The 69,792-nt window shown below is 55.6% G+C and overlaps 3 protein-coding genes and 1 long non-coding RNA gene across 4 annotated transcripts; 1 reads left to right on the top strand and 3 right to left on the bottom strand.

Moving 5' to 3' along the window:
* Positions 1-32,120: 32,120 nt before the first annotated feature.
* Positions 32,121-36,549, bottom strand: LOC123940909. The gene is made up of 3 exons (XR_006818113.1): positions 35,873-36,549; positions 33,935-34,248; positions 32,121-33,620 (listed from the first exon to the last, which is right to left on the bottom strand). It is a non-coding gene; the product is annotated as an uncharacterized LOC123940909 (long non-coding RNA).
* A 16,419-nt stretch (positions 36,550-52,968) lies between these two features.
* On the bottom strand, positions 52,969-53,259 carry LOC123939593 (keratin-associated protein 12-1-like). Its single transcript, XM_046001293.1, has one exon. It carries the CDS (start codon positions 53,257-53,259, stop codon positions 52,969-52,971), a length of 291 nt encoding a protein of 96 aa, XP_045857249.1.
* Positions 53,260-55,676: 2,417 nt separating this feature from the next.
* On the top strand, positions 55,677-56,177 carry LOC123940878 (keratin-associated protein 12-1-like). Its single transcript, XM_046003822.1, has 2 exons — positions 55,677-55,776; positions 55,984-56,177. Exons 1-2 carry the CDS (start codon positions 55,677-55,679, stop codon positions 56,175-56,177), a joined length of 294 nt encoding a protein of 97 aa, XP_045859778.1.
* Positions 56,178-59,815: 3,638 nt separating this feature from the next.
* LOC123940817 (keratin-associated protein 10-7-like) lies at positions 59,816-60,841 on the bottom strand. The gene has a single exon (XM_046003717.1). It carries the CDS (start codon positions 60,839-60,841, stop codon positions 59,816-59,818), a length of 1,026 nt encoding a protein of 341 aa, XP_045859673.1.
* Between the last annotated feature and the right edge of the window lie 8,951 nt (positions 60,842-69,792).

Here is a 69,792-nt window from a genome sequence, read left to right as displayed (position 1 = left end):
GAAATGTAGCTGATTTCTGTGCATCGATTTTATATCCTGCCCCTTTGCTGAATTCCTGTATGAGTTTTAGCAATTTTTAGCTGGAGTCTTTTGGGTTCTCTACATAGAGTATCATGTCATCTGCGAAGAATGAGAGTTTGGCTTCTTTGCTGACTTGGATGCCTTTTCTCTCTTTTCTGATTGCTGAGGCTAGGACGTCTAGCACTGTATTGAACAACGGTGGTAACATGTTCTTGACCTGAGGGGGGAAAGCTCTCAGTTTTTCCCCATTGAGAAAGACCTCGAATACTCAGAGGACTGTGGAAAAAGAAAACCAAAACTGGTAATATCACAGTTCTGGGCTTCAAGCTCTATTACAAAGCTGTCATCATCAAGACAGTATGGTACGGGCACAAAAACAAACACATAGATCAGTGGAACAGAATAGAGAGTCCAGAAATGGACCCACAACTCTATGGTCAACTAATCTTCAACTAAGCAGAAATGAATGTCCAATGGAAAAAAGACAGTCTCTTCAACAAATGGCGTTGGGAAAATTGGACAGCCACATGCAGAAGAATGAAACCGGACCATTTCCTTTACCACACACGAAAATAGACTCAAAATGGATGAAAGACCTCAATGTGAAACAGGAATCTATCAAAATCCTAGAGGAGAACATAGGCAGTGACCTCTGTGACCTTGGCCGCAGCAAATTCTTGCTAGACATGTCTCCAAAGACAAGGGAAACAAAAGCAAAAATGAACTATTGGGACTTCATCAAGATATAAAGCTTCTGCACAGCAAAGGAAACAGTTGACAAAATCAAAAAACAACTGACAGAATGGGAGAATATCTTGCAAATATCTTATCAGAGAAAGTATCCAAACTCAACACCCAAAGAACAAACAATCCAATCAAGAAATGGGCAAAAGATATGAACAGACATTTCTCCAAAGAAGACATCCAGATGGCCAACAGACACATGAAAAAGTGCTCCACATCACTCAGCATCAGGGAAATACAAATCAAAACCACAGTGAGATACCACCTCACACCAGTCAGAATGGCTAAAATTAACAAGTCAGGAAATGACAGATGCTGGCAAGGATGCGGAACAAGGGGAACCCTCCTACACTATTGGTGGGAATGCAAGCTGGTGCAACCACGCTGGAAAACAACATGGAGGTTCCTCAGAAAGTTGAAAATGGAGCTACCCTATGACCCAGCAATCGCACTACTGGGTATTTACCCTAAAGATACAAACGTAGTGATCCGAAGGGGCACGTGCACCCAAATGTTTATAGCAGAAATGTCTACAATAGTCACACTGTGGAAAGAGCCCAGATGTCCGTTGACAGACGAATGGATAAAGAAGATGTGGTATAGGGGTGCCTGGGCGGCTCAGTGGGTTAAAGCCTCTGCCTTTGGCTCAGGTCATGATCCCAGGGTCCTGGGATCGAGCCCCACATCGGGCTCTCTGCTCAGCAGGGAGCCTGCTTCCCCCTTTCTCTCTCTGCCTGCCTCTCTGCCTACTTGTGATCTCTGTCTGTCAAATAAATAAATAAAATCTTTAAAAAAAGAAAAGAAGATGTGGTGTGTATATATACACACACACACACACACACACACACACACACACACACACAATGGAATACTACTCAGCCATCAAAAATGAAATCTTGCCAATTGCAATGATGTGGCTGGAACTAGAGGGTATTATGCTAAGCAAAATAAGTCAGTCAGAGAAAGGCAATTATATGATTTCACTCATATGTGGAATTAAGGAAACAAAGCAGAGGTGCATAGGGGAAGGGAGGAAAAAATAAAACAAGTTGAAATCAGAGAGGGAGACAAACCATGAGAGACTTTTAACTCTAAGAAACAAACTGAGGGTCACTTGGGGGATGGGGTAATGGGGTGATGGGCATTAAGGAGGGCATGTGATGTGATGAGCACTGGCTGTTACCTGAGACTGATGAGTCACTGAACTATACCTCTGAAGCTAATATATACTCTCTGTTAATTAATTGAATTTAAATTAAAAAACAACAAAAAAAATTTAGCTTTTAAAAACTACAAATAAGTGTTTATAGAAAATTTGGGTCATGCTGAATATAAAGCTTTTTTCACAGACCATGAAAATCTTCCTATATTAAATATTCTTCTGCACCATTTTTTAAACCAACAAGAATTTAAATAAAAATTTGAAAGGAAAAAATAAATAAATATTCATTTTTGATGACCACAAACTATTCTATTGTATGAATTTATCGTAACTGATTTAATCTGTATCCAATCATGGGTGGTTTTCAATTCTTTATAATTTTTTTTATTGCAAATGCTTTGATTTTAATAATTCCTGAATGAGTTTGTTTAACTTGGAACTTCTGCAAAATAAAGGAATTTTAGGAAAAAAGGTAATATTTTGGCAGAACTCGACTGGAATTCCATGGTCACGGGGAGTCCCACGTAGGAGGATTTCAGGGACCCACCGTACGTTGAGTCATTTCACCTTCAGTTTTTACCCACTGACCTTGTTGGCGACATGACTTCAGCGTTGCTAATGTTCACCGGCCACAGCTGTAAGAACGTGCGGCTTGTAGGGGAGACCGCTCAGATACACACACACACCACGGCCTGCCACTGACCTCCATGGCCAGACCTCAGTCGCCGGGAGGGAGCTGGGGACCACAGCGTCTTTGCTTGGCACAGCTGTACGCTCAGATGAGGAAGAGAAGGGACGAGGTGTTCAGCACTGGCTCAGGGGAGGTGCGGGCTCCATCCAGACAGAAGTGGGTCTCCGTGCCCCAGGCGCTGGGGGCCATGGAATGACTCAGCGGGGCTGCCTGTGAATCCTGAAAATTAGATGTGGAGCCCAAGTTGAAAGTCTGCAGTTAATGATCAACTTGGTCCTCTTAGAGAAGAACCTCAGTCTCCCAGGAAGGCAGCATTTTTTATTTTTATTTAAGAGCTTTTTTAATAGTAAGAAGGCTTAGAATTAAGTACGGAACTAATGGAGTGAATCAGCATTTTAGTACTGGGGGATTAAGTTCACAACAAACATCTGGGCAGGCTTGGTATTTAAAGTGTTCAGAATGCTAAGAGCAACTGGCCCGTTACAGTGACGGTCAGATCGGCCTCGTGAGTTGGGCTTAAATTGTGTCATTAAGTAATTGGTTTTAGATGTGTAATTTCGTTGGAAAAGCAGAAGAGCATGTTGCTAAACCTGTACACGATATCAGGAAATTCACTCAATATTCACCCCGTCCAAACTCTGTTGGTTAGATGTAGTGACCTCGGCACCAGGAAGCTTTATCTTCTTGGAACAATTAGAAGTAAAGTGCGAAAAATAATACGTTCACGATGTAGCTTGAAATGTTCAAGGGACTCGGACTTCCGATGTCTGTAAATATGACTGATACTTTGAGGAATTTTCGTAGTTCAAATGGGGTTGCTCTGATATTGGTCAGATGAAGTCCCCGGAAGTGATCTTAAAATTTCCTGAGTTCACAGTAAAATGATTGGATCTGTAGATCGAACTTCAAAACCTCAGGAAAACCGGAGGTTAAAATGTGAAACAATACATTTGATATTAATCTAAGACTTAAAAAACCACCCATGGTCTTTGTTGCCACAAAGGCACGTCTCAAGAACATCCCACGCCTCACTGATGGTTTTCCTCTGCCCCGCGGCCTTCAGACCTCGCTCCCAGGATGCGTCCTCCAAGGGTGCGTCCTGCTCGTGCCCGTCCCACTGCCTCTCCACGGGGTCACCGCGCATCGGAGGGAATTCCGTGGGCCTCGGGTGGTTCCCTGCAGTTTCGGGTGGAAAATATTGCTAAAGGTTGGTTGCCTTCAGGACCGTTCTGTGAGATAACAGATGTTTTCTCCAAATCCACCTGGTTCCGATGCCTCATCCCACCTGGAATTCTGGCCGCCGGGAGGAGGGTTAGTAGCTCTGCGCTCTGCACCTGGGCGGAAAGTCCTTTCTAGGGTTAAAGCTGATGCACACTAAAACTCAGGAAAGTTTGCCACGAAGTGACTCGCTTGGGTGTTTTTTACCGAGCTATTTCTTGCTGCGTTCGAGTGAGTGTTCGAACTTGGGGTCTTTATTTGCATTGGAAGACAAGGCGGCAGTGAACACGAGTTCGATGAACCAACAGGCGTGCTGCCTGGCTCGCTGCGTGTGAATGATGGAGACTCCCAGGGAGGCAAGAAACGGGAACGCTGGTTCCCGCGGATTCTATCTGAACATCAGGACAAGGGGAGCATCTGTTCACCTGGGTTTCCGGTAAGACTCAGACGTTCTCCGTACCCTGCAGCTGAGCTGTGAGAAACCCCTGGAGCCCTTGCCCTTGGCCGTCTCCTTGGGCTCTCCCCACCACCAAGCCGGGAGGGGATGGCTTCTCTCCTGCACGTCCATTACCCCTGCTGAGAAGACAGAGCCGGTGTGAGTCTGTCTGGCTCCGTTACCCTGAATGATAGCTCCCATCCCAGGGAGGGGATCCCCTGGAGAAGCTCCCTCCCCGACCATGAGCTTGACCTTGCCCCGGGGGCTGCAAAGACCGAGCTCCAGTGAGTTGTGGGGCCCTGCGAAGCCCTGGGACCTGCCACGTGAGGTGGTTCTTGAGTTGCTCCTTGTAAGTGATGAATTTTGTGGGAGGGGAAGCAGATAAGAACTGCATCTTCGGGCGGGTGTTTGAGCGCCTCTCCGTGCCCAGGCACTTCTTTGCCAGAATCATTCCTTTTGGGTTAACCATTGCTTTCCCCTTGTGGGCCTATCCTGGGAGGGATGAGGTCATCGGAAGCTGCTTACTAGACCCAGGACCTGGGGGCCTCGGTGTCAGACACCTGAGTCTGTGTCTTGTCCTCTGTGGCCGTGTGACCTCAGCAAGGCTCAGCTTATCCAGCCTGGATTTCTCTTCTGGAACCAGCCACGGTAACAGCCAGCATACCATGTCTCGCTCACACCGCACCTCCACATGGGGGGGCCCTTGCCAGCTCTACCTGCAAGCCAGATGGGAGCCCGGTCTCGCGCCATCCTTGCCACCATCTGACCCTGGTCCCCTCCGCCAACCTCTGGCAGACACGCACTGTAATCGCCCCCTGCCCGCCATGCCACGTGCCCTCCCCTTTGTAGAAATGAATCCGCTTCTCCATTCTCTGCCTGCTCGGAGCTCCCCAGTGGCCTCTACCTTCACACAAAGCCATCGCCAACCCCCTTTCCAGGACTTACGCAACCACAGACCCATTGTTCTCACCCGGGGGTGGCAGCGAGCACCCGAGTCTGGGGGAGAGCCCGCACGCACCCTTCCTGAGACCGGCTCCCAGGGATTCCGGCTCGGTCAGTCTGGGTTGGGCCGAAGTCCCCATGGTCCTCGCTCCGAGATGCGTTCCTGCGCGGTCTTCCTTTCCATGTGCTACCCACCGCCCCCCCGCTGCCCTGGGACCCACAAATCCCAGTGTTCTGCCACTTGCACGGACCCCTCCTCTTGAATCTGGCTGGCTCCAGGATGCCCGTCAATCTACAGATGGTGCCCAAAGTGGCATTTGCTGGCCGAACGAAGCCTTACGAAGACCGAGCAGCCTGTGAGTGCCCTGGGCCACCACATAGGAACGTCAGCTGCCCTACCTGTCAGTTCCGCGGCACAAACTCCCAGACAGGCCACAGGAGGGAGAGAGGCCCCGGGACCGCCTGCACAGAGAAGCCTGGCCTCCCGGCTGGCCCAGCGCAGCCACACCAGGGACCTAGCCCTGGCACACCGCCGAGGAGCTCAGACCGGACTGCAGACTCCTGAGAAGACAGGAAGGCTTTGCTGCATTGTATCCCTCTGCAGCCTCTCTGCCCGGCCACCTCTGCCCTCCAGCAACACGGCCTTTTCACTGTTTCTCTGTCACCGTCCGTGTGCTCCTGCCCCTGGGCCTTGGCACTGGCTGGTCTCCAGCCTGAATTTGCCCTCCCCCACCAGCCACTGGGGGTCCTCCCTCACCTTTTCAGGTGTCTGCTTAAATCTCACCCAAACATCCAATTTAAACAGTGTGACCCTCCCCAACAGTTCCTCTCCCTCTCCAGCTTCCTCTTTGTCAAAGGACTTCCTCCATCTGCTTCACTGAGTCATTACAGATTCACTGCTGGTCTGAGTGTCGGTCTCCCCCGTGAGAAGGTGAGTTCTGGGAAGGGCCGGCTTTCTCGGGGCTCTGCCGGCACGCAGCAGGAACAGTTTGGGGGCGAAAGGAAGGCAGGAAGGAAGGAAGGCTGACCTACAGGTGGTTCTACGAAGCACCTGGCAGGTTGCCCGTCATAGCCCTGTAATTAGAAGTCCTGGTTCCACAGATGCCCTCGTCTAACGAGCAAGGCAGGCCGCAGGGCAGCGGAGATCCAGGGCGGCCGACGAAGGGCAGGGAAGGGCCAGAGGAGGGGAGAGAGCATTGAAGGTGGGCTGAGCTCACCTCAATTTTACATGGGCCTGGCCAGGCCCCAGACCCTGGGCCTCGTCCTGAGTGATGGAAGAGGCCGCCTCCCCATCCTTTGCAAACTCACGGCTTCTCTATCACACTGGCTTGTGGACCGGGGTTCAGGATTGACAGCAAGAAGAGGAAAGCCCCCACCCAGCAGGATCAAGGGCCCCCTCCCAGCCCCCAGATCTCTGCCGTGCCGATGAGGCTCGGCCCTGACACGTTCAAGGGGGCTGGGACTTCCCAGGAGAGCACCAAGCACACACTCGACTCTTGGAGCTGCAGTTCTCAAACTTTGTGCCCAAGGAACCCCTGAGATTTTGTTCACACACAGATGCCTGGGCTCTCCCCAATTCTCATTCCAAAGGTCTGGGCCCAGGTGTGTGTGTACCCTAAACAAGCTCCCGGGGGATTCGGAAGCTGGCGTTCCCTGGACCACCCTCTGAGCTCAGCTAGTCCTTTGGAACCCACAGCAGCAGGAGGCAAGGAGCCAGCAGGCCCTCCAGTTCCTCTGCTTGTCCTCTACGGGTCCGACCTCTCTTTATGAAGCTGACCTAGCTTTGTGTTCTTCCTTCAGGGCCCACGCACGGCTGTCTGCGCCATGGTCTCCCCAGCGGAGACTTGCCAAATATCAGAGGGGTGCAGAGAGGGGCCTTGGGGTCATCTCCTTGTCCCCCAACACCCTCAGCAGAGGAGCTCCTGCAGAGGAGCAAATGGAGTGTGGGTCAAAATGATGGAAATGGAGAAAGTCCTCTTGGAGATGGGGAGGGCAGGACAGGAAGCTCGCCATGAGAAGCCAGAGAACTGTTGCATGTGTGTTTTACTGGGTGAGTCCTGTGTTCTGCCTCTTGGCTGGGAACTGGAGGGAGGTCTGCGTTTGTCTGAGTGACCCCAGGACTTAACATGGGCGTTGAAAAGTCAGCACTGGATGGGGTCTTGGAGGGATAGATGGATAGATGAGTGAATGGATGGCTGGGCGGGTGGGAGGCTGGATGCTGGCTGGCTGGATGGTTGCGTGGATGGGTGGATGGATGGATGGATGGTTGGATGTGCAGACGGATGGATGGATGGATGGATGTGTGGATGGATGGATGGATGGATGGATGGATGGATGGATGGATAGATGGATGGATGAATGGATGAATGTGTGGATGGATGGATGGATGGATGGATGGATGGATGATGGATGGATGGTTGGATGTGCAGATGGATGTATGTATGTATGGATGGATGGATGTGTGGATGGATGGATGGACGGATGCGTGGATGGATGGATGGATGGATGTATGTGTGGATGGATGGATGGATGGATGGATGGATGGATGGATGGATGTGTGGATGGATGGATGGATGGATGGATGGATGGATGGATGGATGTGTGGATGGATGGATGGATGGACAGATGTGTAGATGGATGGGTGGGTGGGTGGGTGGGTGGATGGATGGATGGATGGATGGTTGCGTGGATGGGTGGATGGATGGATGGATGGTTGGATGTGCAGACAGATGGATGGATGGTTAGATGTGCAGACGGATGGATGGATGGATGTGTGGATGGATGGATGGATGGATGGATGGATGGATGGATGTGTGGATGGATAGATGGATGGATGGATGTGTGGATGGATAGATGGATAGTTGGATGTGCAGATGGATGGATGGATGGATGGATGGATGGATGGATGGATGGACAGATGTGTGGATGGATGGATGGATGGGTGGGTGGGTGGGTGGGTGGATGGATGGATGGATGGATGGTTGGACGTGCAGATGGATGGATGGATGGATGGATGGATGGATGGACAGATGTGTGGATGGATGGATGGGTGGGTGGGTGGGTGGGTGGATGGATGGATGGATGGATGGTTGGACGTGCAGACAGATGGATGGATGTCTGGATGGATGAATGGATGGATGCATGGATGGATGGGTGGGTGGATGGATGGATGGATGGGTGGATGGATGGATGGTTGGATGGATGTGTGGATGGATGGATGGATGGATGGATGGATGGATGGATGGATAGATGGATGGATGGATGTGTGGATAGATGGATGGATGGTTGGATGTGCAGATGGATGGATGGATGGATGGATGGATGGATGGATGGATGGATAGATGGATGGATGGATGTGTGGATAGATGGATGGATGGTTGGATGTGCAGATGGATGGATGGATGGATGGATGGATGGATGGATGGATAGATGGATGGATGGATGTGTGGATAGATGGATGGGTGGGTGGATGGATAGTTGGATTTGCAGATGGATGGATGGATGGATGGACAGATGTGTGGATGGATGGATGGATGGATGGATGGATGGATGGATGGACAGATGTGTGGATGGATGGATGGATAGGTGGGTGGGTGGGTGGATGGATGGATGGATGGTTGGACGTGCAGACAGATGGATGGATGTCTGGATGGATGAATGGATGGATGCGTGGATGGATGGGTGGGTGAATGGATGGATGGATGGGTGGATGGATGGATGGTTGGATGTGCAGAAGGACAGGTGGATGGATGGATGGATGGATGGATGGATGGATGAATGGCTTTGCAGATGGATGGATGAATGGATAGATGTGTGGATGGATGGACAGAGGTGGGATGGATGGATGGATGAGTGAATAGATGGATGGATGGGTGGACGGATAGATGAACAACATTTATTTCTCTGGCTTGAGGTTTGGATTCAATACTCCCCACAGACTTTGCCAGTTCTGCTTGTCTGGTTTCCATCACTTTAGAGGCAAAACACTCATCATGGAGACTGCTAAGCCAGGAAAGAAAGTGTGAGCGTAAGTTGCAGGCGAGACAAGAAAGAGAAAGAGATTGGGCGGGGGCAGAAGGGGGAGCAGTAGCCAGGTGGAGAGAGTGGAGAGATTGGGGCAGAGAAACTAGGTGAAGTAAACTGAGTCTGGCGGCTTTGAAGGTTTACTCAACTGCAGGCCCAATTACTTCTAATAACAACTTGCGGCTCCTTGGCGCCTTTCTCCTGGGAGCTCAAAGACTTTTAGGGCTCAGTGAAGCTGCTCACAGGCCACGGAGGGCGATGCTATTATTATCTTCATTGCTGCTGCAGAGGCAGGATGGTGAGACCCAGAGAAGGGGAGCGGGGAGTGGGGGGGACAAGGTCACAGGCAGCCCTGGAGGGTCAGAGCACAGGCACACAGGGGACACGCCCTCCGTTGCATCTGCCTGCCTGGCGAGGTGTGAGTGTGCTCTTCCTTGTCCCTGCGCTCAGAGAGGGCCCCCCGCCCCCCCGGCCTTCATAAGAAGTAGTACGTCACCAACTGTCACAGCACGTCGGGAGGTCCCAGAGGTCACCAGCCTCGCTTCTAGGTGAGGGTGCCCTGACTCGTGGGGAGCGGGGACCTCGCCTAAGTCCCTCCGGGTGTCCAGGCTGTATGGGGGGGAGTGAAGCCAGGATCTGGAGGCCAAGCTTTATCCTGGGGCAGAAGGAAAACCACATCGGGCCACGCAGTGTCCAGAAGAACCGTGGGGTTGGGGGCCTCCTCCTCTCTCTGCACTGCTCCCTACCTGGGGTGTCCTCTTCTGGTCACTTCCACAGCCCTCACTGCCCCCAGGGCTCAATCCAGCCCCTGTTCTCACCAGGCAGGGCTCAGGGGTCTGCAGGGCACAGGCAGGCGGGCTGCATTCCTCAGGCTTGAGTCACTGCGGTAAATTGTCAAAGCAGCCCCCTCCCTCAAAAAAACAATCCCTAGCACCGCAGCCAAGAATGTACCTAAAAGGGTGCGATTTCTTGGCTGCCTCCCTCCAGAAGTACCCTTTGTACCTTTATTGAAATGAGAAAAATGCCGAGCATTCTGGAGCTGCTGTGGCCTCGGGGGAAGTCCTGTGCAGACTGGCAGGGGCGAGGCAGCTAATCACTATGGCCCGGGGCTGCAAGTCCTCCTCCCGAAGGTTCCCAGGCTTTGGAGGAGGGAGGGGGCCTCCCGGCTCTGAACAAGCTTCGGAGAAGCAGGACTCAGAGCCCGGGAATGAAGGTGGAGGAGGGCAAAGCCCCAGCTGTGCCCTCTGACGACGGGTGACACCTGTCCCACATACTCGCTCTGCTTTCTTAGTACCCAAGGCCCCATGGCAGTAGGTAGGACTCTGTTCTGGAAACCTTTGTAACTTCAAGGGCAAGCACAGCTCCTGGCACGTTGGCAGGCGCTGGAGACTTCGGGGACATGGATGGATGATGGATGGGTAATGCATGGGAGGATGGACAGATGGATGATGGACGAATGATGGGTAATGGGGGATGGATGATGAATGGGTAGTGGATGGATGGATGATGGTGGATGGATAGATGGATGGATGGGTGGAAAAATGAGCAGGATTCTGGGATATAAGGACTAGATTTGGGGTCCTGCCCAAGTCCGCATGGTAGCAGGCTGTTCAACAGCGTGCTTCAAAGGACCAAGCTTAAATGTGTGGAGCGTAGGGAGGAGCCAAGCAGTCCTACACAAGCAGTCCACCCAGGACTCTTGGGCCAACGCTGTACCTTTGGGAGTCATAGGGTGTGGACAGACAGGCGCAGAGCTGGGAGAGGAATGACCAAGGGAGAAAGGGGAAGCTCTGCTTCACCCTTCCCCCCAAAATCAGGCTAACGGGCCCCAGCCAGGTTTATGGTTCTTGGGAGAGTCTAACCTGGGGGCCCGGCTCTGCCCTTTTGATGGGGTTCCAGATGGCCCCATTACACCTGTCCTTGCACTGGCAGCTTTCTTCTGGCTGAATCACAGCGCAGGGCTGCGACTGCATTTCCGTCTTACAAAGGACATAAAACCGGAGCTTTGAGAACATGCCTGTCAAGCTGGGGCCTGACTTTACAAGCTCTCAGAGCTGGGGAGAGGGGCCATAAATGCATTTCGCTGCTGGAGGGAGCCCCCTTGCTAGCTCTTGGCTCTCTGCGGGTGCCCGGGGAGCAGAAGGCCGAGAGGTGAAAGCAGAGCACGGTGACTACTGCCCCTCTGGGCCAGGATCCCCGGCCAGGTGACATCCCGCGATAGACCGTGACAGGGTGCTGCTCCTTCTTTCCTGTTGAGACTCTGATACCCACTCCTTCCCACCATCTCCTTTCCTGTCACCTGGCCTAAACGCATCTTTTCGTAGGCAGAGAGGCTTTAGTTGGAATCGAATGAGCTTGAGCCCCAGGGCTGCCATCTGCATAGACCCTGGGAGTGCCCAGGGCATCGGGAGCCATAGATTGTTGTAGGCAGGGAGGGAAGATCAGGGTGCATTCCTGAGAGGCCACTTTAGACAATGGACTTGAACAGTGGAAACTGGAAAACTGAATACAGATGAACCCGTCAGGAGACCCATCCCAAAATATCCATCAGCCCTAACTGACCAATGGGCTACTTACAACCAGGCACAGTTACCAGAAAGGGGAAAGTTCCCTGTGTTCCCAGACCTCCTCACCTTCCCCCTTTAAACACAGCCCCCGCCTGCTGCCTAATGGCAGACACCTCTCTGCTGTCCTGCCCCCTGGCCCCTTACAGTATCCTCTCTCCTTTATTCCCCCTTAGGTGAAACCTTTCACTGGCTCCCCCCAGATCATTGCCCCCCCATTTGGGGGCTCCCATCCGACCGAGGGAGACCCCGTGCATTCTAGGTAGGCACTTCTTGAGTTGCCTAAAGAGATTACAGAGGGAAGGCATCCCCGCGTCCATCACCACAGTGACTTCCTGTGATTTGTTTGCCTTCTAAATAGGAATTCACATTTGCTCCTAATTCTGATTTAGTAATTCTTCAGGCTTTTCCTTAAGGAGCGCCCCCAATCTGTATCAACTTCAGTCCTATAAAACTCAGAGGGGGGTCAGGGTGGCCCTGAGTCCGATGCCCGGCGTGCCTATGGGGAGAGGGAAACGTGGGTGCAGACCCACGGGGAGAAGGCCACGTGACGGCAGAGGCGGGGGTTGGGTGACACAGCACAAGCCAGAGAGCGCCGGGGACGGCCAGCACATACCAGAAGCTGGGAGAGGCCTGGGGCGCGCCGGCCCTGAGAGCCACCAGGAGCAAGGGACTCCGCAGACACCTGGATTTCAGACTTCTGGCCTCCAGAACTGAGAAAGCACACATTTCTGCTCCTTTAAGTCAACGACTGAGAGCGAAGCTAGCCACTGGGGTGGGTCATGTTGACCCTCAGACCGCGGGGGGCAAACGGCAACCCGCCTGATTCCCGCTCAGGACCGCACAGCCATTGCAATAGCTAGCAGGGGACGGCCGGCTCTCGGCTCGCGTCCACACGGCCTCCAGCCCTCCGTGCTTTGGCTCTGCCGGGAGCCGCACCGGTGGGAGAAGTTTGTTTTCCTCTTTTTAATCAGAGCAAGCCTGGCTTGCTCACCCTTTCTCAGATGGTCGGCGAAGGGAGCAGACACGTTGCCTCATGACGTTCTCCGGAGGCCTGTGCACAGCTGTATGACTCACTGGAGGGCTTTTAAAGATGAACTGGCTGGTGAGCCGGCTTCTCAGGAAGATTAGCCCTAAGTCATGGCTGTGCTTGTCGAGCTCCGCCGCTGCAGAACTGACTCATGGGGGCTGGGACGCAGGGAGACAGCCTGACACAGCTCGGAGGGCCGCCCACTGGTCCGCTGTCCTCCCTCCCATGGGTGGGGGGCAGTTCTCCACCTGGTCATTTATTTCCGTGGTTGTCTAAGGTGTAGACTGTGTAAACAGCGACGTTCTCTCCGCAGGGACCCATCAGTGTATGTCCCTGTCTCCCTGTCTCTATGTCTGCACACATACACGTGCGCACACACACACATACACGCACGCACACACACACACATAATACATGGGCATACGATACATTGCATGTACTATAGACATAGTATAATGAGCGGGAATAACCCAGTGCCTTTCAGATTTTTAAAGCCGGAGAAACTTCTTTATCGTGAAACAGGACATACATAGAAGAATGCGCAAAAACGCACAAAAAAGCAGGGCTCCGGGAAAGATCACAAAGTAGAGAGAAGAAAATGTGACCCTCCCACAGAGGCTCGTGCAGGAATCCATCCACAGAGCCTTCGGAGAGAAACACCTGCTATTTAGGGAGCTGTGCTTAGGTGGTAATTATGGCCAGGAAGTTGTCTCCACCGAAGATGGGTGGTAGAAAGGAGGAAAGGGTCGGGCAGTGGTGGGATGCTTGGGATGGGGGAAGGGCCTAAGCAGCCAGACTTTGCCAACTCTGAGATTTTCCCGTGCCCACACCCAGCCATCTGTCCATGGTGTTATATGTAGCAATACTATGTCCCTTTACCTGGCTGTATAGTATTCCACTGCGTGGATGTACCACAGTGTATCTGTTCTATCTATCTGGGTGACTGGAGATTTTGCACTGTTACAAATAGACGGCTGTGAACATTCTAGCCTTCCGTTCTATCCTCGTCTCACTGGGCACTGCATGAAGGCCAATGCATTTCTCCTTTTTCCCTTTCTTCTTTCCTCTCCAACACCCCCCCCCCCACTTTCTCTCTCTCTCCTGCTTTCTCTCTTTCTTTTCCCCTCCCCCCAGTCCAGGAGCCCAGGCTGGCTACCAGGACGAGGACCTGTCTGCTCTGGATGAGGCCCTCTGCCACGGCTGTGTTTGACCTTGTGAATGCCCTTGATGTTGCCCCTGCTCACTGTCTCCTCTTCACCCTAGGGAGCACACACTTCATACCCAACTTCTAGCCCCAGCTATGGATTGCTTACCCCCTCCCCTAAGAAGGCATGTGCTTGATGAAATTTGTAGGGAGCAGCCTATGATCGGAGGGTCCTTAAAGGGCTGAGTCTTTGCTTGGGCAGGTCCTTATCTGGGTGGACCAACCCCTCACTCTTCACCCGTGAGTCCTCTCTCTTGTGCTTCCAGCGCCCTGAGAGTTGTGTCTTGACTCTTGGTCTCCGCTCCGTGTGCGGAAGAATGGCATGTCAATGTCTCCAGCTTTCTGGAGGGTGTTTTGTTCTATTTCTCTCGAAAGTGAATATACTCCGTGGCTGGACAGTCACAGTCCTGGAAACTCTTCTACTAACATGCCTCAAGTTAAATGGGCGAGAATATTCCCCCCAGAGCTGATCAGAAGCTCACGGCACTGGACATCGTCCGAACATCCACGGGCAAGAGAGCAATGGCGCGTACACCCAGTAGAACATCCAACAGCCATGCACATCGGGGAAGATGCCCACGGGCAAGAGAGCAATGGCGCGTACACCCAGTAGAACATCCAACAGCCATGCACATCGGGGAAGATGCCCACGGGCAAGAGAGCAATGACGCGTACACCCAGTAGAACATCCAACAGCCATGCACATCGGGGAAGGTGCCCACGGGCAAGAGAGCAATGGCGCGTACACCCAGTAGAACATCCAACAGCCATGCACATCGGGGAAGATGCCCCAGGAATACAGTTAAGTGGAAAAGCAAGTTTTAAGGCAGTGTGTCTGGGACAGCACTGTGTAGGGAAAACCCCAGGCCCGAACATGTGCGAGTGCTGTGCACACGGGGAGGACCCAGGTGGCAGGTCAGCTGTGTTCACGTTGCCCTGGGGAAGCAGGATGGCGGTGGGGGGACCTCTCATATGGCCCACAGTGTTCCAACTTGGTGTGAAGCCTGCGATTACTTTTGTAATTAGGAAAAATAATACCATTTTGAAAAGATTTTATTTATTTATTTGACAGAGAGAGCAAAAGCAGGGGAGCAGCAGGTAGAGGGAGAAGCAGGCTCCCCGTTGAGAAGGGAGCCCGACGTGGGGCTCAATCCCAGGACCCCTGGATCATGACCTGAGCTGAAGGCAGATGCCTAACCGACTGAGCCACCCCAGGCACCCAGTAATACATTTTTTAAATGAACAAATAAGACACGTTGTCAAAACTCAGAGAAGGTACAACACCAAGAATGAACCCTCTCTGAAGACCGGCTGGTCTCCATCATGGCCACGTAGATTTGCTATTCCAAATCCAAAGCAGCCCTGGGCAGTACGTGCGTGAATGAGCAGGTGTGTTCCGATAAAACTTTGTTTATAAAGGCAGGCAGTGGGGCCAGATGGAGGAGAATGTTGAGAAGGGAGCCCCGGATGAGCCAACAAGCCAGAGAATAGTGTGATTCTTTTCTTGCCTTTGCGCGTGTCTTGTACCAACATGGACATGGATTCTAAAGACTGATTTATTGTAAGCTCAATGGTACGCGGTCGGACCCCCAAGAGCGGAGGTCACTGACAGCTGGAGACATGGGGAGAGCAGGACCTGACCTTGAAGCTGGAAGAGCTTCTCCATCAACGGCTGGCCCTTCCTCCTCGGGCACAACACCCTGGCCTGGGCCTTCTCCTTCTGCACGTGTAGCCTCGGGCTCCTGGGTCCCCACACATCCCCAGCTCGGTGCCTGCCTTCTTTCTCTGAGGAACCTGCAGATGTGGTTGTGAAGGTCAGCTAGAACAGCCGTGGCTCTCCTTTCACAAGACAGATGAACAAGAGAAATTACACGAGATGCTTTTGGGGAAAAGGGAGGTTGTGTGGGGGCAGGAAGGAGGATGGTGCATGTTCTAGCCCTGAGCTGAAGCTCTGCACCAGAGCACGGCTGGGACTCAACAGACCTGGCCTCGAAGAAATCGAGTAACTTCTCTGAAGACACGACAGCTTCAAAACTGCTGAAAGCTGGAACTGACGGACACAGCCCGTGCACCTGGCCCCTACGTGTCCCAACTTTGAGCCCCAAGCCCTGCGAGATTGTGTCTGCCATCGCATTGCATAGGTCTCGGGCAGGCATATTTGCAGTTTTGTCAGACACAGGCCAAGTAACGTTGGTCAATGTTTCTAGGTAATATTCTGGGACGGGGGTTTTGGCAGAGCTCCCGGGGGCCATGAGCAAAATCTACCTGTCTCTGTCTCCTTCCTCTTCCTGTCCTGGTGGCTCTGCCCAAGTCCACATGCGTGTTACACCAGCTGTGACTTACGATGTACATGTGCATGTCACCACCCCACGGGCGGACCTGACTCAGCCTCCACACCCGCTGGGCTGCGAGAAAGACCAGAGGGGTTTTCCCCAGCCCTGACTCAGACCCGACATGCAGGGAAGGGCCGCTCAGAAGGGAGCCCATGGTGGAAGGCTCATTGTCACCTGTGTCAGCCCAGCGCACGAGTGCCATCTCCTGCATGGCTACTTTCTGAGAGCACTGAACCCGGGGAGTCAATGCCACTCCAGGTAGGCAGAGTGGACGGCAGCCCCCGGTGTGGAGCATATCACTCCACATGGTGATCGGATGGTGATGACGGTGGTGATGGTGTTGATGATGATGATGGCGGTCATGATGGTGGTGGTGATGATGGTGGTGATGATTGTGTTGATGGTGATGATGGTGATGATGATGATGGTCATGGTGATGGTGGTGGTGGTGATGGCGGTGATGATGATGATGACGGTCATGATGGTGGTGTTGGTGATGATGATGATGGTGATGACATTCATGGTGGTGATGATGATGATGATGATGACGGTCATGATGGTGGTGGTGGTGATGATTGTGGTGATGATGGTGGTGGTGATGGTGATGGTGGTGATGATGATGATGATGGTGATGATGATGATGACGGTCATGATGTTGGTGGTGGTGGTGATGGTGATGATGATGATGGTGATGATGACGGTCATGATGGTGGTGATGGTGATGGTGATGGTGATGGTGGTGATGATTGTGTTGATGGTGTAGATGGTGATGATGGTGATGATGATGATGATGATGGTCGTGGTGATGGTGGTGATGATGGTGATGATGACGGTGATGGTGCTGGTGGTGAAGGTGATGGTGGTGATGCTGATGGTGATGATGTTTTGATGATGATGATGACGGTCATGATGGTGGTGATGGTGATGGTGATGACGGTCATGATGGTGGTGGTGTTGATGATGGTGATGATGATGATGATGATGATGGTGGTGGTGGTGATGGTGATGATGGTGATATATAATGGCCCACAGTCCTCCTGGTCCTGGGCTAAATGGAAGGGTCTAGGCCACAGTGGTAGTCTTTGCTACCATATGGGGAAAATCAGTTGGCACAGAAGTCCAGCCAATAACGTTCAGGAGAAATTCCTCCCTCTGAATGTCCTCGTGTACTCGTGAAAACAGCTTCAGCCCCAGAGCCTTCAAGGTGGTGTGTCTGGGCTCTGGATTTCTAAGAGTGTCTCTGGGTATAGCCGCTCGGGGGAAAGAGTCAATTGGGGAGAGACAGGATGGGGTTGTACACATGGATTGATCACCAGAGGAGACCTGGGTCCAATCCCACCACCACTGGTCATTGGTTTTTATGACCCAGGGACAAGGACAGCCACCTTCCCTGTGTTGTAAGGCTCCCAGGTACCCAGGGGGAACACCCCTAAGTGAAAGACCATTTTCAGAGTCTGATTTGGGCAATAATTTAAAAATCCTTTTCATAATCTCATGGTGAATTTTTTAAAGAGATTTTATTCATTTATTTGACAGAGAGAGAGAGAAAAAGATCACAAGTAGGCAGACAGAGAGAGGGGGAAGCAGGCTCCCTGCTGAGCAGAGAGCCCGATATGGGGCTCGATCCCAGGATTCTGAGACCACGATCTGAGCTGAAGGCAGAGGCTTAACCCACTGAGCCACCCAGGCGCCCCTCATCATGGTGAATTTCCTAAAGGAATTTGGAAGCAGGGCTACAGGACAGCGATGAGGGGAGCAAGTCACTTTGCTCCTTGCATCCTGAAATTTCCCTCAGGTTAAATTTTTTTATTGGCTTTGGTAAACACACACGTGGATATGTGAGGAAACAGACCACCGGTCTCGAGCTGCTTCCCCGCCACCCCATCTCCTCAGGTGGGCCCTACAGACATCACAGCCCTAAAAGGAAGTAGAAAGGCCCCAAGATACTGGCAGAGTGAGCCGCCAGTAGCCTCAGGGCCCTGGACGCTGGTGGTCGAGGAAGTTCAGAGATTTGCCAGAGCGCCCAACTCAGAAACAACAGCACTGGGTGCGAATGCCCAGCGCAGGCTCTTTCCAACGTGTCACTTGCACTAATGTTTGCAGAAGCTCGTGTCAGGGTCAGATTCAACCCTCTACCCTTCCCCATGGTTTCCCCCGGAGAAGGACAGAGAAGGTGGAGCCTTCCCGCTGGCAGGAGGGGTGTCATCTCCAGCAGGAAGGCAGAGGGGCAGGTCTCCTTGCTCCGATGTCCCTCTGCCCACCCTGTTCTGGAACATGTGCTGTGGGTTGGGGTCACCAGCAAAGGCAGGTGCGAGCTATCTTAGGGCTGACACAGCTGGCATATTTCCTAGGACTCCCCTCCAGAGCAAAGCTCCTGGAGCACTGCCCACACCCCTGGTTGGCCTTGTGTTAGGGAGCACAGGGGAGCCAGCCGGATAGGCTGGAGAGAGATGTTCTTCTGACTTGGAAACTACCATGCTTACAGCACCCTCCTCCCAGGTTCCAAGAGGAGCACTGAACTTGGGCATCGCAGGTGTCCTGGAGACGCTAGCCCCTCAAAGGCGTGTGTGCACACCACCCTTGTCCTCTGTGCAAGCAGTGAAGACTCAGACAGGTGGAACAGCAGGCTGAGGACTCGGGTCACCTGGTGGGGCAGGTGGGGTAGACCCCAGGACCTTCACTGATGTCTAGACGGGGAGAGAGTTGAGGCTCGATGATCATGGCGGCGTCCACAGGGGAATTGGTGGGTGTGCTCCCTGGTCAGGAATGGCCTCCATTCATTCGTGTGTTGGCTCACGCATTCATTCAATTGTTCACACATTCATTTTTCCCTCTGCCTGGAGTAGTCTCCTCCTGGACAGCCACATTCTCCCTCCCACACATTTTGGGCTTCTGCTCAGAGGCTCTCCCTAAAAGATGCCTTCGCCGTGGCCGTCCTGAATTGGCCCCTGCCTGCCCCTGGCCTGTGACCCCAAACCACAGTTAACATCCCACGAGGGGGAGGGCAGATGGCCAGAGAGAAAGGAGACCCGCTTCTCTGTTGGCTGGCCGTGGGGGTCCACGCCTCTCCGTCCCTCTCTCTGGTGGGAAGGCGGGCGACGCTGGCTCCGGAACGGTTCACCCTGTGTCACTGGCAAACCCAACCTCACTCTTCAGCCCTGGGGCCGGCAGCTTTCCACCCCAGCTCTCTGGGCTCCCTGTGCCCCTCATTGTCTGTGCTTAGTGTCCATGTGTCCGGGAGAGTGGGGGCGGTGCCTGTGTCACTGGCCCCGGGAATGATGCCTGGCACCCCGTGTGCCCTATTAAAAAAATTAAAAAATGATTGCGCTTCCTCACCACATGAAGTAGGAAGATCTGGAACATTTTTCTGCGAGTGTGCACAAATTAACCTCATTCTTGGGGGAGTTGTGTCCCAGTCCATTGTGTAGATGTGCCATAATTTATGCAATTAAACCTTTGCTGATAAAAATGTGGCTGTTTTCGGGTTCGGCTCTTATCCGTGTGTCGCAATCAACCCCGGGCACGCGCGCTTCCGCGTCCTTGGGTTGGTGACAGATGCGCTTCAGGAGCTGGTCAGTGCGCATGAAAGGCTTCCGTCTTGCTAGACTTGGCCCAGTGGCTCTTCTGAAGGCTGCACGGGCTTACGCTCCCTCCAGGGGTGCTCGAGAGTGTGACCGTGCTCACACACGCACCGGGAACGCTTCCGAATCTTCAGTTGCGAGGCTCCCAGCTCGCTGTCTTCGAAAGAGTTTGATCTCGTGGTGCCGTCTGAATGGGGCGCGTCCTGGTGCTTCCAGCTCTTGGGCGCCCCTGCACGCGCGTGTGTATGTGCATGTGTGCGTGTGTGTGGTGTGTGCACACGTGCTTGTATGTTTGTGTGTTGTGGTGCACGCACACCGGATTATCTCAATGACCACTAGATTCTCTGCCACCATGACCTTGTTACCTGCTTACGTCGGTTTCAGAATCACAATCGTATTGGCATCTGCTCCCAATGCACAGAGGAAGGCTTTCTAGCTTACCGAGCAGCGTAATCCCAAGTCACCAGGATGCGGACCCACAGAGGGAGGCCCCCCGCCCACAGCCTGCCCCACACTGTCACCTCGAGGATGGTCCTCCCCCTGGGGGTGGGCTGATCAGGGGGTTCTCTCTTTGCAGAAACCCTAGCCCTTTACTAGCAAGGAGGATAGTACAAAAAAACAAACGAAAACCACAGTGTAGACTTTCTCATTACAAGTTAATTTTTATTATATTTTGGGGTAAGCTCTTATGTGTTTAGGATCATCAAAGTAGTAGATTGGGGATTAGACTGAGTTCTTTGTTTAGGAAGAGATGTAATTGTTTGACCAAACAAAGCTCCAAAGAGGGATGGGGAGACCAGGGGCTCACAAGAGCCAGCTAGGGGGTCGTGGGCTCCTGGAATTATCCTGCCTGACCACAGAACAACTCGAAAGGGAAACTGAGGCAGGAACCCAGAACACACTGTCGGGGTGGGAAGATGCTGTCAGAGGTCAGCAGGGGTCATTCGAGCTCCCAGAGCTGACCTGTGAGCTCAGCACCTTGGTCTGCAGGAGTCACAGCAGACGGTTCCTGAAGGCTGGGAGGCGGCGTCACATCGGGCAGTCATTGGTCACGCGGCCCTGGCTGGACACGTGGGTTGTTTCCACTCCTCATGACCTTGAATAACATATGAGCTCTTAGAATTCTCCAGGCCCAGAAAGTTCTCTCTGCTCTTTGGGGAGCAGAACTTTGGGCTCCTAATTTAATGCTCATCCTAGCTCTGAGACAGATTCAAGTCCGTTGAGGGAATCTTTCGGTCTTTCCCACGGGCAAGGTGCCCACCTCACGGGAGAGGGGCCTGCTTGTGCGTGAGGCCGGCGCTGACTCTTCTCCGTTGGGTCTGAAGGCGCATGCAGGCTTCTCATCTGTTAACCCGAGCCTTTGCTTTTCTCCTCAATGAGCAACACAAAATACACAATTGGCATTCTGAGCTAGATTGTTTTAAAAGATTTTATTTATTTATTTGACAGAGAGAACACAGGCAGAAGAGCAGAAGGCAGAGGGAGAAGCAGGGGGAGCCCGATGTGGGACTGGATCGCAGGACCTCAGGAGCATGACCTGAGGACAAGGCAGACGCTTCACAGACTGAGCCACCAGGGCGCCCCACGTATGTATCTCTTGATCCGATCATCTGACTTCTGGAACCTACCCTCCAGCCCTCCTTGCGTGTGCACAAAGGGGTAGATTGTATGTACCAGATCCATCCTTCCAGTATTTTAAATAATGACCAAAAGTTGAAAATAAACCCACATATGCATTAGAACAGAAAAGCGAGTACGTACATTCACAGAATTTCCCTACAATGGAAGACCCCTTATCTGTAAAAAAGAAAAAGGCAGCTCTCTGGGTACGATAGGCAGAATAATGGTCTCCTCAAAATGTTCACGCACTGATCCCTGGGCGGTGGGATGGCATCCCTTCGCACAGCAGGGGGACTGTGCACGTGTGATTAGATCAGGGACCTAGAGAAGAGATTATCCCGGCTGACCCTGCTGGACCCAGCATCATCGCAAGGATCCTCGCCTGATGCCTGAGGCAGAGGGAGGGGAGAGGGGCCCAGAAGCAGGTCTGAATAAAGCGGCTCCCGCAGTGAGGATGCTGTATGCTGGGAATGACAAGGAAATGCATTCTTCCATGGGGCTTCCAGAAGGAACCGGCCCTACGGATGTACTGATTGGAGCCCAGTGAGACCCACGATGGACTTCCCGCCTCCAGAGCTGCAAGGTGGTAAGTTTGTATCATTTTCAGTCTCTAAGTGATATTTGGTTACAGAGGCCGGAGCAAACAAATACAGGAAAGAATGAAACATTGTTATTTTTTAGGATTATTTATTTAGTTATTTGAGAGAGAGAGAGCCCAGGGGGAGAGGGAGAAGCAGGCTCCCCCCTGAGAAGAGATTCCCGATACTGGACTTGATCCCAGAACCCTGAGATCATGACCCGAGCCATAGGCAGACGCTCAACCGACTGAGCCACCCAGGTGTCCCAAAACATTGTTCATTTTAAAAAGAAATGAAAGAAAGAAAAGAAGGCAGAGCAGGTGAAGGGGAGAGAGAAACGGGGCAGGGGGACGGGGAAGGAAGGGAGGGAGAGAGGACAGGGAGAGATACAGCAGGTGCAGAGCTGGGGGAGAGAGAATCAGGTCGCTGGGCAGCATCCAGACCCCGGGATCATTCGCTGAGCGCCCGGGCTGACCGGGGACGGTAACTTAACCTCCCTGTTGCCTGGGCTTCTGGGTTCTTCATCTGTAAAACGGGGTCAATAATTTATTTACCACCCAATGCTGTCACGGAGGCTGAATTAGTGATACATGAAAGTAGGTCGAGCCAGGCCTGGGGAACGAGAGTTTGCTGTGAATGCTGGCTTGCCAACGCACAACGGCTGGCTGGCTCCCCCGCGAAGAGACAGGGCAAGTAGGATGCTTTTCATTTGCTTCTATTTCCCTAAAGAAACTCTTAAAGGGTACGCTTGAAAAAGTAATGGGTTGTGTGGGGGGGGGCGGAGGGCCGAAGGAGCAGGGAGGAAGGGATTTTTCCTGCCTATAAAGTAGCCTGGGATGTACGCTTAGGCGTGTTATACTACGAGTGTGAATTCGAATCTGTTCAAGCCACGCGAGTGTGTTACCTTTGCAAACACACACACACACACAGACGCATGAGTATCTTTAAGGCCTTCTAGAACTTCTCTGCGGGAGGGAGCCAGCCCTCCAGGGGCAGGCACAGGCATTCGGGGGTGAAGAGGACCCCTCCTGACGCTGGCCTGGCCGCACAGTACTGGGAAGTGTGGGCCTAAGGCAGCCTTCTCTGCAGACACGAGCTCACCGCAGTCACTCCCCCGAGCTGTTTCTGCTCTACCTTTATAGCTTAAAGGGAATTGTCCTGATTTATACGCTGTGGTTCAAATTCTTTTAGGGCAGATGACTGATAGTCTATTTTATTTTATTCTATTTTTTTATTTTTTAAGATTTTATTTATTTATTTGATAGAGAGAGAGAGCACAATCACGGAGAGCAGCAGAGGGAGAAGCAGGCTCCCCGCTGAGCAGGGAGTCCGATGGGGGCCTCGATCCCAGGACCCTGAGATCATAACCTGAGCCGGAGGCAAAGGCCTAATGACTGAGCCACCCAGGCGCCCTGACAGAGACTCTATTATAAATAAATAAATGTGCAAATACTAACAACTTTTATTTCTTGAGCTCCAGTCATAGCCAGATGGTGTGAGATGTCTTACATTCACACTCTGTAATCAACCTGACAACCCTAACCTTGCTATTCATATGCCCATTTGGCAGACAGGGAAACTGAGGCCCAGCCGGGCTGAGTCACAGCCCTGAGTGGCAGAGCTGGTGGGCAGAGACCTGGGCTTCGCAGCGAGGTCTGCCTGACTCCAAAGCTCACCCCCGTCCTCCTGCAGCTCGGGGGCCTGGCTGGAGACGGGTAGTTGCCCTCAAACACCAGACCCCCGCCCACAGCCCAAGCCCCGCCCTGCCCCTCCTCCCTCCACCCTGCCCGAGACAAGGGGACTGTGCATCACGCCCTCCTTTCTCACCGACCCCCAGAAGGCAGGTCCGGAGGATTGTGAATGTCGGTCCACAAGCACGTGTGCTATTATTTCCTGGTCTTGTGCTAAGCTTCGCAAGGAGGATGTGCCTGCGCACACGGTCCCGTGGGGACTGGGAGAAGCCGGACCCTTCCCCGTCGGGGTCTCTCTTGCCCTCTGCCAAGACGGCGTCTCCTTTCCCTGCATGGCTCCTTCTCCTGTGCGGGGCCTCGACTCACACGGGCGTGTCCCCCCCTCCCACCGAGGGGAGGGTCATGCTTCCGGCTGCTCGTCCTTCCAGGCTGCCGCCGCTCCTGGCGCTGTCACTCATGCGTTGTCTCTCTTGCTGGACGGTGCGTTCCGGAGGCGGTGACCCATCCAGCCCTGAGCAGGCCACCTGGTCGGCGACACGGACGCCAGACCCCACATTCACACGGCGTGTCGGAACTCAGCCCGGTGTCTCCCGCGACTTCATTTCCAGTCCATCAGGCTGTCCCGGGATCATCTGACCGCGGAGGCCGGGTGGCTCTTCACCGTCCTTCACACACCTGCTGATGACGTCTGTTTCCATGGGACCCCGTCTTCTTGGGATTTCTCTTATCACATGGCTTTTCCCCTTATGTTACCACTCATGAGACGGAGCTGAAAATTACAAGATTTTGTTTTAGTCTTATTTATGTATTTGAGAGAGAGAGGGAGTGAGCGAGAGAGATCACGAGCAGGGGGGAAGGGTAGAGGGAGAAGCAGGCTCCCCCCTGAGCAGGGAGCCTGATGCGGGGCTCGATCCCACCACCCTGGGATCATGACCTGAGTGGAAGGCAAACGCTTAACCAAATTACAAAATTTCAAGCAAAATAATAAACTTTTTTTAAACTTATTTATCTTTGTCAAAGTAATTTAAATAAATAAAAAATCTATTTCTTTAAATAGTTTTGCTACAGACCACACGATTCCTCTTATTTCCTTATCTGAGGATCTTATATATGATATAAGTAATCATAATAATATTATATTAATAAAAATATAAATTTACCATCAGCAGCAAGGACACACAGGAGTAGCCAAGGTACGATGTCCGGCGGGAAACGCTAAGCCCTCTGCTGGGTGCGCACGGCACGTTTGGCCCTTCATCTTCCCACAGGCACATCTTCAAATTCATAGGCTTTCTAACAATATTACTTCTGTTTTCTGGTGTAGCGCTCTTCAGACTCGCAATACTGATTTTGGAGCGTTTTCCAGAACACCCAGGGGTGGTTCTTTCAAGGCGTGTTTAAGAGAACGTATAACGCAAAGTTCTGTTCTAATCGTATTTTGGACATGATACACCTCCTTTTCTCAATTTTGAATTCTTTGGATTTAGAAGAAGATATCTTGTACATCTCAAGTACTCTCTTTGTTTCACGTACGGGCCCATGCTATTTAAATAGAAGCCAGGACCAGAGTTGACATTCCCCATACCTGGGAGGGATGACTTTTTTTGATGCCCGTTGGCGGACCCCAGTCATAGACAATCAAATGCTCACTTCTCTCCACATCGTATGTTATCGGGGAAAAGCAAACTGAAACGACAATCCACAGGCCACTGCACCCGCACCAGCCTAGCCCAAATCCAGAACACAGACAGCAACACACGCTGGCAGGGACACAGGGCGACCGGCTAATGGGAAAGCAAAATGGCGTGGCCACCTTGGAAGACAGTTTGGTGGCTTCTTGCAAAATGAAACCTTCTCTGATCCAGGCTTCATGTTCTTCGGCATTTACCCAAAGGAGTGAGAACCTACGTCCGGATGTTTATAGTGTGTTTACGCGTAACTGCCGAGCCTTGCAAGCCACGAGCTGCCCTCCTGGTGGGTGAGTGGGTCCATCAACTGGTCCGTCGGCCAGTGGGGGAGTATCCGGTGCTGAACGATCTGAGCTGTCACTCTGTGAGAAGACAAGGAGGGAGCCTAGTGCTTCTCACCAAGCGCGGAAAGCCAGTCTGAAACGGCTGCCCGCGGTAGGACCGCACCTGCACGACACCATGGGAAAGGCAAAACCACGGTCATGGTCCGAAGATCAGGGGTGGAGGGTGGGGAAGAGAAACGAGCAGAGCACAGAGGATCCTTTGGGCAGTGAAAACCCTCCCTACGATGCTCTAAGGGCGGATACGGGTCCCCCTGTGCTTGTACAAACCCACAGAACATACGGCACCAAGAGGAACTGCGTGCAAACTACGGAGTCTGGGTGAGTAGGCCGGGCGTCACTATGGTGCTGTGCTTGGAGAGAAACGCGCCGTGCGGTGGGCCATGTCAGCAACAGGGAGTCTGTGCAAACGTGGACGACTCCTCCGCCTGCTTTCAACTTTATAATAACCCTAAAACTGATGCAAAACTTTAAATCTGAAGTTTAAAAGAAATTGCATTCCCTGGGGCGCTGTGAGTCTCTGTCTAGTCTACCGACTGCAGAGGCTGGGAAAGTCTCGCCTCTGAGCCTCTGTTTCTCACGTGCCTCCTGGGTGAAGCTTGGAGCATTCAGCCAACCAGAGCACAATGCACGCGCTGGGGTCAGGGGTGAGACTCGGTGCAGTGGGTGGATGGGGACTGAAGGGGCTGATTTACAACCGGTGACAGAGAGCCAGGAGCGTGCATTCTGTGACCTCGTGGGGACGCACGGGCCCTCCAGGAGCATCCAGGTCGGAAGCGGGGACATGGTTTGCACCTGACTGTCTGGAGCCTCCCCCCAGTGAGACTGGCATTTCGTCCTGGAGCCTCTGGCTGTCCTCTGGGTCCCTGCACCCAGCGCTGCAGGGGAGGGCGTGAGCTGGGACGCCCGGGCTTGTTCCCAGGCCCGAGCTGCCGTGAGCTTCCCACACGGCGCTCCAGGACCGAGATCAAAGCCCGGGCCAGGCCCTTCGGCTAGAGTTGCTGGAGGCGGGCACACATTCCTGTGTGTCTTGGCAGCGAGGCTCTCTGGCAGAGGGCAGGAAAGGAATCTGGGAGGCTCTGCCTTTGTTTCGAGGACAACGCATCCTGAACCCAGACACACAGATGCCCTCCTAGAGGCTGGGCCTGGCGTGGCCGGATGGCCCGGGTGCTGGGGCCGTGGGCCACACTGGGGTCCAGGAGGGCTGTCAGGCCACGGGCCACACCCTGCCATCAGTTCTGCCTGTGGCTCGCCGTCCTTCCCACCTGTGCCCGCGTGCAGGGCCCCATAACTCAGCCGGACCCTCTGTTCCCAAATGCATGACCCCTAGACAACTCGGCCTGACACCCTCGGTTTGCTCACATCCCGCCAAGTTCAGCAAGGACGGGAAGCTCGGACTCCCACAGCAGGATTCAGGGCATTTTAGCAGGAATGAGATTTGCTTAAAGTTAAAACAAAACAAAACAAAACCAAAAAGACTTTTTCTTTGTTGCAGTGCTCAACGCAAGGGCAGGGGGCTTTTGCTTTGCCTTCCCCAATACCCAGGAATACAGAGCTGATGTTTGCAAAGGGACAGACTTTCTGCTGTCTCCCCACCCCCCTTTCCTGGGCACGGGGGCTTCTTGGTGTCTTGTCCCCGGTGTTTCTGGTGTTTCTGGGTCTGTGCTCGCCCAGGAGACTGGGAGAGAGCATGGCGAATGCCCGTGGAGCCTGCCGTCAAGGCAAGGGCTAGAGCTCCCTCATCTGGGAGCCGCTGCTCTGAACGCAGGTGTCTGTCCTGCTCGGGCTCAGCCCGGGTCCAGCAAACAGCAATGGCAGACAGCTGGGGTGCAGAGAACGGACGGGTCTGCGCACAAGGCGTGTGAGGAGGAGCCCCAGAAACGGGGCCGTGTCCGGATGCTTGTGAAGCACTGGGGTGGGGGTTGGGTGGCCCCTCTGGCCCGGGGACCACCACGCTGCCGAGACCCTCTTGCTCAGGATCCGACTGTGCTTCCGTCGGCCGGCAGCTTTGGGCAAGAGCGTGCCCTCTCTGCCTACCCAGTCTCTGCGCTGCTCAGTGATGCAAGCGTTTTACTGCGTTCCCCTTCTCATAAAAATTAGAGGCAATTGAACAATCAAGTGATGTAAAACGCAGTGCGAGAAACCACAGTGTCCTCCAGACGCAGCCCACGTAGGTGAGAGTGGAAGGGGTGTGGCGGGAGGAAGCGGCTCCCGCCCCCTCGAGAGGAGGACCCCCGAGCCCAGGAGACCCATGGCGTGGGGAGGAAGAATGGAAGAAGGGGCTCAGGGTGGGACGGATGTCCCCACCCTAAAGGTGGGGAGGGTTTTTACCATTTTTTAACCTCTCTGGACCTGGGGTCCGACGTTTGGACCTCCACGCCCGGGGAGTCCTTCCTCTCGGGGGTGGGAGCTGTCCCGGTTCCGACCAGCTGCTCATGATCCCCGCGGGGAAATGCCAGGCGAGGAGGGCATCTTCCGGAGCCGGCATCTGCAACACTGACTTGAGAAACTGAAGGAACACTAACAAGTGTCGGTGAAAGGAAGCGGACGAACCCCAGGGAAGTTTCTGGAACGTCCTGGCAGGGGCACAGGAGCCGTCATGGGTCTTGGCTTCCTTGATGTGGGATGACCCTTAGATCCTAGTTCTTGAGAAGACGCACACGCAATATTTATTGATATCTAATGCATCATTTATCGCACGTGCCTTAATTCTTCTGAATTTGTGACCCTGGCTGGTGGTTTCTCGCGGGTCCTGGTTTACCTCACCTTTTTTCCTTTTTTTTTAAAAAAGATTTTGTTTATTTATTTGACAGAGAGAGACACAGTGAGAGAGGGAACACAAGAGGGGGAGTGGGAGAGGGAGAAGCAGGCTCCCCGCCAAGCAGGGAGCCCGACGTGGGGCTCAATCCCAGGACGCCGGGATCACGACCTGAGCCAAAGGCAGACGCCCAACGACTGAGCCACCCAGGCGCCCTTATGTCACCTAGCACTGCGCTGACGCCGCCGGTGTCTCTCCGTGACCATTTCTCAACGCCTTCCTATTACTTGACTGTGGCTCTGTTCATTTTGAAACATTTTTAGAAGATTAATTTACATCATCTCAAGTCCCTGAGGTCCACGCAGTCCATCATGGTGGCCTCCAAGAACAGCAGAAGCCAAGCCCCAAGGACAGCCTGACCTTTCCTAGCGAGGGCTCATGACCACAGGTCTGGGGACCCTGCCAGCTGTCCTCCCGCCGGGAGCGCTCGGCTGGGGAGAAGGCGCGGGCCACCCTGCCCCCTGCTGGCCAGAGCTCGCCAAGTCCCTCCACTCTGCCCCGTGACTGCTCAGCCTCGTAATAGCTGCAGGAAATGTCCGTTAGAGCGCGCACGGTGCTGCGCAATCACACACCCCCGGGCCTCGGGGAAGCTACTGAGCTTGCATAAACTGCAAAGAAAACCTGTTCTGGTAAAAAAGCTGCCAGGGCCCCTGCCTTCTATTGGTGGCCATTGACACAGCAGCTCCCTGGTGCTCGCATCGTGCTGGACCACGTGGGGTCCTGGAAAGCCCGAGCCCAGCCCTTGTCCTCCAGGACTCACAGATGACTCCTGGCCTCCATGCACCAGGCACGGACACAGACCTTTTCTACCAGAGGCTGGAGGCCATGAGCCCAACACGCCTTGTTTCCCCCATGGGGTTCCCTCGGACTGTGTGGACTCTTACTGCCATAAAGCAGAGTGCGTGGAAACCGGGAAAGCATGGGCGTTGTGTTCCTTGGCAAGGGGCAAAGGCTTCTCACCCGCCCCATGGTCCATCACAACCGAAGGTGCTTTGATGAACGGCCCCTCCTCATGTGGCCCCGATCTCGACCCCGCACCCGAAGTGTGAACACCAGGAAGGCTCTGGGAGCTTCCGTGACGAGTCTCGGGCCCAGCAAGCTGACATTTTGGCTCCAAGGAAGCCGGGGAGGCAGCGGGCGGCCAAGGTGAGGCCTCCCTTCCCACCTCGGTCAAGCACGTCAGGAAACTCTGTCTGGTGGAAATAAAATGCCGGCCACGAACGGGGGCCACGGATGCCATGTGAGGCTTACCCATGGCCACGTTTTTGAAAGTTAAACGACAGAGGTCGAATTTATTCTGATAGTATCATTTAATTCCATATATCCAAAATACGATCATTTCAATATGTAACGATAAAAATCCATTATTAATGACACATGTTACATTCTCTGCTTTGCACCGTCTTGGAAGGCCAGTGGGCACTTCGCGACGCAGCGTGTCCTCCGAGTAGCCTCTCGCCAGCCCTTGGTCCGTGCACGCAGCTCTCCCCTCCCGGCCAGGAGCCCAGCCACACAGCGGGGAGAGCCAAGGGTGGGGACACAGAGTTCTAGACCAAAAACAGCCGCAGACCCCCGCGGCACACGCCCCACGCAAAATAAACTCTACGCCATTGCGTCCCATTCAACTTTGTGCTGGGAAAGAGAAGTGTGACTTTGCTTTGTCGGAGAGCATAAGCTGGATCTGCCAGAAATTCCGACGTCCCCTTCCCTGCCCAGGAAGACAGGGTCGCAGGGGGCAGACGGGCCTTGAGACCCAGGGGCTGGCGCCAACCACGGGACGTCATACCCGCCCACTAGCCTGAACGTCTAGAAGCTGAGCACCGCAGACGAGCCCGGGACGGCCCGCGTGCCTCTGTGGCTCCTGGTCTTCGACATGTCAGTGAGTGCTGATGAAAGAGAAGATCCTCCAGACAGAAACTCGACCCGTTAAAAACTTCTGGCTTCAGTTTTTCTGTTTGCTCTGAGGCATCTCAGAGCCGGTGGCGTGCTCCTGTGAATGTCCCTACAACAGGGGGCTGTGGACTGTTACAAGGTGGGCCCCGGCTTTGCTGGGCCTGACACATTGTCTCTGGAGCCTGACTTCCCGTCTTAAGGGGTGCTGGGGGCCACGGAACGTGCATGAGGGACACTCAACGGGATGTCCTTCAGACAGCTGCCCGGGTGAAGGACGAGCACAGGGCTTTCTGTTGGGGGCTGGTTTAGATTTGGGGTCAAAGAGAACGCCCGGACGTACCAGGTGCCTATGATGCCGTAACAAAGGACCTTAAAATGCTGGAAACAGCAGAAATGCATTCTCACCCCTCTGGAGGCCGGAATTCTGAAATGAGGATGTGGGCAGGGCTAGTTCCTTCTGGAGGCCCTGGGGATAGGGGAGAATCTGCTCCATACCCCTCTACGGGCTCTGGTATTGCGGGCAACCCTTGGAGCACACTGAGACCCTGCCCCTGCTTCCATGTGTCCCCTCCACCCCTGCCGTGACTGTGTGTCTCCAGTCTCTCCTCTCTCTTGTAAGGACATTTGGGATTCCTTGGACTATGCGTGCACCCCTGCCCCTCTCCAGCCCTCCAGCCTCCCCCCTTGCCTTCCCATGGCCGTCTCTCTGTGACCTCCTCCCTGGGGTTAGGCCCCACCAGATAACCCAGGACAAGCTCATCTCCCCGTCGCAGGCAGGCTGCACCCAGAGCTCTTTCCTTCTACTGACGTCACCAACTTGTGCAGAACGGTGGAGACAAGCGTCGACAGAGCAGGAGGTGCAGGGCCCGGTGTGAAGGGAAAGGGCTAACTTGCCTTTATTAGCATTTCCCCTTGTATGTGGCCACTGGCAGAGGCTGCAATCTACCACGACTGAGTGGGTGAAGTATTCACTTGGCCTGGCTTGGATATGAGATTCCTTGGCTCTCACTGCTGGGGGGTCTGGGAATGGGATGGTTTGACCCATGTGCTCAACAGCATCACTGAGAAGTTGTTGATATACTCTCTGCTGTGCCCAGAGGGGCTTCCCTCATGGTACAAAAAGGCTGCCATAGCTCCAAGTATCACATCTTCATGCTGTACCATCCAGGAGAAAAGAAGGGAGGCTTAGGGAATGGCTCTCAAAGAGCAAAGAGCCTTTTGTTCCCTCAGGCCTCTGAGAGGACACATGTCCTCTGTGTCTTCATAGCAGTAAGCAGGCTGCAGGCTCATTTCTGAAGCATCTCTCTGGTCATGGGAATTCTGTATACTGACAACCTTAGGCCAAGGTCACCGACTAAACCCTGGGCTCTCAGACTCATCTAGCTGGGTTCAGGCATTCAAGGCCATCATCCTTAAGCCCGTACCATTACATGACACGGGGGAGTTCAGGATTCTGGAAGTAGGTCTCTGCCGAAACCCTGTCTGGTGGTTACATCAGACCTGATTTTGTTTCTAGAAATGACCCTAAGGAAATACCTGGAAATAGAGAAAACGATTTATGCACCAGCAATGTTCATTTTGGATTACTTTTATCTTGCAAACAGAAACCATCTAAGTAAAATCGGTCAGCTCTTTGACGGATGATCACAGAACCATTTCAAGGAGCATTTGATTACACGGGAAAACAGTGATTATGGTTTAGGAAAAGTGTACGGTGTAAACTAGGGTTGGTGCCCACACCTGGGGGCAAAAAAAAAAAGGGGGGGGGGAGGGCCTGTACTAAGAAGTGGGCCATCTCTGAGCGGTAGGCTTATTTTCTTCCTTTTGGTTTTTATACTTTCCATAGTTTTTCAAGAGACGTGTAATTTGTGCATGTGTGTAAGTATAGTAGGGCCCTGGGTGGCTGTGACCAACTCTCGCTGGCTGGAGAACTCACACAACAGAAATGTCTCATCTCGAAGTCTGGAGGCCCGGAGTCCAAGGCTGAGGTGTGGGCTGGGCTGGGTCCCCCTGTGGCCATCACAGACACTCTGCTCTGTCCCCTTCTCCAGCTTCTGGGGGTTTGCTAGCATCTTTGGGGTTCCCTGGCTTGTCGACGTGTCCCTTGCCCTCTGAATCACACAGTCTGGTCCCGCGTGCATGTCTCTATGTCCAAATGTCCCCTTTTATAAGGACACGGTCACATTGGATTTCGGGCCACTCCATTCCAGAATGACCTCATCCTAATTAAGTCCAGTCCACCTGTGATGACTGTCTTTCCCAATAAGGCCACACTCCGAGGTCCTGGGGGTTAGGACTTGAACACAGGAATGTTAAGGGGACATAATTGAGTCTGTTACTATCTGCGTTTATATGTTTACACAGACACACATTTCTTAAAAAGACAATAATGCAATAGAAAAAAGCCCCTTTTCTTAGCCTGTATTCCCGAAGCGTGAGCGCTGGCTGGTGGGCTTGCGGAAGGTGTCGAGCCGAGAGCAGGGGGCAGTGAGGAGGGTCGGGGTTTGGGGTTCGGGGCTGGAAGAGAGAAGCTGGCAGCTCCCTGAGGTCCTGGGAACACGGGCAGCATTTAGCTGTAGCGTCTTGAGGCAGGCAGAGCTTGGACCCCAGCCCCCACGCCTCCCCACCTTGCCCTTCTGACTCCGTGTCTGGGGGCGGCCCACTTTCCTCCGTCCTCTGTTTCGGAACCTGAAGACAGCCGTTTAGTGATGGTCTCTGAATTTGCCATCATTAACTAATGCTCAGCAGCCCGGGCACAAGAGAAGACCCTGCCTTGGGACGATGGCAGTGGAAATAGGACATGGACATGGAGGAGAATTAGCCCCTGGCCCGTTGCTACGTCCTCTGTCTGCTCGCCTGTGTTCCCCCGCAGAACGAGCTCCGTGCCGAGCAGGGGCTCTTGTGTGGAACCGAAGTCCCTGCACGCCAGGAGGCCGGTGTGGACAGCAGGGACCCAGGGTCACGAGCAGTGACGAGCCCGGCCATGTCGTAAACACAAGCATGAGGGCTCCTTCTGAACACGGGGGCTTCCCAGAGGGCTTCCTAGAGGAGGCAACAGAAAAATGGGGGTTTCCAGGCCTGGGGAGCAGGCTAAAGAGAGTGGGCGGGCACGGGCTGGCAAGAGGGCGTCACTCTGGCTGGGCAGGCGGCATCCCCTGGGAGCGGAGCGGGAGGCAGGGCGGAGGGAGGCCCGAGCTGCATTGGCTCATAGGCTGGTCAGGTCTGTACTGGGGAGGCCATGGGCAGGGCTGGGTAGCAGCGTGGGGTCAGAGGGGGAGGGCCTGGCTTGGTCAGGAGGGGCTATGGGAACAAGGGGCAGCCCCAGAGCCTCCGGGAGAAGCCCCTTCCCTTCTGACCTTGGAGATGGCCCGGGACAGAGGAGAACAGAGCTGGGCAGGGCGCAGGCAGGAGAAGGCAGCCTGAGCAGACTCCTGGATACGTGCTGGAAATCTCCGGCAGACGAGGGGAGCAGGTGCAGGTTCTGGGCCAGGAGAGAGTCCCCCCAGGGTGGAGCCGCGATACCGGACTTAGGGAGACCTTGGCCGGGGCTGATGGGAGGGGTGGGGAGGGCCCACAACTCTCTTCCTGGCCTCTGCTTCCAGTCCCAGCCCCTCTGCTTGGACGTTGTCTCCTGGGTGGTCTCCTGGGCCTACGGGTAGGGCAGGGCGGCCTGCCAGGCCGACCAGGTAATTAGGATTTGGCTTCCCTTCCTCCCCCTGCACCCACGGGCCATTCCCCAGGGGCCCCAGGCCCCGCTACGCTGCGTGGTTTTCCCTTCGCTATCCCACTGTCGTTCTGAGGGGGAACATCACCACCACGGGGGAGCTCCAGCCGGGTCCCTGGGTCCCCGAAATGTAACATGGTGGGGGAGGGGGAAGCACCCAGACAGCCTGGTGGGGGTGGGGCCAGACTGGACATCAGTCCCGGGACATACTGGGCGGCTGGAGCAGCGGGAAGTTACTTTCCCAGGCCAGAGGCCGGAAGTCAGAGAGGGGGATGCTGTTCTCTCCGAGGGCCCTAAGGCAGAACGTCCTGGCCTCTGTCCTAGCTGCTGGGGTGGCTGGTGACCCCTGCTGGCCTTGGTTCTCAGATGCAGCCCGAGCCCCTGCCTGCCTCCTGCTGTGTCTCTTCGTCTGTGTCTCTTTTCTTCCAGGGCACCCTTCGTTGCATTCGGGGTCTAGCCTTGTCCAGACTGGCCGCGTCGTATCTTGAGCCAGAGCCCGCTGTGGGACGCAGGGATCCCACCATCACGGGCGAGAAGCCCACATGTTGCAAGGCCTCCCACTTGGCCCCTCGGCCCTTGGGGCGCTTTCTGCCCAAACAAGAAAGGTTCCCCAGGGAACAACGGAGCGGTGAGAACCCAGTCAGCAGCCCCAGGGAACAGCTGAGAAACCTCAAGAATGCAGAGCCCCGGACTTCCTTAACCTGAGACAGTGAGAGTCGGGGATCAAAGCATCCTGGGAACAATGCCCCGAGCCAGCGGTGTCTCCCCTGTGTCTCCTGTCAGGCTCCAACACGCTTAGGACCTCAGCACGGCTTTTAACCCCTGCCAGCACGGCGTGGACCCGGCCCCCAGCTCCTGCGGCTCCCCGGGTTCCCCCCGCCCCCAAGTCACCGTGCAGGGGCTCCGGGTGTGTGTACAGCGGCCTGCCTGATGCCCAATGTTCCCCGGCCCACAGCTGCTCTTGCCCACGGGGCAGCGGCTTTGACAAAGTTCCTTCTCCAGCACTCGGCACCTGCTTCTCGACACGGAGGGCAGGCTGGCCTGACCAGCCTGGGGAGCGGCTCCGAGCCTGGCAGGGGGCTGAGCTGGGCAGCAGGAACTGGTGAGTTGGAGGCCTGGCGGGTCCCTGGGCTTGTGGGGGACCTCTGGGAGTCCGTCCGGGGAGGAGGGGGGACTGGCCCGTCCAGGCAGCTGGAGGCCACACTCAAGCCTCGTGATCCGTCTCCGCCCAGGTCCCAGCCCAGCTCAGCCTCCGTGGCCACAGGGACCTGGCAAAGGTCCTCAGCCGGGGTGGCTCACTTCCTCATCTGTGAGGTGGGCTAAAAGGAGCACCGTCCCCGGGGCCGTGACCGTCCCACTGGCCGGTGACACACCAACGTGGAGCCCAGCGCGGCTCCGAGGGACCCTGGCGCCTTGTCACTCGGGGCCTCCCTTTCCTCGTTTGCATATTCCAGATCCTTGCCTGTGCCCTTTCCAGGGGTCGGTGCAATGCCCGCTCCACGGACAGGCCCGGCTTCTCCTCCTGCCTGGAAAGATAAACAGAGACATAGTAACAGCTTCCAGAGCTGACCTGTTTGACCGATCGTCAGTCTGACTGGGGCCGTGCCAAGCAGAGGGGTTCCGTAGCGCTCCTGGACAGAAGCTGGGGAAAGACTTCCGGGACCAACAGACCAGGGAACCGACAAGGAAGTCACGGGATTGGCTGCCGCTCAGGGCCACGCGGGCTGCTTGGGACTGGTCGTCCTTGGAGCCTTGGCTGCGTGACCTTGAGGCGCTTGCAGACTCGGGTTTCGGTTTGCAGAGACCGGCCGGGGCGGCCTTGGAGCCACCTCGGTGTGATGGCCTCCTCGTTCATTCAACACCTGCTCTGGGGACACCCTAGGCCCCAAGGTGACCCTGTCCCCTTCTGCCATGTTAGGACCGAGCAATTCCTCTAGTGCAAGCTGCTGGCCAGGCCGACCTCAGAAGCCTTGACCTCGATAATCTCCCAGAGTGAGGCTCACAGGGCGCCGAGGTCCAAAGACCTTGAGGTCACAGGGTCCCCAGCTCACAGAGCCCCAAGGTGTCAGGGTCCTGGGCTCCGAAGGGCCTGCCCCTCGTGGCCCTGTGCCAGGTTGCCATCCAGAAGGTCTTATTAATACTTAAATGCTCGTGTTGTCCCGGCCCCCAGAAGTATGGGGCCGTGCTGGTCCCTCTAAAGGGATCTGAGAGCTTCCCTCTCCCAGACCGGGTCAGGGCGGTGTGTGACCTGTGCACCTGCAGGACGAGGGAGACTGCAGACCTGGGTGAGAACCTTCCCCCAAGACGGACCCCAGACCCTGGGCTGCTCTTCTGGGCTTACAGGAGGGGGTGTGGGCAGGAAAGAAGGGGCAGAAATCTCATCTGAGGAGGCCTGGCTGGGGGTGGGGTTCCTGGGCACAGGGAGGGGGTCCCCGCTGAAGACAGGGAGGACTGGGCATGGGAAGGGCCAGCAGGGAACGGAGGGGAGGACACAGGAGAGACTGCCTTCCAGCGCGAGCCCAAGGGGAGCACAGCGTGGGGGACGGGCAGTGACCGAGGAGCTCCCCCCTCCTCTCTGCTCTTGTGGGGGGGGCTGAGCCTGGAAGACAGAGAGGGGAGAGGCCCCCCAACCCACTCCGCTTGGCCCCACTGCGGAAGGAGGGCCCGTGCCGTGGGGTGGAGATGGGCGCAGGACGGAGACCCGGCATGGAGACAGCTGCGACCAAGACGGGGCGGTGGGGGTGCTGGTAAACACCTGCTGTCTGACAGCAGAGGGGGTGTGGGTCCGCCGAGGAGCCAATGGAGGCGAGCTGAGCGGGCAAGCTCCCTGCCCGGGAACCTGGGGCTTTCCTGCGGGGCCCGGGGGGAGGGCGGGTGAGGAGAGGTGCAGGGTTTTGCCCGGTGGGTGGGAAGGAGAGAGGGGCTGCGGGGCCAGGAACGGGAGGGCTGCAGGCGAACGGGCTCTCGGCCAGGTGGAGGAGACCGAATCACCCCGTCCGGAGCTCTCTGGCTGGCATCGGTGGCTGGGGCCAGGCAGGCTGGCTCATCCCCGAGCAGGAGCGTGTCCGGACGGAGTGTCTCCTGACACTGCTGCAGGAGACAGGACAGTGCGAGGCTCCGTGGATGCCACCAAACTGGAACCTCCCCTCCCCCCACACCGTTGCTTGCGATCTTGTTTCAGTCGTTCCGACATTGTGACCACTCGGCCAAACGCAGGCCTCGGGGCGGGGAGAGGAGGGGTTCCAGTGCTCTGCAGGGGGGCTTTCCTGAGGGTCAGGGGCTCGCTGCGTGTCCGTCAGGGACTGGGTGGCCCCCGACGACGGGCCGTGTCCATGAGGACTGACATTCATTTTCTGGGGCTGCTGGAATGAAGGGCCACTCGCGGGGGCCTCCACAGCAGAAACGTGTTCCCTTGCGGTCTGGAGGCCCGAGTGGGAAAGCAGGGTGTCTGCAGGGCCGTGCTCGCCTGTGGGTGGAGGGAGGTCACTCCCGCCCGCCCCCCTCCTTCCGCTCGTGGGTGCCTCGCCCCAGCGTTGGGGGTCACGTGGCTTCCTCGCGCATCTGTGCGTCTCTAGCTCCTGGTAAGGACGCCGGTCGTGGGCTCGGAGCCCACCCGAATTCAGGGGGACCCCACCCGAACTTGAGGATCCACAAAACCCTATTTCCAGATGCTGCCACGAGCTTGACTTCGGCTTGGCCATGACCCTTCCCTACATCTGTCCCTTTCTCTCCCGCCCCCTCCCTGCCAGAGCCTGGAAGGAGACAGGTGACAGAGTCAGAATTCCCCGGATGCTGCGACCCGGTGCTTGAATCCAGGGTCACCACGCTCGTTCTGTGGGTCCTTAAAGGGGGCTGCAGCTCTGACGGTGCACAGAGACTGTCCCTGCAGGGGACTCAGGACACTCAGGAGAGTCCTCATGGCGAAATGCAACCCGGCAATGCACCCGGCTGGTCCCACCAGCACCCCAGGAATCCCGGCCATCCTGTTCTTCTGATGGTCCTCCTGCACCCACTCCTCCACAGTGTGCCCAAGGGGACAGTCCATCCGTCCCCGAGTGAGCACCCCTGCCCCCTCCCCAGCTCTAGGGCCCCTGCCATGGACCCCACTCACCGCCCCCCTTCAGCCACTGTTATCGCCGCAAGGCGGCTGTACTATTACGGTCTGTTCTCAATACAAATGAATACGCGCTCACACCAGATTTTGTTTTTTGAAAATTCCAAGGAAAAAACCAAAAGCTTAAAGCCATCTGTGATCTCACCATCCAGGAAAAAAAAAGAATCCTCTGTAACATGTTGGTGTCTTTCCAGTGTTTTCCGGAGGTAAGTGCTACGGTCTGAATGTTTGTGTGCCTCCCAAATTCAAATCTTGAAATCCTGACGACCCTAGTACCTTGGTGCGGTACTAGGAGGCGGGCGCTTGGGAGGGGCTTGGGTGAGGAGGGGGGCCTCAGGCAAGGAGTCGGGGTCCTTCCTTATGAAAGAGACCCCGGAGAGGTCCTTGGTCCCTTCCCCTGGTGGACGTGGTGGGAGGAGGACCTGCCCCCAGCCACGCGGCACCTGCAGAAGCGGGAGGGACGCCCGTCTGTTGTGCACAGGCTCGGGTCTGCGGTATCGGGGCTGAGGCAGGAAGCGTGCTTCGTGTTAGCACCTGAGATGAAAGCGTGAGGTTTCGGGTCCCGCTTCATTCCCCGGGTAGTGTGTTCCCCGCACCATCCCCGCGCCTCCCCTGTGCTGCAGGCTCAGTTCAAGGAGGCGGGGGACCTCCAGTGGGCGGCCCCAGTTGGGGGCACCGGGGAGGGCTGGTGCTCTAGCTCCCCGCCCCTCACGCCGCCCCGAAAGCCGGACGGTGTATAGCTTTTGGTTTGGGGGCCATCGTGAAATATGTGTAAGTTTTCAACAAAGCTTTGTTGTGAAACCACTGTTTTATTGCTCGCTCAAGGCATGCTACCCTGGGGAGGCATCAGACACTATTTCGTGCCCCCCCACTACAGTGACACGCGTTGGAGACTCTGCTCACTTCTGACACAGGTGACCCTGTGGCTTGGGAGGGGCTCCTCGTGCATCTCACTGGAAAGGAAGCTGGCATGGGAGTCCACCATCCGTCCCACGGACCTGCCCCGTCCCTGCACACGGGGTCTCAGGGCACTCGAGGGCGTGGCAAGCAGATGTGCCTGGACCCGAAGCCCAACAGTTGGGGTCGTGGAACTCTGAGGCTTTTGATGCCAAGTGAAAACCCCTGAAGTCACCCTAGGGTCACAAACAGGACTTAAAAAGAGGGAGAGAATCAGAAAGGATTAATACCCAACTTTGGTATCAACGTGGACGGGACTGGAGGGGACGATGCTGAGTGAAATAAGTCAAGCAGAGAAAGTCAATTATCATATGGTTTCGCTTATTTGTGGAGCATCAGGAATAACACGGAGGACATGGGAGATGGAGAGGAGAAGGGAGTTGAGGGAAATCGGAGGGGGAGACGAACCATGAGAGACTGTGGGCTCTGGGGAACAAACTGAGGGTTTTGGAGGAGTGTGAGGTGGGGAGTTGGGTGAGCCTGGTGGTGGGTATTATGGAGGGCACGTGTGGTGCATAAACTATGAATCTTGGAACACTGAAAAAAAATTAAATTTAAAAAAAAGAGGGAGAGAGAATTAGCGGGGAGGAGAGCTGGGGAAAGAGAAGACAGAGCGGCAGAGAGACTTGTCTGAGTCTGGAGGCAGAGGGGAAGGCGACGAGTGGGGAGAAGGGAAAGTGGTTCTTGGGGTAAAGGAACCAGTGCACAGGGCAGCCCTAACCCTAACCCTAACCCTAACCCTAACCCTAACCCTAACCTTGACCCTAACCTAGCCCACAGGATGCTTTCAGCTGCTGGACGCTGTTTTAAGACGACACGTAACAGCTCACTTCACCTTCCCAACAGCCCTGTGAGTAGGAAAGGGAGGCACAGAGAGGTCAAGAGACTTGTCCCAGGTCACACAGCCAGTAGTGACAGAGCTGGGACTCCAGCCCAGGACGTCGCCCTCTGACCGCTCAGCTCAGTGGGGAGAGGTTGGGAGGCTTATGAGTGCCTGACCCTCCTTCCTCTCCCTTCCTTGGTGGGAAGGACAGGGGGCAGGAACCGCTTTGGGGCAGTCAGGGGCTGGCGACGGGGCACCTGGCGACGGGGCACCTGACGTCTTCCCAGGCACGTGGACCTTCAGCGAGGGAACGTAGGGCCAAAGATGGCTTTGATGTGCCTGTGCTTTCTCTGTCTCCGGCAGGGGTCCGGCAGCGTCACCGGGAGCCGTCCTCATTCGGGAGCTGCTGATGCCGCCCGGTGGGTCGGGGCCTCGCCCTAGGCACCCTCGTGGGTGAGTAGTGACAGCCGTGGCCCGGAAACCAGGATTTTCTTTCTTCAAACATTCAGCGACTCCATGCCATCCCCTGGGGGCTTGGTGGGTGTTTGATGGGCCAACAACGAGACGCCGGGTCTGAGCCGGGGCAGCCAGCGTGGAGCTGGGGTGGGGGGCAGGAACACCTGCCCACCGTCCCTCCATCCACCTCTCACCAGCTGACCTTGAGCCGGGAGGGCTGTCTTCTCTTATTTGACAAAAGGGTTATCGGGACTCTGGGGGGAGTGCGGAGGAGGTAGTCCGACTGGGCTTTTGCACACCCGAGAATCTCCAGTCTGGTGCATTGAGCACAGGCCTGACCTCTGGGCAGCTATGGGGCTCGCCGAAACCAGGATGAGGTTCCTAGTAAACCCCGCTGTGATCGGTGGCGAGATATGGCCCCCCAAACTGCCGCTGGGACACACGGATTATTTCGAGCTCAAGGTACTTGAAAACAGCTCGTGAAACTCGGGCCTCCCTGCCCCTCCCGGTATAGGGTAGTGGTGTTCACGCTCGCCTCCTGGCTCAACTAACGGCTACAGATGCGTGTGGGCGTCACCCCTTCTCTGGGTCTTCATTTCCTCATGAAGGCTCCTGCCCCATGAAACTCGCATTAACTTGCGTTTGGGCGTCTGGGGGGCTCATCCGGTGAGGCATCTGCCTTCGGCTCAGGTCACGATCCCGGGTCCTGGGATCGAGTCCCGCATCGGGCTCCCTGCTCAGGGAGCTCGCGTCTCCCTCTCCTCCCAGCTTGTGCTCCCTTGTCCTCACTCGCGCTCTCTGTGGCTGTCTTTGTGCGTCTCTCTTAAATAAATAAAATCTTTAGAAAGAATAAAAAATAAATAAATGAGTGTGTGCTTTCCTCCTGTTCATCTGCCTTACGTTGCTGAATTCTGGGCTCAGCAGAGACCCTGAGAGCGAGAGAAAGCTCGGCCACCCTACGGCTGCAGGGCACCAGGCACGGATCCATCAGATGGAAACTGGCCAGGGCCCTGGGGACCCCCTAAGCCAGGGCTTACCCCTCTAGGGAGGTCCCCACTTGGAGGGTCTTGGGAAGCAGCTATATAGGGGGAGACCTGCTTCAGGGACAAGAGGCACAACCCTGTGTGTCCCGAGCTGTCCAGCTGAGCACCATTCCCGCCCTCAGCTCTGTCCCCAAGGTTGCTGGCCCCTCCCGGCAGACACGGGACCTTGCGGTTCTTTGTGGGGTCCCCGTCATCCCTTCTAGAGCAGACACTGTGGGGCGTTCTCCAAAGAGCAGGACCGGCTCTTGTTTTCGTCTGTGGGTCCCCACCTGGGCCTTGTACGTGGCCGGGGCTAATGAGCACGGAGTGACCTGACGAGATGCTTTTGTCGACGGCACACACGGCTCTACACGACGAGGGCGGCTCTACGCGGGAGCTCTCGCTGCAGAACAGACTGACCCAGGGTGCTCAGAACATTCATTATCTCACCGTGTCTGTGGGTCAGGCGTCCGGGAGGAGCTTGGCAGAGCGCTGGTCTCCAGGGCCCCTCCCAGGGTTGCGGCAAGGCCAGCCAGACCACAGGGTTCCCCCCGGCGTGTCGGCCTGTGCACACACTCGGCAGGTGTCAGCGGGATTGGGCTCCCCGAAGCTGGGCTGCTGGTCTGAGGCTTCCCCCAGGTCCCGGCACGGGGGCTCCGGCCTCTCCAGCGGGGCTGCACTGGGGCGTGCAGGCGCGGAAGACAGTGGAGAAGGCGTCGCACCAGCTGCAAGTCCGTCCTGAAACCTAACTGTGGACGCAAGGCTCCAGCGCTCTTGGGTTCGGCTCGTTAGAAGCGAGTCACTAGGACCAGCCCCCACCCAGGGGGGGAGAGGGGGGTGCAGGACGGGAACACCCCGAGGCCACATCACAGAGGGCCGCCCTGCCCGGAGCCTGCTGCCGCCCAGCACCGAGCAGTAGGGTGGAACCGACCAGAAGCGGCAGCCGCAGCGGGGACCCCCCCCCGTGTGCTAATTACAGGCCTGCCCCTGGCTCAGCGCCTCACGTGACAGACCCCCAGCTACGGAGGCCCAGCCCCTTGGCACCCCCCAAAATCATCTGATAACACAGAGACTGAGAGGGCGAGGGACCTCCCCACGACGATTCATGAGGGGCGAGGCCCAGTGCCGACCCCGATCATCTTGGCTACATGGGTTCAGTCTTACTGCGTTCTGATCTCCGCCTTTCCTAGGGCTGACGGATTTACTCAAGGCAGGCTTCCTGGAGGAGGAGGCACCCGGCACAATTGTGAAGGAGGCGAAAGACTGCAGCCTGATCACTTGGATGAGGGACGTTCTCCCTGGGGACATGCCGGACGCCGAGGCTGGGCTCCCCTGACTCAGCAGCAGGATTTGGGTGCTGGGATGAGGCAGCAAAACATGTCCTCAGGCTGCTAATTATACAGCACGTTCTGGAACCTGAGACCGTGGGAAACGGTGCCGTGACGTCCCTAACCACACCCTGTTGCTCTCCTCTTGGCCAAAGGACCCGCATCCTGGGTTTTCAGGTGACAAAACGCCAAATGGCGACTGAGCTACTGTGACGACATCCCAACCGTCCTCGTCACCACGAGGCCGCTTCTGGCTGGGCTCCTCGGCCCACGGGCCTGACGAGCCATGAAGGCGAGACCAAGAAGTGCACCAGGACAGGGAGGAAAGATGCTAACCCTATGGGGGGTCCGGCCCTCCCCTTGGCCAGAGCAGCCCCACTGCCAGAGCCCGGATGGTCACTTCCAGGAACGTGAACGCCACCACCCGTCCACGGGCCCCAGATCAGTGACGCCAGCTGACCCTTCTTTCCACTGTTAGACGCTGAGGGGCCTGCATGAGACGGATGGATGAAGATCCCCTGAGAAGTCCGACCGCTCCGGCTCAACACGAGGGAGCAACCAGACAGTGCATGGGGTCAGGGAACCCGAGGCTGGCCTTGGCCGTGTCCCACCTAGAGGCGTTTTCTGGGGTGCACCTCTGGTAGGGCTCCGTGTGTGGAGCGTGGTGTCCTGGCCTGGCAGCTGCGGAGGGGGGCGCTGAGCTCCCCAGAGCCAGAGAGGAAGGTACCGCAGACAGGTGGCTGGAAGCCCCAGAAATGGGTTCTTTCTGGGTTCCGGGGACCACACGTCCAAGCTCAGTGTCGCGGGGTTGGCGAGGGGACACGCTGTTCCTGGCCTCCTGCGGCTTCTGGTGGCTACCGGAAATTTCTGGCTGGAGGCTGCCTCGCTCTAATCTCCATCCCCATGGTCACATGACCTACCCCCCCATGTCCTGGGGTGTGTGTGTGTGTGTGTGTGTGTGTGTGTGTGTGTGTGTGAGACACCTCCCACTGCCTTTCTTTCAGAAGGACAGTGCAATGGCCCTTAGGGCTTATCTGGATAATCCAGGACAATCTCCTCCCCATCGCAAGACCTTTAACTTTTTTTTGTTTTAATATTTTATTTATTTGACAGAGAGAAATCACAACTAGGCAGAGAGGCAGGCAGAGAGAGAGGAGGAAGCAGGCTCCCCGCTGAGCAGAGAGCCCGATGCGGGGCTCGATCCCAGGACCCTGAGATCATGACCTGGGCGGAAGGCAGAGGCTTAACCCACTGAGCCACCCAGGCGCCCCTCAAGACCTTTAACTTGATCGCACCTGCAAGGTCCTTTTTCCTCTTCTCAGGCCACATTCAGAGGTTCCAGGAACTAAGACCTGGGTACCTTGGGGGGTCACCGTCCAGCCTTCCACAGACGGTGACTGCAGGGTGGTGGGCGGCCCTTGGCGGTGCCGCTGCGTTCTGGCCCCTCGGACCTCTGCCTCCCTGCTCCAGGTGGCCACCTTGGGCCCATCGACACCCACGGGGGAGCGGGTGTGGATTGTGGGAGGTGAGGACGGGTGCTGGGGTCCACAGATGACCTTGACACCCGCCCCCCGCGTACTCCGTGGGGCATCGAGACCTCCAGCACGCCCACCACCGCCCAGAGCGAGCAAAGGCAGAGAGAGTCCGTGGCTGCCCTCCCGGGGTGCTGTGCGTTCAGCTGCCTGCGCAAGAGAACCCAGTGTGACCCCCGAGCGTCACCGTGTTTGAATCCTATCAGGACTGTGATTTCGGGGCCTTTGCCTCTTGAGCTGGGTCCTGCTGTCCAGGCTATGGTTCTGGCCCTGGCCCAGGAATGCAGGTCAGCCAGGGCCTGAGGACATGGCCATGGGGGGGGGGTGCCCTGCATGGCTCACGGTGCCCGCCAGGCCAGCCGCCCTGGCACGGGCCACTCCCTCCCAGGCTGCCGCGTGTTCCTCCAGCAAAGCTGCTCGAATGGGAATTGACCTTTTTTTTTTTTTTAAAGATTCTATTTATTTATTTCAGACAGAGAGATCGAGAGAGAGCACATGACCGGGGTGAGGAGGGTTGTTATAGAGGGAGAACTGCTGGGGGGTCAATCCCGGGACCCCAGGATCATGACCTGAGCCAAAGGCAGACATTTAACTGAATGAGCCCCCCAGGTGTCCCTGTCTGGGAGTTGTTCTGCTCATGTCCACCCCAGCACAGGCCCCTGGGGCCCATGGCAGAGAGTCAGAACCCTGAGATCCAGCTACCCTGGCTCAGGGCGCCCCACGCTGAGGTTTGGGAGGAAGGATGCTGCAGAGCCCCTCCCCCACCTGTGGCACTCCTGGAGGCACCGGCTGGCCCAGCGGGCAGGGGTCTGGGGTCCCACGGGCCAGATCCTGTCCCGTCCTTTCTCTTCTTCGCCGTCTCTGTCAGCGTCCTGGGTGTGACGCACACATCAGAGGGCTCAGAACAGCGGACATTTATTGTCCCACAGCTCTGGAGGCCAGAAGGCCTGGACCAAGGCGGCCCCAGGACCGTGCGCCCTCTGAAGCCTGTAGGGGAGAAGCCTTCCATGCCTCTTCCAGCCCCTGGTGGCCGCCAGCAGCCCCCAGTGTCCCTTAGCTTGCAGCTGCCTCGCTCCCGTCCCTGTCCCCCTCTTCACACGGCTTTTCTCCGCATCTCTGTCCAAACTGCTCTCTTCTCGCGGGTGCATCCTATGGACTGGCCCTAACCCACTGTGACCTCCTCCACAAAGACCCTATTTCCAAATGAGGTCACTTTCAAGGACACCAGGAGTTCAGCTTCCCAGCATATCCTCTTGGGACAGAAAGCCTAACAGCCCCGCCGGCCGACAGCACTTGGTGAGGGAGGCTGCGGCTCGTTCTTTGTTGGCTTGGGGTGTCCCAGCGGCTGGTCAGGAGCTCCTTGCTGTGAACTCCAAGAAGCAGCAGGAAGGCAAGGCCAGGATCTCACCGGGAAGGGAAGCGAGGTCTCCGCGGAGAAAACAAGGAGGCCACATGAGCTGCTCGTGGGATCTGAGTCCGTCCCTGGGGTTTCAGCCATTTGATTGCAAAAGTTAAAAATCACACCTTCCCATCCTCTTAGAACGTCACAGAAATGATCAGAAACACCAGCCTGAGATCTGGGGAGAGCAGTCGTGAGCTGAGATCTTATCCCAAGGCCAAACCCTCCTCCTCGGGGTTTTTGCGGTGCTGGAGAGATGTCCCACCTCCGAAGCGTGGGTCTGTCTCCGTTCATCATGCGTTAGGCTCCCTCCCTATTTCAATCGAGCAGATCATCTTAATCACACAAACGATATCAACAGCCCACACTTGGGGGTGACCGCCAGCCTAGCGAACCCTTTGACTCTTCGGTCCCTATCGCAAGCAAGGCTTGTGAAAAAAAAATGGGAAACCAACAGCATGACTAGAACGTTGTAAGAGGGGCGCCTGGGTTGGTCGGTCTGTGAAGCATCTGCCTTCTGCTCAGGTCAGGGGTCCAGGGTCCTGGGATTGAGTCCCACGTAGGGTTCTCTGCTCAGCGAGGAGCCTGCTTCTCCCTCTGCCTGCCACTCCCCCTGCTTGTGCTCTCTCTCTCTGTGAAATAAATAAAAAAATTAAAAAATAAATAAAAAGAACTTTGAAGAAGCACAAACTCCTCCCCACCACAATACACACCACACACAACACAGAGAAAGGATTTTTTTTTTTTTTAAATATACCAGAGTCTGAACAGTGGTTCTCTAGGGAGTGGGAATGTGGGATGACTTCTTTTCTCTGTCCTTTTTCTAGGGATTTTGAGCTGCAGGACGTTAGGGATCCCTGAGGCTTGTGCGGCACTGAGCAAAGATAGCGCTCGCTCGCTCTTGAGTCTGGGACCAGGACTTTTTGAAAGCACCCTGTCTCCCTTGTGTGAACCAGTGGGGGTTTCTTCTTGGTTTTTGTTGTTTTGGGTTTTTTGTTTTTAGTTTAGGTTTTTTTTTTTTGGTGCCAGGTCGCCGTGAGAAGGAAGCAGTCAGACGAACTTTCCCAAGGGCATACCGTAAAGTTTCCAAGATAACTTGAGTCTCCGGGTAAGCAAATGCTTATCTAGGATTATTTGCCTGGTGATCCAAGCGGTTCTTTGAAAAGCCCTTCCCCCCTGTGTCAACAGTAACTCTCAGTTAAGTTGTAAATTATTAACAGGTTCTTATGGAAGGAGTTGCGGGGGGCGGGGGGGGGGGGGGGTGAGTGGCCTGTCACAGCTGGTTGCCAGCCTTGTTTCATTCGCACTTATAGAGCACGTCTCTCGTTTGCGTTGCGGCTTTACAGATTAGAAAGTAAATGGAACGGATCATATTTCAAACAGTTTTCTTAACACCTATTGTCTGCTCGTGCAAGGAATCCTGCCAGTTTGGGAAGAAAGTTTCTTTCTGAGAACAGAAAAATCTGGCACCTGCTGGGGGAGGGTCCTCCCCCCCACCCCCGCAAGATTTTCCCAAAGCCCCCTTTCTGCCCCTCGGTGACTTTAGAGAACTCATTTTCCTTTAAGGAGAGCTGTGGCCTCCGCCGTCTGCGCTAATGATCAGGCAGGGTCAGGTGTCAGGGGAGCGGGACCGCACAGTCCAAGGACGTCATCGCCCTTCTCCGGTTGCCAGGCAGCGCCTCCTTCACCAGAGATGGACAAAACAGGTTGGAGGAGATACCAGGAGGGAAGCCTGATTCCAGGTCAGCCCCACCGCCCGCTGGAAAGGGACAAGAGACAGGAGCCTCTCTCGAGGCCACCCACTAAAGGGGCAGCCTTGTCTTCTCCCCTGCAGAGCCCTGCCTTCAGCGGCGGGGATCTCGGAGCGCCTGGGTGCGGCTGGTGTGTGTTACGGAGTGCGCTCCCTGGGGGGCACCCTGCCGGCCCGCTGTCTGTCATCGGCTGCCTAGCCCAAGGACCGGTGACCGCGGGACTGCCGCAGCGCCAGCCTGGGGGCCCCTGGGCTCTGTGTGTTTACCAGACACCAGTGTGGGAGGCGCTGCTCAGCCAAGGGGCGGCTGGCAGTCCCGGGGTTCAGTGACTGCAGGTTCCAAACGGTCAGGTGTTTGCGGCGGCTGTCCGCGGGGAGGGGTGGTACGGCAGTCTTTCTGGAAACGTCTACAGTCAATTCATCCATTATCTCCAAGAGTCCCCCGAGCCGGGGCGGTGCCGGAGGTCACAGTGGGGATGGGGCTGGTGGTAGATGCCTGCTCCACTGGGCTCTGACTGCAGCCTGGGGCAGCCGGTCTTTTCACAGCAAACGGCCTCTTCTTTTAAAAAGTGGATATTTCTGCCAGGAATCAGCCCCAACAGAAGCCCTTGCACACGCTTACGATCACATCGTTTGTGACAGCAACAGCCACAGCAGAAGGGAGGGCATGAAGACCGTTAGGAGAGGAATAATGTTATTTCAGCACTTCTGTTGAGGAAAGCTACACGGGCACTAAAAAAACCCAGGGTAGATGTATACATGTGGGCGTGGAGGAAGTCCTTGATGTTTTATGCAGGGAGCAAACCGAAGGATAAGCACCTCACAGAACCACGTGTGGACAGACCCCTACCTCTCCTCTTTGTGTAATGCAGGTACTGGGAGCATTTACATGAGTTTGAAACACGAACCTATAAACCATGGAAACTAATACTTACTTCAATGGGATTCCTGTTGTCTCCCCTTCGGGAACAGTCCTCCTTCGGGAACCAGGATCTATAAACGCGTAGAGCTCACAGTGGTGGGGGTCGGTACACGCAAATTCCCCGAGCGGGCTGTGGGGCAAAATGGTAAATAGGGACCTTCCTCGTTTCCATCCCTTGGTTTCCAGACTCATGCTTTCCACCTGTCGTGGACTCAATACCGTATCATGGCCACTGATGTGGGGTGCCTAACGGTGCTCTGGAGGACGGTGCTCCCTTCTCATGAGATGTCACCTCCAAACTGGCCTTCAACTGGCTTCTATATCTGGAAGGCAGGGTACCCAGCAACCGCAGGTAGCTAGCTGGGTCTCAGGAAGGAGCATAGCCTTCTCTCCTCGCCCCATGGCTCCGGCACTCATGCGCCCCCCGTGCTGGTGATAGAGACCGGGTAGAAGGACTGCGTGGAAGGAGCTGCCGGAAATAACCTTTGTACCGTGGTGGGGAGGCGCTGGGGGAGGGACGCATTCTGCAGTCCTGTGATCAGGGCCAAGCCCTCCAGTGAGCCTGTGCCTTCTCGAGAGTTTCTTAGTCTTCCCCCCTTTACATGAGACAGGACAGCTAGAGGGGCCAAGCTGGGTATTTCCCTTCCTGTGGGTCAGTTAGGCTGACAAATCCCTCGTTGCTAAAGCTCTGGTTAATAGTTGTTCCTAAGGGAGACTTGTTAAGAATGCTCTGCTATGTTTTAAGGCGGTCCCTTTACCGCTCGCCCCGCCAGAAGCATGAGGGGTTCTTCCTCCACCACCAAGAGTTCTAGGAGGTAAAACTCACAAAAGTGCAGGAGACTCCCCCCATGCTGGGTCCCTTGAAGTTTTTAATCTCTCAGGCTTGTCTATGCCGAGCATCCAGCAAGTTGTGAGTTCCGTCCGGGTTTCCCTGCCCTTGGCTCCAGCCCCAGCAAGCTGTGATTCTCCGTAAAAAAGGCTAAAGAACACGCGTGCAGCTCAAGCGCGCACCAGACCCAGACGTGGCCGACGTGTCGGGACCATCAGCCGGGGATTCAGAGCAGCCCTGACCATGTGCTGGAGCTCTGATGGGCAAAGCAGACAGCGTGCAAGGACAGATGGGCAGACACAGAGACGGAAATCCTCAGAAAGAACCATAAAGGAAGTCTAGAGTCAAAAACACTATACAGAGATGAAGACTGCCTTGGATGGGCTTCCCAGTGGACCGCACATGGTGAGAAAGCGTCTCTGCGCTGGAGAACACACCAACAGAAACCCGAAAACCCGCAAGGCAGAGGGACCAAAGATGATAAACCAGAACAGAACACCCCAGGACCGTGGGATGCCACGGAAGGTGTGTGGGAACAGCAGGAGAGAAGCGAGAGGGAAAGCAGCAGACATCCTTGAAGCAAGAGTGGCTGAGAATTCCCTCAACCACCGTCGGACAGTGAAATGCAGGGGCTTGGAGAACGCAAGCAGCATGAGTGTAAAACTCAACCACACCTGCGCACGCCGTGTCCAAACTGCGGAAAATCAGAGACCAAGTGAGTCCTGACCGCAGCCAAAGGGAAACGAGCTCACCTGCACACGGCCACAGACAAGAGTTACAGCAGCTTCTCAGAGAGCAGAGTGAAATATTTAAAGTGTTGAGAGGGAAAAAAAACCCATCACCCAAGAATCCTATACCCTGAAAAATTATCCTTCAAGAGTGGAGGGAAAATAAAGACTTTCTGAGACAAATAAGTATTGAGGGAATTTTTACCAGTAAACCTGCTTTGCAAGAAGGTCCTTAAGAAAAGGAAAGTAATGTAAGTCTGAAACTTCGGTCTGCATAAGGGAAGGAAGCACGAAGAAGAAGGAGTAAGTGGAAGTAAAATAACGACTTTTGTTTTCCTTATTTTTAATTGATTTGGCATAATGATTTGTTCAAAATGATAATACCAGCAATACATTTGAGTATCTTATGCATATATTATATATGTATACATAAGCATACACATCATGCTTAACACATATGTAGTAATAAATGTATATAGAAACACATATATATGAGATAATTAACTATGGTTTTATATTTAAAGTGGGATTTCTGGTAGATAGTTGGTCTTACCTTCTTATCCAATTTAAATACCTCTGCTTTTGATTTTGATGTTTAGACCTTTTACGTTTAATGGAAGTTGCTGATATAGTTAAATGTAAAATATCATCTTGCAGGTTGTATTCTATTTGGACTGACTGTTCTTTTTTCTTTCTCTTCTTTTCAGGTTTAGTATTTTTAATTTTCCCATTTCATCTCTACTTTGGTCTCATCTACTTTTGACTACATCTTTTTGGAGTGTGTTGGTCAAAAGTTTATAATTTACACCTTTAATAGAACACGACCTACCTCCGAATGCTATTACCCTCCCGTCTGTAGTGTCGGGACTCCGCAGCAATGTACTTCCGTACCACATCGTCTGAGGGGGTGTTGTCTCCTTCACTTCTACACATGTGAAGAAGCCCCAGTGCACTGGGACGGTGCCTGCTCTAGACAGCCATTATATTGTAAAGCTTTTTATATTGAGCTTCTCTCTAGAATCATTTCTAGAGCCGTTTTTTCCATTGTGTACATCAGGCTTCTCTCTGCTCTCCCAATCACTGGCTTGAAATTTTCTGAATATTTCTGATAGTGCGTGTCTGTGGTTAAACTCTCTCAGTTTTCGTTTATCTGAGCAAGTGTCTATTTCACTTCAATTTTTATTTTTTTTAAGATTTTATTTATTTGAGAGAGAAAGAGAATGAGCAAGAGAGCACAAGCTTGGAGGCGGGGAGAGGGAGAAGGAGAAGCAGACTCCCTGCTGAGCAAGGAGCCCAACACGGGGCTCGATCCCAAGACCCCGGGATCATGACCTGAGCTGAAGACAGACGCTTAATAGACTGAGACACCCAGGTTCCCCTCACTTTAATTTTTAAAGATGCTTTCTTAAAACCTTCATACGGTTGACAGATCTTTCTTTTAGTATCTTAAAGACATCTTTCCATTGTCTTTGTCCATGAGTCAAAAGATATATGTGAATTTTTGACTTGCAGGGGGTCAGTGCTCCAACCCCACATCGTTCAAGGCTCAACTGTATTTGCTCTTCTCTGTCTGACTTATTTCACTCGTCGTAGTTATTTTGCTGTTTCTGTCTGATAGCTCTAGCATCTGGGTCATTTCTGAGTCCAGTTGTGTTGATTGCTTTGTCCCTTGAAAATAGATTGATCTTTTTTCCTTGCATTTTTGTATGTCTTCTAATTTTTTTTTTGAAACCAGATATCATGTAGTAGTTGAAATGGACATAAAAAGTGTTTCCTCTGGGAAATGGGTGTGTCTCTTCTGTCAGGTCATCTGTGTGGTGGGGGGAAGTTTGGATCAACCTGCTCAGATGCTGACCTTGGTTTGGGTTTTGTCATTATTGCGATGACCTTCAAGGTACCTAAGACTTTGGATTCCTTGATGGTGGGCTTCTGGTGCCAGGTGCTTAGGGCAAGGACTGGAGGCACAGCATTCCCGCTCTGCCCTTAGTTTTCAGTGGTCCCTGCGTGCCTGGCCCACGGAGGGGACCTCTCAACATGACTGCCTCCTCCCAACCCCTGCTCCCACCCCGTGACTGCTGTTGCTCCTGCAGCTGTACCAGCCGGGCTGAGTGGGGGCCAGGAGGGCTCCATTGTCCTAGTCCAAGGTCAGTCTTGAGCGAGCCCTGTGCGCCTGGGTCTTGGAGGGGAGGCTTTCTCCCTTCCTACCACTCTTCCCTGCAATGGCCAGACTTCACTCTGTAGTTGGGGTGGGTTTATGCGAGCTTTCCCTGCCCTCCCTGTGGTCATGCTCCGATTCCTGTCCCCTATTCCGTGGGGTAGTTTTTCCACTGCCCTTCCCCATCTACTAGGTGAGTTTCAGGTGGTGGATGTGGGAATGGGACCTTCCCCCTGCACCCTCCACAGACTATCTGAGTCACCTCCACCTGAGCTGTTGGAGGGAGGGCTCTTTGAGGAGGGGCTGCTCTGTTCATGGCTGTATACATCTTCGAGAAAAGAACTTGGAAATGCATGAAGATAAACCAGGGACAAGCTGCATTAGGAAAGCATGGTTTATTTGGCTCACAGAGGGCTGGTTCCCCGCTGGAGACAGAGAACCCCGGAAACTAGGCCTCCCAAAGGGGAAACGCTGGGTCACAGAGGGATCCGGGTCATCCTGCCACATCCTCGCCGTGGCCTTCCCAGGGCCCGCTGGGCATGTTCTTCATTTGCCTGTGCAGAACCCAGAGGCTGCTGAAGACTTGCTCCAGGAGGGTTGCAGGTGTGGCCCCCTGTGCCCTGGGAGCAGCTGGGGGTGGGGGGATCCCGATCAGAAGCAGGACGGGGTGCTACAGGAGACGGGTCTGTAGAGCAGGGTGGGGCGGGAGGGCTGGCAGCCCCCGGAGGACTGGCAGGAGGAGGCCATGAACACGAGGGGCTTGCAGCTCACGGGCACACACACGGAGGACTGGCTGGAGGGGACGACGTACACGGCGGGCTTGCAGCTCACGGGCACAGACACAGCGGGCTGGCAGCTCACGGGCACGTAGCAGGACGTCTGGCAGGAGCCGGGGGTGCAGGAGGCTGGCTGGCAGCCCGCGGAGCAGCTGGTGTGGCACATGGTGGCGTGGGGCTGGAGTGGAGTCAGGGAGGAGGGCGGTGAGGTCTGGAGGCTCCTGCCCTGGGCGGCCTTTATACCCGGGCAGTAGGCGTCCTGGCAACACAGAAGCACAGCTGTTGACTTCCTCATAGTTGTTTCCCCAACGTCTTGTCGTGGGGTGCGCTCCCCTGTGTTTTGCTCCACTGTAGTGAGTTTGGCTGAGAGGCCAATTCCTTCTTCTGTAAACAGGATGTTCTGGTTTGGCTGTATGTGGGGCTCGTGCTGTTTCTCAAGACCAGTACTGTGCACACAGCACTGCTGTCCCCACTCGGTATCGCATCCTTTATTCCTTTTTGTCTCACACCCGTCAGTGGTGACTTTGAGAGAGTAATTAATGCTTCTTGAGCTTCTATTGTGCACAGGAAAACATTAAACTGGGGATCTGCAAACTGGGAAGCAGGGCAGTCTGTGGGACAAATCTGGCCCTCTCCTTGTTTTATAAATAAAGCTTTATTGGAAACAGCCACGCTCATTTGCTTACTCGCTGTCTGGGGCTTGCACTATAATGTGGAGCGGTTGTGAGAGAGACTATGTCCCTGCAAAGCCTGAAATACTTACTCTCTTTCCTTTATAGAACGTTGACCAACTTCTGCCTTCCAGTAATCTAGACAATCGTTGATTTGATCACGCAACAAGTGTATCTTGTGTGCTGGCTACAGAGACCTCCTAGCCTCGCGAGCCTCGTGGGGCAATGAATAAACGAGAGCGTGAGACTTAACGCATGAAATGATGCCAGGGCGGGCTGAGCCCCAGGAAGGAAAACAGGCTCAGCAGGTGGAGAGGAATGGGGGTGCTGGCGAGTGGTTTGGGGACCTGTGTGTGGGCACGACGCTGAGCAGGCACTACATGGGGGATGTTGGGGCGGGGGGAGGGACGGGGTTCCAAGCAGAAGCAGTCATGGGAGCGTGAGGACGCCGGCGCAGAGGTGGGCACGCTCCCGAAACAGTGGGAAATCCTGCGGTGCGGGCACTGGGCAGCAGATGCGGGTGGACAAGTGCAGACCGCACAGCGTGAGTCCAGGCATTGTGGTCCCTGCCGATACAGTAAGAAAGACTGCTGATGTGAAGACACACCGGTAGGAATCACCCAATCGGAGGAAGAGAGAACAGAATTAGAATCATGAAGGGGGTGGCGGCTGGGGGGCTCAGTCGGTTAAGTGTCTGCCTTCGGCTCAGGTCATGATCCCAGAGATTCTGGGATCGAGCCCCACATGGCGTTCCCTGTTCAGCGGGGAGCCTGCTTCTCCCTCTCCTTCTGCCTGCTGCACCCCCTGCTTGTACTCTCTGTGTCAAGTAAATAAATAAAATATTTAAAAATTTTACAAAAAGAATCATGAAGGGGGGTCTATGGACAATATCAGGCAGTCCAACAAGAAGCAATTTCAACCCACGGAGAAGAAGAGAATGATATTGAAGCAGAAATAATGGGCAATTCCCCCATTTTTTTTTTCAAGTAGGCTCCATGCCCAGCTTGGAACCCAGTGCAGGGCTTGAACTCACAACCCTGAGATCAAGACCCGAGCTGAGATCAAGAGTCGGATCCTCAACTGACTGAGCCACCCAGGTACCCCACCACGTTTGCTTTGTTTCTTTGGTTTTTTTTTTTTTTTTTTTTAATTCTAACTTACAGATCCAAGAGTCCCAGAAAATCCCTAAAACCCCAGCATAATTTGGCGCAATGGTAATGACCGCAGACCCCAGAGTGAAACTAAGCTTCAAACTCCTGCTTCTTGGCCGCAGTGGAGAACGCGCACACACCACGGAATCCAATCACGCATCTGTGTACGTGGGCTACCCCTACCCCTTGGATGGCGGCAAGGATTGGTGACTAGTCAGTGACGAGCGATAACGTGGCACCTGGCACAGAGCCGGGACCGGATGACATGGTGGATGCCACGGCCACGGCTGTCCCCAGTGAGGAGCCCAGCCGCTGGGCTCTGGTCCCTTGGGAAGACCTTCTGGATCATGGAGTTTCCGTATCAAAACAGGGTCCCTGGTCTGGCAAGCAGGATGGTGCTCGTGTGGACAGAGGACAGGGTACGTGAGCTTGGGGAGGACCTGGAACACCCTGATATGGGGGCCCTTGTCCCCAGCCGATGGTCCTTCACCATCCTACTTGGGGTGAGTCAAGAAATCACGGGGCTGCTGGGTCACACCGAGCCTCCAGCTGTCACAGAATTTCCTGAGCAGAATCGCTTCCAGCAGGAAACTCCAGGAAGAGACGCGTGGAGGAGGAGGAAAACAATCAGGCAACCAGGAGGAAGGCCCCCGTGTGGCTTGTTGCCAGGATGCCACAGCCCGGGTATAAAGGCTGCCTGGGAAGGAGCCTCCAGACCAGCCCCGTCCTCCAGCCTGACTCCACTCCAGCCCCACGCCACCATGTGCCACACCAGCTGCTCCACGGGCTGCCAGCAGGCCTGCTGCGTGCCCAGCTCCTGCCAGACGTCCTGCTGCGTGCCCAGCTCCTGCCAGACGTCCTGCTGCGTGCCCAGCTCCTGCCAGACGTCCTGCTGCCTGCCCAGCCCCTGCCAGACGTCCTGCTGCCTGCCCAGCTCCTGCCAGACGTCCTGCTGCCTGCCCAGCTCCTGCCAGACGTCCTGCTGCCTGCCCAGCTCCTGCCAGACGTCCTGCTGTGTGCCCATGAGTTGCAAGCCAGCCGTGTGCGTGCCCATGAGTTGCAAGCCAGCCGTGTGCGTGCCCATGAGTTGCAAGCCAGCCGTGTGCGTGCCCGTGAGCTGTAAGCCAGCTGTGTGCGTGCCCGTGAGCTGCAAGCCCGTTGTGTATGTGGCTCCCTCCTGCCAGTCCTCTGGGGACTGCCAGCCCTCCTGCCCCACCCTGCTCTGCAGGCCTGCCCCCTGCGGCACCCCTACCTGCTGCTGAGCCCACGGCCTCCTAGGACCCCTCCTCCGTGCGGTCAGAAGTAGCTGCTCTCCCAACTCCTACCAGGCAGCCCAGACTTCACCCACTTCAGACCTTCCGGACCCGACTAGACCATCTTACAGCAAAGTCACTTGATCCCGGTACCCAGGCAGAGAGTCACCCCCCGTGTCGCTGGCTGGTGCGGAGTGCCCAGCTCTGCAGCCCCGCACAAAAGTCTAATAAACTCCAGAGTGATCTGAAACCCACCGAGTGTGTGCGCCGTCTCTCCTTTACGCCTGTCCCTGAACTGCTTCCTCCGGGCGTGGCTCCCTCTGACGACAGGCCACAGGTTACCAGATGCCTGTGCCCTGGGGGACTGGCCACTCTGGGATGGCCTCTTGGGCGAGTGGGCGCTCCTAGCTCAGGGCCCCTGGGTCCCTGGGCTTCCTTTGGTCCCCCTTGGTTCCTTGAACCAGTGAGGTTGTTTCTTATTCTGCTGGGGGGACTGAGGGCAAATCCCTAACTTTGGGGTTTGACCCCTTTTAGGTAAAAAGGCCCCGTGTTCAGCAACCAATATGCGGAGCCAACCCGGTATCAAAATTAAAGTGTGCGCCCTACAGACGCGTACGGCTCCTCCTTCTCCCATTCTGGGGGGACAGGGCTTTGTGGGTGACTTCCGTGGCTCCAGAATCGGTGAACACTGCCCTGCAGGCACGGCGGCTTCCCAGACGGGGTGCACTGAGGGTCTTGCCCCGGGAGCCGTCCTGGATTGGTTTCGGGGGCTCACGTCATCCCAGGGACGTGACAGAAGGGACAGGAAAGGCTGCCGCGGAAGAGGCCGTGGAAGAGGGACACCGGGCTTCGGGCTTGGAGCCCCGTCACCTCCGACTCCTTCTCTCCGTGGGCAACGGTAGCCCGCTGACGGTGTAGACGCCCCGCCTGTGAGCAGTTCTGCTGGCCGTGTAGATGCCCACGGAGCAGGCGGCACCGCTAGCTGCTGGGAGGGACAGGGAACGGGTCGTGCAGGTGTTCCGGGGGGACCCAGTGTGTGTGCGGTCTGTCTCGGGGGCCACGGCACAGAGCCTCGGGTGGCTGCCCTCCTGTGTGCCCCTGCGTGGAGCCTGCACTGTTCCGGGTCGGGACACCTGGCCCAGAACCTGCCCCTGACAGCGTGGGCTTAGCCCCTGTGGTGTGACCACGGGCCACCCAAGAGCAAGGGTGCTGGGGCCGCCCTGGGTGGGAGGTGGGAGACGCCCAGAGCGTGCACGGTCATCAGCACAGGGGAGCCGGGGCACACCAGGGTGCCAGCGGGGAGCTGAGAACCAAGAAATAGTCTAAGAGGAGCGCTGGGGGTCCTTCCTGGACGGGACCACGGATCCATGGATCTGGAAACGTCCATTATCGTGAGGTCACGGGGTACTGATGGGAAATTCAGAGGGACTCTCAGACCACCTACTGTGCACGGCTCTGCCTCAGCCTTGGTCCATGCAGTCCCCACGCCGGCCGCCTGTCTCACCGTCACGGGTGTCCAGCCTCTGCGTGTCACGCCCTCGCCTTGCAGACACCCTCCCTCCAGGCACCCCGGCAGCCACGCCGCCATCCGCCAGACCGCGGGGGAGGCCTGCCCCGGGTCCTCAGTGATGCTTTTGAGGGCAGTGACCGTCCCGGTCTGAGGCATGACAGTGACGGGGTGTCTGGGGCCAGGGAGCTGCCCACAGAAGGGCTCCCGAGATCTGGAGGGTCTCGGAGCATCTAGCGTTGTCCCCGCACTGTGTACTCGTGTTAAAGAAGCCTCCCAAGGTAAAGTCTCCTGCCACCTCCGACTCCACCCTCCCCCCGCCGTTGGGCAGTGGTGGCTGGCTCACCGTGTAGACACTCTATCCGTGAGCAGCCTGGCTGACCCTGTAGATGCCCCATCTGTGAGCAGTCCAGCTGATCAACTAGACACTGTCTATGAACAGTCTGATGACTGTAGACACCCCATCCGTGAGCAGTCCAGCTGGCTGTGTAGAGACCCCATCTGTGAGCAGTCCAACTGACTGCATAGACACCCCGTCTGTGAGCAGTTCAGCCGACCGTGTAGACGCCCTGGCCGGGGGCAGCCTGGCACCCATGGCTGGCCATGCCTTCCTCAGCTGTGACCGACTTTCCTTCAGGAGCCGTCAGAAGGTCCTAGATGTTCTGAGCCGCTGGGCCAGAGCCCGGGAGCCTCCTGCAGGGCCCCCGCCCGTCCCTCCCACACTATTTTGGCTACACTGTGCTTTGCTGGTGTCCACGGGAGTCTCATCCCTGCACTTCGGTCTTCGGTTACGGACGCGGTGGCAGCTTCCTCCACGTCTTTCACTCTGTGCCGTGAAGAATCCATCGAGGTCCCTGTTCGTTTACCTGCGCGGGTGCTCACGTTTCTCTTCAAACGAGCAAGTAATGGGTGCAGGTTTTGAATAAGTTCAGGCAGACTGAGGGACTTAAGAGTCAAGGTGGGTTTGCAACTTAGCCCCTTTCTCTTTGGAGGCCCCCTGAGGTTTTTGCTCCGTCTCCATCTCCCTGGGGCAGAGCTAACTTGGGGCAGGGGACGGAGCCAGCCGCTGTGGAGAGATAGGTACCTTCTGCTCCTCCTCCCGCCTGCCGGGCCTCTGCTGCTCGGCTCTGGGGGCCTCTTCTGTCTGTTCCTGGCACAAGGGGTGAGAAGGGAGCCTGGTGCTGACCTGGCTGCTCTGACTGGTGCCCACTTGACTCTCTAATACTTGTGGTCCACTGAGACGGCAGGCTCATCCTCTTCCACTGCTCTGAGGATGGTCCACAAGGCCTCTTTTTCTCCCTGTCTCCCCAATCAGACCCGAAGTCGTGAGTAGAATGAATGACGTCGGAACTGACCCTTGCACCCTGCTGGGGGCCTACAGGGATTTGCTGGTGCTTCAGGCTGTCAGCCCTTGGGCCCAGACCAGCATGCGGGCATTCCTCTGGGCGGCACCTCTCTCCGAGGGAGTCGGCATGGTGCTGGGTACTGGACCCTCAAGTTCCCACCAGTTAGGTCGTGCTGCTCCTCAGCTCACATTTAACCCACACGGGTAGGGGGCCAGGCATGGACTAGACCCCAAAGCCCCCTCAGGGTCTAAGCCTTGTGCAACCACGCCCACCCCCTCCCATGGCCCAGGCTTGGAGGGCTCGTCGCGGTGGGGAGGGCAAGGCCACAGGGTGGGGAAGGGACACGGAGTGTGCAGAGACACTTTCAGACCTCATCATCTCTCAGGGGCTTTGAACGTGGAGTTTGAGAATATGTCTTTATTGTTGGCTTCCACCAGAAAGAGCTCCAGTCTGGAGCGGTCTCTGGGCTTTGAGGAGGAGGAGAAAACAAACACCGGTCTCTATGTCATGACACAAACATTTTATTGATTATTGCGATTGGCCTTTATCAAGTGGAACATGAGCAACCGGCCCTACAGAAGAGGGTTCCCGGGGAGCCGCAGTCCACCTCCACTGAGGGACTGGTGAGCATCTCTTCTCAGGAAAGGATGGGCGGCATCTTCAAGTCCCCAGTCGGCAGCAGCTGTGTGTCCCCCGATGGGCAGAGGGATGGTCTTGGACGTCAGAGCTCCTGAGAGAGGACATTTGTGCCCAGGAGCAAAGACGGCAGCGCCAGAGGCAGAAGTTCAAGCTGGTCAGCAGCAGGACGTCTGGGCAGGCACGCAGCAGGCCTGGTGGGAGCCCACGGGGCGGCAGAGCAGGGACACGCAGGAGGCCCGGCGGCAGCAGCTGGGCTGGCAGGAGGAAGCGGGGGCACAGCAGGGGGAGGCGGGCACGCAGCAGGCGGGCCTGCACACGGGGCGGCAGAGCAGGGACACGCAGGAGGACGGTCTGCAGCAGGACGAGGAGCAGGGGCTGGGCTGGCAGCAGGAGGAGGCTGAGCAGGGGGAGGGCCCAGAGCAGACAGGGGTGCAGCAGACGGGCTTGCAGCAGACAGGGGTGCAGCAGACGGGCTTGCAGCAGACAGGGGTGCAGCAGACGGGCTTGCAACAGACAGGGGTGCAGCAGGCGGGCTTGCAACAGACAGGGGTGCAGCAGGCGGGCTTGCAGCAGTCTTCCTGGCAGGGGGAGGAGCTGCAGCAGGAGGGCTGGCAGCTAGACTGCTGGCAGCATGAGGAGCCTGTGCAGGGGGAGGCCTGGCAGCAGACAGGGGTGCAGCAGACGGGCCCGCACACGGGGCGGCAGAGCAGGGACACGCAGGAGGATGGTCTGCAGCAGGACGAGGAGCAGGGGCTGGGCTGGCAGCAGGAGGAGGCTGAGCAGGGGGAGGGCCCAGAGCAGACAGGGGTGCAGCAGACGGGCTTGCAGCAGACAGGGGTGCAGCAGACGGGCTTGCAGCAGACAGGGGTGCAGCAGACGGGCTGGCAGCAGACAGACACACAGCAGTCTTCCTGGCAGGGGGAGGAGCTGCAGCAGGAGGGCTGGCAGGAGCTGGTGCAGGCTGACTGGCAGGGGCTGGACCCGCAGCTCGCAGGGGTGCAGATGAGGGTCAGGCAGGAGGGGGCACAGCAGGGGGGGGCGCAGCAGGGGGGCTCGCAGCAGCTCTCTGGGCAGTCGTCCACCTGCCAGGAGTCGGGGCAGGCGTCACAGGAGCCGGGCAGGCAGACGCGGCTGCCGTAGCTGCGGTCGCTGGAGCAGACGGACAGGGTGGACGCGGCCATGGTGGGGGCGGTGGGGCAGGAGGAGACTGAGAGTGTGAGTGTGAGTGTGTGTGAGTGTGTGTGTGAGGTGCTGGGCTGTCTGTCGGCTTTTATACCCTCCAGCATGTGTGTGTGTGTGTGTGTGTGTGTGTTGTCCCAGCCGTGGGCTCACCACGCCTTCCTTCCTTGTTGGTCTGAGAGCTGGTAACAGGGAAGACCGCGTTAGTGCTGGTTTGTTTTCCACAACTAGTTTTTACTCATTACATGGTGAGGATGTTGTAGGACTCTCTTTTCCTGTCTGTTTTTTGTTGATCTCCAGAAAACTTGTGGAGACTATTGGAGGCAGGTTTTGCTGAAGGACTGCCATGGTTTCTAAGGTCACGTTCCTGCAGGGCTTGGTGTGAGATCGGGATCCCGCAGACCAGCCCCACCAATGTGTGAACACTCGGGGAAGACTCTCGGGGCCATTGCATGTCCAGCTGTCAAGTGTCTACAAGGGCCGCTGAGAGGGTAAGACATGCACAAAATAGGAAAACTTGACAAGAAAACACACACAATGTGTGTGCACTGGGGACCTGAGACAGCAAGGGCTGGAGACGCAGGACATTAGAACCTCTCCTTGTCCCCGAATTATCGTCCCTGGTGTCATTTCAATCAAAGTCCAAAGGGAATCTCTTTGGCACATCTATGGAAGTGATTGAATGGCCAGAAAATATGGGTAGGATGCATGATGGAAGAAAGGTGAGTATGACATTTTAAAGTCCTTACAACCAAGGCAGGAGAGGGTACAAAAGAATCACAAATGAAATTGAAACTGTCAGATTTCCAATAAGCACATGGAAAGCTACCTGAACTCATTAATGAAGTTCCTCAAATTAAAGCATAAATATCTCACCTGTGAGATCAACGAAAATTTACCATGTTAATAGTTTCCAGTGCTGCTCAGTGTGGGGGCCTCACTCCCGGAAATGCCCAGCAGGCATGATTTTTACAGATTGAGCCCATAATATATAAAATGTATAATTTCATCCATTTTAGAGCGTACAAGTCGGTGACGTCTAACAAAGCCACAATGCTGTGCAACTGTGATAACCAGCTAGATCCAGAACATTCTCGTCCCTCCAGAAGGAAATCCTGAACTGAAAGAGTCCTTCTGCAGTCCCCATCAGTCACTAATCTGCTTTCTGTCCCTGTGGGTTTGCCTATTCCACACCTTCCACGTGTAAGGAATCACACAGTTCATGGCCTCTTATGTCTGACTCCGGCCACTGAGTGTGATGTTTTACAGGCTTGTCCGTGTTGTAGCGCGTGCTCGTGCTTCATCCTGTTCCTGGCTCAGTAATATTCCAGCAAATGGGTTCACCACATTTTATCTCTCCGTTCCTCAGTCAGTAGACATTTGGGTCGTTTCCACCTTTTGGCTGTTGGGAATCGTGCTGCTATGGACATTTTTGTCAAGTTTCTGTTTGAATTTTGTACAAGTTTCCTGAAACATTTTACATTTCCAGCAGCAAGGTACGAAGCTCTCATTTCTCCACATGCTCCCCAGCACTGCTTCTGCTCTCTTCTTATTCTCCTTCTCCTTCTCCTCCTCCTTCTCCTCCTTCTCCTCCTCCTCCTCCTCCTCCTCCTCCTCCTCCTCCTTCTTCTTCTTCCTCTTCTTCTAATTGTGGCCACCCTACTGGGTGTGAAGTGGCATCTTATTTGGTTTTGGTTTTCCCTGATGCCCAGTGGATTTGGGCTTCCTTTCAAGTGCTTTTGGCCATCTGTGTTTCTCCTTCTGGAGAAATGTCTATCCAAATGTTTAATCCATTTTTCATCAGGTTGTTTGTCCTTTTGTTGTTGAGTTACAGGAGTTATGCATTCTGGACACTAGACCCCTTCAAAGTTATGATTTGCAAATATCTTCTCCATTCTGTAGGCTGTCTTGTCTTTTTCTCTTGATAGCATCCTTTGATACATAACGCTTTTAAATTTTGTGAACTCTGATTCATGTATTTTTTGTTGTTGTTGTTGCCTGTGCTTCTGGTATCATATCTGAGAAACCGTTGCCAAATGTAAGGTCATGCAGACTTAACCTTATGCTTTCTTTCTAGAGTATTATAGCATTATCTCCTGTGTTTAGGTCTTTGATCCACTTTAAGTTGATTTTTGTATATGGTGTGAGGTAGGGTTCAACTGTTGATCTGTCTCTTCTCTGATTTTTGGCAGCTCTTAAGTATTAGGGATTCGGCATATTTTCTGTGGTACTAGTTGTGAATATTATTTCTTCCTAACTTGTTTTTTGCCTTATACTTCCGTATGACATTATCATTCCATCTCTATCTATCCATCCATCTGTCTCTCTACCTACCTATTATCTATCCGTCTTAATGTAGAACAAAGGGAACACAAGATAACTGAAAAATTCTACAGTTCATTGAGGTTCTGCATTGCCTGTTTCAATTCTGGTCTCTTTACTGTACAATCAAACCCTTTACCCAGTAGTTGCATGTCGTGAAAGGCGTGTGTGAAAATCAATAAAGAGAAACCTCACGAAAACGGAGTAGGCGGGAGGCTGGGGGATGGTGCTGATAGCCTTACCTCTCGTCTCCGGTTGCAGAGCCAGCAGGAAGAGAAGCTACTATTTACTACCCCAGCAGGAGGAAGTTTTTTCCTCCCAGGGCAACAGCCCAGCGAGGAGAAAAGCTTCTGCCCTTGCAGCTCCCAGCTTACTGCCGTGGCTCTTCTGTTTCCCAGTCCCTCCCCAACTCCACCCCCTCCCCGCTCCTCTGTAAAACAGCCTCCTCTCTTCCACTGTAGCTTATCCCAGATAGCAATTCTCTGTTAGTCCCCAATACACCCATCTTTGGCTAGCAAAATAACTAGCAGCTTTATATTTAAGGTTAACAAGTGAAAAAAAAAAAGTAAGTAATTGTTCACTGAATGACTAAAGGCAGGAAGTGCTCATTCAGAGTCAGGGACCCTGTTTCTCATTCTTCACCGTGTCCCCCGCGGGGACCCGAATCGTTTTTCATGTGTGTCTGATACTCCATCCACGCAAGCATTGAACTCCTACTGTATACGAGCATGTCGTTGTGGTCAATGCCACTGGTACCGCTCCCGGAGGCTCTCCGACCCTGTCGCCCACCGCATCCGCGTGCCTCCCCGACCTCTGTGAGGGTCTGCTTCTACCCCCGGCTCTCCTGGGAGGACTGCTGTCGCCACACAGCTGAGTGAGTCCTCAGTGCCTGGGTATCTACGGCCACCCGCGGCCCCCCAGCCGAGCTTCCTTACTCTGAGCTGTGGGGGACACTCCAGGGCTCCTCATGGGATCAGGCTGGGACTTGACCTAAAGTCACACCTTGTTTACCTTCTACCGGTTCCCTGGTCTGCCCACCCTGCTCTGGACTCATTTCCCCTGCAGGGTCTTCCTGAGTCCACCACTCAGGCTTGTGTCCTTGTCATTAGCTCAGCTCCTGGGAGATCTGCTTCACTCCTGGGGCCATGACGGGTCCGAGATGCGACCGTGTGGAGAGCTCCATGCCTGCTGGACGCCCGTCCCCTCCACGCCCTCTGCTCTGGCTCTGCCCAGCCCACCCTTTCCCCCTCTCCATGCCGGACCTAGGAATTTTCCCCATGACTCCACTTCCCAGCCTCGCTTTTGTCCCAAGCTTCCCCTTTCCAGGGCTCAGATGACATCACCTTCTTTCCCAACCTCCCCCATCTCCTTTAGCACCGACTGGCACTTCTCCTTTCTGAGTCCCAATGCCCTCTGTCTCTTGTGCCAAACCATGGAGTACATAATTTGGTGGACTATTTTGGTTTTAAAATTAATTTCATGCATGTAAATCTAGTCTCTCCAACATGATAGCCCGCGTCAAGTCAAGATGAATAACTATTTCACCAACTTATGCCACATTCTAACTCCTCCCTGGGTGGTATTTTTGCTGAGAGGTTCATAAAATCATGGGGCATCTTTAGTATTTTTTAAAAAAGACTTTATTTGTTTATTTGGGAGAAAGAGAGAGAGGGAGAGCAAGAACACGGGGAGGGAGCGAGGGAGAAGAAGAGAAGCAGACTCCCCACTGAGCAAGGAGCCCGATGCACGGCTCCATCCGAGGACCTGGGATCACGACCTGAGCCGGAGGCAGACGCTTAACCCACTGAGCCACCCAGGCACCCTGCATCTTTACTCTCGGATGAGATCTGAGTCTTGATCACCTGTGACCTGTCTAGGATGTGTCTCTTCTTCAGCACTTTGCCCCAAACGGACCCACTGAGAACGTCACACACCTTGCGATGTGAATTACCTGAAACCCTCACGCTCACCCAAGGTGCCTAAGTTACTCTGGTATCACCAGATTCCTTTCTGGGTTTCAAATGCAAGTAAGAGTTCTTTCCTTCAAGCCCAAACAGCCCCCTTTCTCAGTGAAACTTGCAGGGAGCTCCTACTGCATACAAGCCCCATGGCTCGAGCCAGAGATACAGATCAACAGCCCGGCTCTGACTTCCGCGGGCCGACCTCTGCGGAGTAGAGAGGAATAAACCTCGGCTTGTCTCCTCCTTCTCCGCCCCCACACGTGGCTGGGAACAGTCAAGGTTGACCACAGAAGTAGTAGAAATAAGAAGAGCTGATGAGGGGCGCCTGGTGGGCTCTGCCACTAAGAGTCTGCCTTTGGCTCAGGTCACGATCTCGGGGTCATGGGATCGAGTCCCGCATGGGGCTCCCTGCTCAGTGGGAGGCCTGCTTCTCCCTCTCCCACTCCCCCTGCTTGTGTTCCCTCTTTCACTCGTTCTCTGCCAAATAAATAAAATCTTAAAAAAACAGATATTAAAACAAGAACCGCTGGTGGAAAATAGGAAGATCAGAGGAGAAGGGCCTCCCACTGCTGGGGGAGAAGGTCGGAGCAGGGGAGCTAGGGTGGGTGTCTGGGGTAGCCCCGCCTTATGGTGGTGACCCGGGCTTGGGGTTCCCAGGGCGACCATCAGGGAAGGAGGCAGAGGGGCGCCTCACTGTGTGACCGGCGTCCCTTGTCCATTCACGGAACACAGCCGGAGGAGTCTGGCCTGAGGCTGAGTGTTTGCGGACCGAGGGCCACAGGGACGGATCCCCACGTGACTGCTCAGCAGGCTCCCCCAGCGCGTAGGGTCAAAGGCCTGATGGGACCGCCCTCCGGAGCCCCCCACCGTCCCCGACTCGGCTCGGGCAGGGCATTCTTTCCCAGGTACATGCTGGCACCTGGTCCAGCAGACCTGGGAGCGGGACTAAGCCACCTGGAATGTAAATATTTGGGTTCGGGGTGACTGCGTTCATACCAATCCCATTATATACTTCCCGTGTGTTCTTGTACAACAGGAAGAGAAACAAAACACGTCTCCGGTTAAAAATAGTTCTGTTCCATGTGGAAGCACTTCCCCGCTGTAGCCCCAACAGTTCACGGTCGTTTGTCAGGCCGGGAAAGGTTTTCCAGTGAAATCTCTCCCTTCCCCACCCCAGCCCCCAGCCACCTCGCCCCTGAGCCGGGAGACAAGAAAGCACAAGCTGAAGAAACCCTCATTTGTAGCAAGAACAAAGGAAGTCAAGCCGGCAGGCAGAACCTGAGGCCCGGAGAAGCAGAGAGGTCCCCTCTGTGTCGCGCATCTCCGTGGAGGACCCCACAGAGCCCACGGCCCAGACCACGCCCAGCCACATGTGGGGGGCTCGGGGGACGGGCAGAGCCTCACAGCACTTCAGGGGTCAACTTTCCCCCGGGGTGGCCATCTGTGTCCTTGCGAGCAACAACACAGGGATGGCCTGCTTGTCCCCCGGACTTTGACCCCGGTCCATCCCCATCCCAGCAGAGAACCTCCCCGTGGGAACTGATTCACCGGTTAACCACACGCACCCTGACGAACCCAGGCCCCGCGTTGGGGTGGTGGCCCCCTGGTGCCGTCAGGGACCCTTGCTCCTGCTACCGTCCTGCTCGACCATCCTTCCTATTGGCTCTCCTTCCCCAGATCACGGCTCCGTGATGGCAAGCGGCTTCTGTTGCCCCAGACCTTGCTTCTGCGGCCCTGGGAGGGAAAGAGAGAATGGGAGAAGGGGGTGCCCGTTTCAGGGAAAGAAATGGTCTCCAGATGCCCTGCCAGGTTCCTGCTTAGGTGTGGTTTGCTGGAAGTGTCGTGCGGCCACCCCTCACTTCAAGAGTGTGAGGACCTGGGGCGCCTGGTGGCTCAGTGGGTTAAAGCCTCTGCCTTCGGCTCAGGTCATGATCTCAGGGTCCTGGGATCGAGCCCCGCATTGGGCTCTCTGCTCAGCAGGGAGCCTGCTTCCCCCTCTCTCTGCCTGCCTCTCTGCCTACTTGTGGTCTCTGGTCTGTCAAATAAATAAAATAAAATCTTTAAAAAAAGAAATACTAGATTCAGTGTGGGGAGGGGCCGGCCCACACCACCAGGCCCTGTTTGCTTAGTGTCTTGTGAAAATCACGGGGCCCAGGAACTGCTAACTTCCCTCCACTCTTCGCGACATGGGAACAGAATTTTAACCTTAGAGAACAGAGATCGCTGGGGCGCCTGTCGGTTGAGCGTCTGACTTTGACTCAGGTTATGATCCCGGGGTCCTGGGATCAGGTCCCGCCTCGGGCTCCCTGCTCTGTGGGAAGCCTGCTTCTCCCTCCCCTCTACCTGCCAGTCCCCCGCTTGTGTTCTCTCTGTGTGTGTCAAATAAATACATAAAATCTGAAAGAAAGAAAGAAAGAAAGAAGAAAAGGAAATGGCTGGATGCTGTACATTTCAGCGGAACAAAATTCTGTCCCGGTGGCCCAGAGATTTCCATGCGCCTGGACAAGCATGATGCTCACGGAGACAAAGGAGGGGGCAGGCTCTGGACAGTATGGCGTGTGGGGGCCTCGACGGGGCAGAGAGTCTGGGAGTGCCCACGGCGCCCCATGTGCCGGCCCCCCCCCCCAGTCCCCGGCCCGGTCCAACCGGCTCCAGCCTGCTGGGCAGGATTTTCAGCTCAGTTCCGCCCCCGGCTTCCTGCTGCCGTCAGTGGGGAAACTGGGACACCCCTCAGAGCCACATTATTCTGGATCCAACTTCCCTGACCCACTGTTTCCTTGAAGAGTAAACCTGAATCCAGGAGTGTTTACTGTTTGGGGGGGAAAAACCTGCAAGAAAAGAATGGCAAATATTGACACAGGCCTGGTAATGCCCCGGGCACTGCCCTGGGGGCCCGCACGGGCCACCCGGGAGCTGTCACCAACCCGGTGCACACGAGGAAAACAAGGTTGTCCCTGACCTTGGGGTGGGGACCCTCCAATGGGATCTGTGAGGGGCCGGAGTGCCACCAGGACTGCGGTCCCACGGCGTGGACAGAAGCGAGGCCCCAGAGTGGGCTCTAGGGACCGTGGAGGACCCGGGGGCTCGTCAGTCCAGCAAACTGAACACAGAGCCCAGGGTGCGTGGTGGGCACGCGGGGCGCCCCTGGAAGGTGCGTGATTGGTGACACCCCCTGCATCAGGTCAGCCGAACCCGGGCTCCGCTCCCGCTCCTGATGGCCTGCGGTCTGGGCGGCAGGGAGGGCCTGCTGCCGCTCTATGGCCTGTCCCAGCGGCGGGCCAGGCTCCCTCCACCAGCGGGCCACGAGCCGGCCCCTCCCACGCATGCCCAGCCTTGGGGTGCCGTCTCTAGCCCTCGCCACCCTGCCTACATCCTCCTGGGCTCCGGCTCCTGTCCCCCCGACCTTTGTGAGGCCATACATGGCCTGCTCCCAGCAGGTCAAAGACACCCAAGATCGAAGGCCCCCCCCGGGGAGGGCCGGGAAAAGACTTCAGACAACGAGGCCCTGCCGGCCACACGGATGCACTTGCTTGGCTGAGGACTGGTTGCAACTGTGGACCCTGGAGCCCAGGTTCCTCTTGGGCAGACAGGTGGCCCCTCTGGGGGTGTGGGCGGCGGCTGGGGCCTGACCACAGCCCTGACCCCTCCCTCTCCTGCTATCTTTGCCCGTTTCCCCAGTTCTACTTTCTATCTCTGCACACGGTGGGTATCTGCAAGCCTCTGAACCCCGCAGCAAGGTAAACAGGTAAGAAACCGGGGCAGAGCTCCACAGCTGGCCCCGGGGCGGGGGCGGGGGAGGGTGGAGCTAGGCACATCCCCACGGTGTCAGGCAGAGTGGCTCACCGCGGGCGCCACGCAGCCCTCTCCCTGGCCCAGAAAGTACACACCAGCCACTCACTGACCCTTGGGCACCGGCCCAGCACGGCTCTTTGGGCGGTTTAGCTACCGGTACTGGTTGTCTGATGGATCACTGTACATGCGGAGAGACTGTGGCAGAGATGGGGACAGAGGTGTCCCTGCCATGTTGATCTGTCACTCCTCGGCCTCTCCCCGCTCCTGTCCCCTTGGCCCCAGGCCCCATCACAGACTCTGGGGCACCAATCCTTAGTGATGGCAAACATGTCCCAGTGGGGTTCTGCCCAAGGTCAGGAATGATGCAGAATCTGTCCCCTGTGATTCTGGTTTGGGGACGTGCAGATGTGGCCTGTGATTCATTATCAGTGGCTGGGTCCCAGCCCGTGTCCCGAGCAGGAATACAACCCTGCTGGGTGCGGGGAAACTCCCTCCGACCCAGATCAGAAAGCCCAGATGGTCTCTCTTAGAGCAGGATGTGATGTTCGGCTTCAAGCTGGAACTGACGTGAAGAATAAGGCGATGATGACTTTTCAGAAGGCCCAAGTGTAGCACCTACAAACAGGGCATGGAGGAAGCTGTCCCGTAAGGCCCGCAGTGACACAGGTTCCTGGCCCCGCCCCAGATGCCCTCTGGCCTGAGCCCGCCCCTGACTCTCGGAGGAGGGAGAGTGCGTCTGCTCTCACGGGCCCATCATTGTGTCCTTCCCGGGTGGACCAGCGTGCTCTGTCTGCAGGCACCTGGGTGAGCCCCTGAGCCCGAGGACTCAGGAAGGGAGGTCATTGTCAGCTCAGCAGGGAGACAGGAGAAGGACTGTC

Source organism: Meles meles, chromosome 4 (genome assembly GCF_922984935.1).
Source record: "Meles meles chromosome 4, mMelMel3.1 paternal haplotype, whole genome shotgun sequence".
In the NCBI taxonomy this organism is placed as follows: Eukaryota; Metazoa; Chordata; class Mammalia; order Carnivora; family Mustelidae; genus Meles; species Meles meles.
Note: the sequence above shows the minus strand (reverse complement) of the source record. Positions and strands in the feature narration are given on the sequence as shown.

Excerpts from the sequence above, each read along its gene's own strand:
- LOC123939593 (XM_046001293.1), bottom strand. The coding sequence starts at position 53,259 with ATGTGCCACACCAGCTGCTCCGCGGGCTGCCAGCCAGCCTCCTGCACC.
- LOC123940878 (XM_046003822.1), top strand. The coding sequence starts at position 55,677 with ATGTGCCACACCAGCTGCTCCACGGGCTGCCAGCAGGCCTGCTGCGTG. Across the intron at positions 55,777-55,983 it reads CAGCTCCTGCCAGACGTCCT|CCGTGTGCGTGCCCATGAGT; the intron begins GCTGCGTGCCCA and ends GTTGCAAGCCAG.
- LOC123940817 (XM_046003717.1), bottom strand. The coding sequence starts at position 60,841 with ATGGCCGCGTCCACCCTGTCCGTCTGCTCCAGCGACCGCAGCTACGGC.